At 37.7% G+C, this 72,089-nt stretch overlaps 2 protein-coding genes across 2 annotated transcripts in view; one reads left to right on the top strand and one right to left on the bottom strand.

Moving 5' to 3' along the window:
• The first annotated feature begins 1,449 nt into the window (after positions 1-1,449).
• Positions 1,450-43,568, top strand: LOC306760690 (neprilysin-like). Its single transcript, XM_079246654.1, has 23 exons — positions 1,450-1,768; positions 7,305-7,481; positions 14,000-14,035; positions 16,640-16,801; positions 29,630-29,710; positions 30,039-30,134; positions 30,222-30,340; positions 30,446-30,514; positions 31,113-31,247; positions 32,443-32,544; positions 32,641-32,777; positions 32,865-32,958; positions 35,769-35,897; positions 37,970-38,068; positions 38,150-38,227; positions 38,413-38,516; positions 38,871-38,929; positions 39,017-39,136; positions 39,465-39,598; positions 39,866-39,931; positions 40,525-40,620; positions 41,350-41,426; positions 41,599-43,568. Exons 1-23 carry the CDS (start codon positions 1,726-1,728, stop codon positions 41,696-41,698), a joined length of 2,313 nt encoding a protein of 770 aa, XP_079102780.1. The 5' UTR covers positions 1,450-1,725; the 3' UTR covers positions 41,699-43,568.
• A 26,171-nt stretch (positions 43,569-69,739) lies between these two features.
• The window catches only part of LOC306760893 (extracellular calcium-sensing receptor-like), a gene marked incomplete at its 3' end in the record, with an annotated part of 3,462 nt that continues 1,112 nt past the window's right edge, over positions 69,740-72,089 (bottom strand). The window contains exons 5-10 of the mRNA XM_079246933.1: positions 71,977-72,089; positions 71,381-71,858; positions 71,071-71,301; positions 70,835-70,958; positions 70,263-70,735; positions 69,740-70,177 (exon numbers count right to left, since the gene is read on the bottom strand). The exon at positions 71,977-72,089 is cut by the window's right edge and continues 54 nt beyond it. Of these exons, the coding sequence (XP_079103059.1) occupies positions 69,740-70,177; positions 70,263-70,735; positions 70,835-70,958; positions 71,071-71,301; positions 71,381-71,858; positions 71,977-72,089 (1,857 nt within the window). The remainder of the gene's footprint in view (positions 70,178-70,262; positions 70,736-70,834; positions 70,959-71,070; positions 71,302-71,380; positions 71,859-71,976) is intronic.

Below are 72,089 nucleotides of genomic sequence, written 5' to 3' on the forward strand. Positions count from 1 at the left end.
AACTACGTGATGATTCACACTGGATCAAAGACAGTTTGTAGTGAGCTACAAACAGTACAGGAGTAATTAGAATGTTTCTTTGATAAGACAGCGAGTTTAGCTAATCTCCAGCATGTTTTGCACCTAAATATGACCACAGAACATATTAGAAACCTCAGTTAAAGATGAACACATGACATATTCTCAGTCACTAATAAGCATTCCCATGCAGAAAAGCTCTTTTCCTCATTTCCTTTAGAAATGAGGTCACTTGATCTCGATAGTGATGTACCCTGTTTTCTTCTCACTTAAATGCTGACTTTCACTTTCAGACCAAAACTCCTCACATATTTGCAGAGTTAACTGTTCCTGCAAATGTGACCCAGTAGTGAACTGGGTTGTTCAACAGTAATGACACGGGGAGCAAAAGGTCACGAGTAATCAAACAGGAACAAAATACTGAAAAGTAAAACCAGAAAGAAGATTTTTCATGGGACATTTCACTGTAACTACTTTACAAATGTATGTTTTAAAGTAGAACTAATTGTAAAACATGAGAGAATTGACAAGAACAATTTTTCCAGTAATAAGTTTGGACACAATGTCTCATTAGAATTTAATAGGAAAAGCGTCCAAACCATTAGTGTAAAAATGTTACACATGGTGGGGAAAGTAATAAATAAGCCCTCTAAAAATGAATTGTGCAAATGTAGTTTAACTGCTGCTTTTTTTTTTTTTTTTTTTTGCAAGGATTATCTCAAACATAACTTTTAAAAGACATTTTCCTTCCTAAATTGAACTGCACTTAGAAGTTTTGGAATACAGTGAGCCATCACTTGCTGTATTTATGTGGTTTAAATTTGTCTGTTTTCAGCAATGTGCTTTAGGAGTTGTATAAATGATTGATTTAAAATTAAAACCTTTAGAAATCTACTTAACACACAGTGGTTTAAATGATACCTATATCGACTAAATGGGTGTGCAGTCCCTGCTTTTGATCAGTATGTAAATACACGGATAAATGAGGGGAAAGATTCCATTAAAAAGCTGCTGATCAGTGTATATATATATATATATATATATATATATATATATATATATATATATATATATATATATATATATATATATATAATATATATACATAATGTATCTAAATCCCTGCGACCATACGTTGCAGACTTCTGTTCATCAAGTCCTTCAGCCTAAACTATCCGGAAAGCTGGATGAGAAAGTGCTCCACATTACACCACCATCACTGAACCTGCGCCCCGAGGCTGTTCAGGCGCACCTCGCAGCAAGTGCCGCTTCCAGGCTCACTCTGACGGAGGAGGCAGCGGTTCGGTGGACGGACAACTTCAGCAGGCTACTTCACCGCCTCCTGTGACGGGCTTTATAAATATGGGATCCCCTTCTATGTGTGGCTCACAGACTTAGTTGCTTCGCGCACGCCTCTCGTGGATCATTTGGATTCTGCGTGCCTCTCCGGGTAGATGTGGTACAGTACAGTTGGCAGTTGGTAGTTGTAGATAATGGCTCTGTGCGCGTTTTTTTTTCTTTTTTCTTTGTGAATATGGATTCCTAGAATAGAGAGGCAAAGAACGAAGAGAGGAAAGGCATGCACGGATTGTGCCTTTAACAAAAACAACAACAACTGGGGGTACAGCAAATAGATCATCTGTAGCAGATCAATCAGCATTTGGAGCTCCCGTTGTGGATTTGATGGATGTTTGATCAGTGGATGTGATGCCCATATATATCATCGACCGAAAATTTCCTGACATATCTGGTAAGTCGCTCACGCACAGTGAGCACGGTGCTTACATATGTGCGCGCGTGTGTGTGTGTGTGTTAGAGAGAGAGAGAGAGAGAGAGAGAGAGAGAGAAAGACAGAGTGAGCGCTTTTATTCTTCTGCATGTGCGCGTGAGCATATTGAGTGACACGGGGCAGCGTGCACCAGTTGATCATTCCACCACCCACTCCCCCCCCCCCCTCCCCCGGAGTTCCCAACGTGCAACAGGAGATGAGGAGCTGGCACACACACGGCTGCGAGCCCCCCGTGTGCTGAAGTTGTATATTTTGACAAGAGTTTAATATTTTTTTGGTCAATTTTATTTATTTATTTATTTGTTTTTGGACAACACCGATCAGGCTGGGTATCTTCTCCACTTACTATCTGCTCTTGGTCCACAGCAGCCTATACCTGTGAGGGGAATGATGAAGTTGTGTTTATTTTGTGGTGTAATGTCCCTTTAAAAGTTATTTTTACTTTTGCATTCAGGCTGCCATTACAGAAAAAGCCATTAGGAGAGCAGTTTAAGAAGTGGTCTTAATTTCAGCGAAGTCACATCACCTTTAGGCATGCATACTTCAAACATGATTTTAGTCTTCGGTGTGCAGCTATAAGCAGAGAGAAGGTGTCATTTTGATTTAAAGTAGGCCACATTACTCATTCCAGCTCATTTAGGTGCATTCATGGCTCATGTGGATGAAAGTTGTAAAAAAAAAAAGAAAAAAAAGTGACTTTGTTCAAGTAGTCTCGTGATGACATGTCTTTGTGTGTGTGTGTGTGTGTGTGTGTGTGTGTGTGTGTGTGTGTGTGTGTGTGCGCAGACACAGGGGTTTTCAGGTGTCTCAGTGAATGATGGGTTTAATTTTGAGGAGGTTTGTGAGAACTAGTTATTTATATTTTAGATCTATCATGTTAGCTAGACAGAGTGGAAAGTATTTTTTTTTCTTTCTTAGAAGCACAAATCTTTTAAAGTGCACTCAGAACACTTTAAAAAGTAAAAACGTCAAATGCACTCTACAACCGCAACACTTGATAATCCTTCCTATTCCCAGTGTAAACAACCCTAAAGGCATAATTGTCTTGCACATATATGATACAGAGATCCTTGACCTGAACCTGAAGCAGTGTTGGTGAGTGAAGGAGAATTAGCTGACTTCAAACGGCCACATTTACTGATTCTTAAAAAGAAACACACTTATGTTCGACTGATAACACAGCAGAGCAAAGGAGTCATCTAAACGTGATTAAAGCCTTACTTTCTTACACTTCTTGCTTTTATCTCTTTCCCATTCTTTACACATTGCTTCGCTTTGTGTTTACGTCCTTTTCCCCATTTCTTAATGAATTCTTTCACTTGGTATGCAGAGTGTCAGGCAAGAAGTGAGTGCAGATAATGTAGAGCTTCTCTGGTGCTGACATGCACACATGGTTTTATTAGAGCCATGGGACTGCTGTTGAAGCGATCTGTTTTCTCGCGGGCAAACTTTCTTTCCCCTCCTGCAGAGAGAAGGTGACAGGAAGTTTTGATTAATATATCAACTTGTGCCATCCCACTGTCTCATCACCTCGTTTTATGTCTGCAGTTGCTCATTTTTCAGTTGCCCATCTTCCGATTGTAGAACTGCATCCAGTCGCCCCTCTCCTATATTAAATCTAACGACCCGTGGTGATGTCATGCGTGCTTTAGTGCTGTTGTGGAGCAGAGAAAACAGCCTGGAGGGAGCATTGGTTCGTATGTGCAACATCGTGGTTGGATAATGACCATAATCAGGGAAGTTTACTTTACGTCGGTCTATTGTTTTGTCACGCGCATGAAGGATAGGCAATTTGACATTTAGCAAGAATGTACTTATGTGTGATAAATGTGCATGTGTGTGTGTAGTGATGGTGTGTGTGTGTTCCTTCAAAGCAAGCTAAAAGACTTTGGTCATGCATTGCTCTCCTCTCAGCGTGCTCACAGAAAGACGCACCCATCTGCTCAGACACCTCATGGCACTGCCTTGTAAAAGTGTGTTTGAGAGCATTGCTGTGGATGAGTGTGCGTGCGCATGAGTGTGTGTCTGTGCAGCATTGTTAAAGGATTAAGGATTAATTGCATTCAGACCTTCAGAGATAGACTTAACTGCTTGTTACTTGAACTTTGTAAAGTTCTCTCTTGGCTCCTGAGAGGAAAACAGCACTTTATGGGGTAGAGCAGCAGAAGAAAGGTCCTGGTTGTGTTCTGATCTTCAGAAGTGTGTGTTTCTTGTTTTTTTTGTTTTTTTTTTCACTTCCATCTTTTTTTTTATTTTGGTCTGCAGTATAAAGCCATAAGGGTAAGAACTTCGGTTGTTCTCACCTTTTGCTCCAAGACTGTTATTTTCCTCATTTGTCGTCGTATCCCTGCTACAAGTCTTTCATTTCTCATTCCCACTTTGCTTTCATTTTTCTATCGATGCCAGAAATACTAGAGGGAAGAATGTTTTCTTCAATTACATTAGAATTAATGATATATTTGAAAATCATCACATTTTTGGAGAGTTATCTTTGTTTGATGACTCATAAGAATAATTAACTTTTCAGTTTTGGATATTTAAGTGCTGTTGACATAAGTGCTTGTTTTCAAGAAGAATGACTTATGAAGGGAACTAATTTTTAATGTCATTTTCTATTATTTAATCTCATCTTCAACTAATTTAATACATGTCTTGTTTTATGTGATGTTGCATTTAATTATTTTTATTATCAGCTATTTATGCATTCATTAATGAATGAGTTTATAAGGAAGAAAGATAAAATGTCATAAAATAATAGTAGTAATTTATTTCTTAGAGTCAAGTGACACAGCTTCAGATTCCAAGTTTTGGGTAATTATTAGAGCAAAACCAGTAAAACATTTCCATTCCCACCTCATTCTTTGCTGACACTTGTTCAGCAACCCTTGGGTGAAATAATTTGAAGGTTTTTTTGTAGCCTTGTAAAGTTTAATTTGCTGATGCTGATCTACATCTGGATGTTGTGCGGACATTTAAATGTTCATAAAGCATTGGGGGAGTAGATTGGAATACAATGAAGTGGTTCAAATGGAAAGGTTTCAAAGAAATATTTCAAAACATTGATAAACATACACATTTTGGACATTTTGCCATTGTTTGCACTGAAAACAAATCAGGATCCGATAAGGAATAGAAAGCCTGATCTTTTTATTGCAGCTATTTGGTACAATAAGTAACACCTCAACACCAAGTTGCTGATATGAGCTCATAAAGGCAACATAAAAGGGTTGCTCTATCTTTAAGGGAGGAAGCTAGAAGCACAGTTGTGGAGGTTTATTGTCAGTTGCACACAGCAGATATAGTTACATATTGATATGAACTAAGAGATGGGTTGAAATCTTCACATAAACCATGTTGTCTCTTACAGGTGCAGAAAAACTGGAGAAATAAGTTAATTCTGTAATCTCTAATTTTCAATAGACATTGCAGCAAACCTCCAGTTGCAAGGAAGTTGTAATGTGTAAAACATAAATAAAAATGGAATACAAGGATTTGTAAATCCTTTTTAATCTATCTTCATTTGAATATACTCCAATTATAAAATAATGTTCATACTGCTTTGTTAGTGGTTTTTTTTTTTGTTTCTTTGTTTGTTTGTTTTTTTTTTTTTTTCCTCAAATATACACTCATTTTGAATTTAATACCTGGACACATTTAAATACACAGGAGAAAAAAAAAACTGATTAACGAATGTTAAAAAAAAGAACACTCTTTCCATATGTGAACAGGTTAATAAGTAACAGGTCTGTGCCACAATTGGGTATATAAGGAGCTTCTTTGAAAATCTCAGATGTTTGCAAAGATGGGATGAGGTTCACCTCTTTGTGAACAACTGCATCTACATTGGAAAATGATCTGAACAGTTTAAAAACAACATTTCCCAATGCACAATGGCAAGAAATTAAGAGATTTCATCACGTACAGTCCTTAATATCATCAAAAGATGGAAAAATCTCAGCATGTAAGCAGCAAGGTCAAAAACCAGCATTAAATGCACATGACCTTTAATTTCTCAGGCAGTACTGTATTGAAAATATCATTGTGTAAAGGATATTACCAAGTGGGTATGAACACTTTGGAAAACCATTGACAGTTAGGACATATAATTTCTGCAGTTACAAGTGCAAGTTAAAACTCTACCATGCACAGCCAAAGCGATGTATCAGAAAACACTCAGAAACACTGTTTCTTTGGGCCTGAGCTCGTCTCAGATGGACTGATGCAAAGTGGAAAAGGGAGTAGTGGTCTGATGAGTCCACATTTTAAATGGTCATGGACGTTGTGTCCTCCAGGATAGAGGAAAAGGGCTATCTGGATTGTTATCACCGCAAAGTTCAAAAGCCAGCATCTGTGATGGTATCAGGGTGTGTTAGTGCCCATGGCATGAGTAACTTTCACATCTGTTAAGGTACCATAAATTCTGAAAGGTAAATGCAGGCGCTGCAGACACATTCTGCATCCAAGCAGTGTTATTTTCTGGGATGTCCCTGCTTATTTCAGCAAGACAATATTTAGCCACATTCTGCACAAGTTACAACTGCATGGCTTTGTATTGAAAGACGATGGGTATTAGATTGGCCTGCCTGCAGTCCAGACCTGACTAGCACTGAAAAAATATGTTGCACATTATGAAACTCAAACTATGACAGCTGAGACCCTGGACTAATGAGCAACCGAAGTTATAGATCAAGCAAGAATAGGAAGAATTCCACCTACAAACAAGGCTTAAACAATTAGTGCCCTTACTTCCCAAACACTGACTGAGTGTTGTTAAAATGAAGGTGATGAAACACTGTGGTGACAGGCATCAAATTAAAAATGAGTGAACATTTACAAAATAACAATAAAGTTTATCAGCTTGAACATTAGATATCTTGTCTTTTTGCTTATTCAATTGAGAGTAGATTAAAGAGGATTTGCAAATCATTGTATTCCAATTTTATTTGTTTTACACAGTGTCAGTTCATTAGAAGTGAGGTTGTAAATTATCAGAATAATTTAGTCTTTTGTTGCACTGTTGATGTTGCAAGTGCATGGCGACAAAATAGACACAGGTCACAGACGGTCAGACTGCACATCACCCAGTTTTCAACTAGAAATCAAGTTTTACATTCCAGTAAGTGCTCACTTGGTTACCAAAAATTGTTAGATTTCTTTGTTCTGTGTCCATTTTCTCATCCATTTTTTGGGTAACCACAGTGATGGTGACATTTTCATTTAGTTACGGTCTCATGGTATCTATTTCAGCCTTTGATGGGTTGCTGTTGAGGTTTATAGGCTACCTTTTAAGATTAAAAAAAAACCCAAAAAGCAGTTTGGAATTTGATTTAATTTAGCCATTATTGAAATAAACCAGAAGAAACAGACTATATAATCAAATGAAATAAGTTGTAAAAAGGTTAAGTGACCTTGTTTGCTTGTAAATTAAAATAAACTGATTATGAGAATTGATTGTGGATACATTTGCTCCCAGTTTAATTGTTCCGTCTCTTCTTAGGTGAGTTGATACAGCCGGTTGCTGAAGGAAGAGACCTAAGAATGACAGAGACAAACACTCCCAAATCGGCTAAGAAGCCCCGCTGGACCTCCCTGGAGATCGGCCTGATTACTATTGTCTCCTTGCTCTTTATTGTCATTATTGCCCTCATCATCCTCTTTGCCACCCAGAAGAACGGTGAGTGCTGTCAAGATTATTAATGTGTGCTGATAATAAAAAGCAAAGATTATTTGCAATCTTGAGTGGTTTTTGAATTATTGATAATGTGGGGAAACTGCACAGAAACGAATGTTCAACCAAATAAAGTAAATCCCAGAAGAAGGAAAAGACCATGTTAATATGTTTTCATTTCACCAATATATTTGCTAACTCTGCATGTGCAGTGACCAATAACTGCAGCGGAGTTGATGGTTAATAGAAAGCACATGAGAAGATGATGAAAAGCTGCACTTTGCTCAGGTGATACCAGAAACTTAAACTATGTATTTAAAACACTGTTCTGAAGCACAACAACTAGGCTAGAACCACCCAAAGACTAATGTGTACAAATGTTTTGTAAGGTTTGTATGTCTCAAAAAGAGTTATCTCAAGTTATTTCAGACTTTTAAACTGTAAAGAACCATGGAAGGCCTATTCTGCAGGAAATGTCATCCATTTAGCATTAAGATAGATGGATCATGTAGAACTGAAAGCAACAATCCTCTTTCCTTGCTGCAGGAAACTTATTATACCCGCTTAAGATTAATGTCATGGTTCTTTGGTAAGAGAATGTAAAAGTTTTCAGACTGGTTCTCACATGACTCAGGTTACATAATATGATGAAGCGTTTCATTTAGCCTCTCTACATGAAAAACAACTTGCAGTAGTTTAAAGTATGGCATCTTTAGTGTTGGAGTATTGATGACAACATGCGGCTGATCTAAATGTGCTTTCTGTACCACAAACATTTACTGGTTTATTGCTGAGTAACATGAGTAAAGGAATCGATGAGTGTGAAGGTTTGCTGATGATTTACCAGGATGTGTTGGTATCAGTGTGTGTGTAGAAGAAGACTTACGGTGAAGATTTCAACTCGGAAGGTGAGTATCCCAGACGACATAAGACCCCAAAACATGAAGGATTGAATAGAGCCAAATGGACCATGAGCTTGATGCTGCAGAGATCATTACAGATGTAAGAGAAGTATGCCTGCTCGGGCATGCCAAGCCTAGAAACCGACTCAAACAAAGAAGGAAAAGTCCTCGACAAATGTGTCAGACATTTGAAGAGTTTTTCGAAAATATGCGCTGAGCCACAATTTCATAACCATTTTCTCTGTTTCTGTAATGAAGGCTGAGATGGGATGTCTGCTGCTAAGCTGGGTTGGACATTTTCAACTAGCAACTCATAAAGGATACATAAGATGTAGACAGGAAATGAGATTTTGTGCTGATCCGATTTACTTCTTTGACTATGAGAGGCCCAGGTATGAATAGTAATGTCTGAAACAGTGGAGTGGAGGGAATTTAAAGAGAAAGTTGATACCTGACAGGTACAGCTGGATAGTCGAGGAGCACGTTTTAAAATGAAATAAGCACGACTGATATTGCAGCCAGAAATGATGGTGGAAGAGGCAGTTGGTGTGGTTGTTATAATATGCCTTGAAAGAGTTTGAGCAAATCAGTTAGGTTGAACGCATGTGTGGGGCAAGGCTGTTAGGGATGGCTTTTCTGTCAAGTGTTGGATGGGCGAGATAGCTGTTGAGCTAGTTGAAAATGGCTGAAAATGCCGGAACTGGAGCAGGACAGATGCTTAGTTCTGGTGAGAAGAATGTGAACTTTTAGTGGAAGAGGTATGACAGCGAATCAGTGATGGAGTTGTGATGCGATGCAATCAAATAGCCTGATAAATTGTGTGTCTGATCTCATTGCTGTCGATATATAGAATTTCAAATGTCAGGCCTACCCTCAGTTAAGCGTTGACACATCACATCTGCATAAATTCTGCCTCGGTGGTTTCTCTAGAGGGAAGTGGCTGACAAAGAGTGCAAATGGAGCCAGCTTTTACATTTCATAGGGACACTTGTGGATTCTGAATCTGCGCGATGAAGCAGAGATGTTGGAATGTGGAAGCCTTTGAAACCGAGAAACATGAACTGCGGAGCGCAGTCGACTGTTGGCTTTGCTACATACGAACACAGATGCAAACACCTGAACTGAAGTTCCATAAAATGTGTTGAGTAGATCCCCAAAATCTAGGCTTGTATCACTCTCCCATAAATCACATGACTGATAACAAAAGTCAGTACAGTCATTTGGTCAGCTCAATATCTGATTTGCAAACACCACAGCTATGTCATGTTTTCATAGCTTAACTAAAACAGGTGCAAATAAAATGTGAAAAGAGACACTCGTGGGAAAAAAAAAGGTCAGAAATGGGTTGCATCTGGTCAAGTTTATTTCATGTCAGTCCAGAATCCCAAGTAAACAAAGATGCAACCTTGTGGGTTGTTCCAGGTGGTATTGGCTTCGAATGGTCGGTTTGACCAAGCAAGATAAATTCTTGCGCAGCAATAGTTAACAAGACTGCAAGAGAGAATGTTTATTCTATATTTTATTTAAGTTGTTGACGTGGGATGTGAGAAAAATGCTAATACAGATGAAGGGTCTAGAATATTGGAATATTATAGAAGAATAAAAAATTAAATTCAATCTAAATTAAGCTTTTAAAAGGTAGTTTTGTAAATATGAACAGGTATTTCGTCAGTCTGATAAAAAAAAACCCAAACAATTATTTAAACATGAGCGTTACCATGAAGACTAAATATAAAGATCAAATAAGTTGTTTGTTTACATGCTATTAATGTTTACTCTGAAAAGAAAAGCATCCTGTGGAAGATTTAACAAAAAGAGAATGTTCTTTCCCAACTTTATTCTTAGTCAAATAAAGCTTATGTATATTTCTGCCTTTAACTTTTTGACTTAAATAGTTTCCAGACGTAATTTTATTTTTAAAACTCCACAATGACAGTCTTACTGAATATTTAATGACACACAGCCTCTGCAAACATCCTTGCCAACTAAATCTAGGTCTGTTGTATTGATGTGAGCTGATCTCAGCGACACATATCACTCCAAGCTGAACTCATACAGCTATTTATAGCAGTGTTTACTTATTTTATAACCATATTTTATATCGTATATAACAAACCAGTATGCTCCTGTCTAAAGAATGAGGGTCTGTTTGAACATTAGCATTAAAAGCTAAATCTAGCAGACAGATAAAAATCACTTTCCCAAATATCAGCATCAGTGCTGCACAGCTCCACATTTCTCTTGCTGTACCTGCATCGTGGTTAGAATTGCCTACCTGTTTGTACCTGTCTGCATGCATCAAATTACTCAGTGTTGTTGGTCTCACTAAGCAGGACCTGTCCCTCTTCTCCTCTTCACTGTCATGATTTAATTAGATTTTTCATAATGTAAGAATTTGATCTCAGATGTGTTTAGAAGTTTTGTAGTGTTGCTACAATACCCCCGTGTCTTCCCCACACCCATCATACAGCTTGTTGTAAAGCCCCACAGCCAGGCAATACGGAGTCAGTGAGTGATGCTGTTGCGCTGCTCATTTATTATGATTATGGCAGGTGGAAGAAAAAGTCATTCCTACCAATTTGGTATTATTAGAAGAAATCCTGCTTTTATAATTAGCTTGCTTTCCATTCTCCTCCAGTTTGTGATGACCTTCGTGTTTAGCCGAAATTACTAAAATATCAATATCTTGTCAAGAAAAATAATTTTAAACATAAAAAGATGACATTGAAGGTATTGATCAGTAACACTATAGCCTGGCTCAAATAGCTAAATTGTCAATTTGTCAACATTTTCTTATCATGGCTTTTCAGTCTGTAAGTTACATGCATGCCGTCTTGTATGTGTTTAAATAAAATCAAATGATTGGTTTTAGAAGTATTTTTAATAAGTATTTACAGATCAGCTAAGCCCAATAGTGTAGTGGCCTCCTCAGTATACTCTCAGTTGTTCACGCTTGTTTTAAAAACATAAGAAAAGTAGCCCAGAAAAACATAAGAAAAGTAGCCCAGAAAAACAATGTTTCAGAAAAAAATGACATGTAAGAATACCCTATTTATTTCACCCAAGTCAGCCAGCTGAGCTGCGTATTTCTTTTTTGATTAGGTGATCTGAACATGGTACATTTTGCTGAACAAAAACACAATTTTATTTACAAATGATATTGCTAATTTCGCCTAGTTTACATGCAACATGATAATAGATAGAACAGGTAGATATTGACAGAAATCATTCTCATTTGTTTTAGACTGAGGGTTAACTGAATGTTATAAAACTTAAAATATAGTTTTATCCCCACCAAACAAACATGGAGCCAAAAGTTTCCTCAATATGTTTAAACTACTAAACCGGACAGACTCATCTGCGGCGCTTTAATCTACATGGGGTTTTATTTGTTTTAATGAATGAAGGCGGCAGAAAACTCGTGTCAGTAGATGAAATAAAGTTACACGCGAGAAACGGATACCAGAAGCCTCGACGCCTCTTTAGAGGCGTGGAAGAGACGCAGTCCTGATCCTGATTATAAACGTGGATGTCGTCAATTAGCTGATGAAGCTAGGAGTGCAGGCACGCGCTGCAGCACGGGCAGGTGTAGCAGCGTCACCTCACCTGTTTGTGTGTTTGAGCTAGAAATGTGGTTTTTGTGAGTTCTACCACAGCGCCTTTTAATGCAAGCCTGCTGTGGTGTTATTTCACAATAACTTTGTGTTAATATTGCCGATAACTTCCGGGAATAATCATGGGGAAATTGACCCTCCTGTTACTGATGAACTGGGCTGCTGAGCTGCTGCTGCTGCTGCCAGTGATAACCAGAGGTGGAATTCCGCTACGGAAACGGGACAGCTGTGGTGAGATGATTAAAGCAACGTGTTAATGGGCGAATAAAGCGCTTGTAGGAAAGCAGAGGAAGAGGACGAGTTGGGCATAATAGCGCCAGTGTGTCACACATCATAATGATCATGATAAATTTCCTTACCCTGTCCATCCGTTAGTCGCGACACATTTTCCCAAATGGAGACTAAATAATAAACGCAGTGACGGATTGTCTTTAGTGTTTTTACTAGAAGGGATGATCATTGTGCAGGCCAAAATGCAGTCTACTAGAATTGTTATCCTATTATCTGGTAAAGGGGTAACTTCTTAGTCATTTATCTTGATGTATGTACATGAAAAATTATACGTTAATCCAGGTCCAACAATAAGTTATTTACACTCTGCTGATGTTTAAATGAATCATATGACTCACTGAATAAGTGAGTTGAGATTTCTAACAAAACTTTGAGCAACTTCAAAATTCATAAGTCATTTGGGTGGAAGTAGAGTGATTGAGCAGCACCTGCAGAAAAATGGGCAGCTGAGGAAGGTGCCTCTCAGCTGAAAGAAAATCAGCTGTCAAAGAACAAAAAGCACCAGAGCTCACTTTTTTTTATTTTTATTTTTTTTATGATTTTTTGTCGCGTAAACTCCCAAAGAATTCAAGCCTACTGTGTCTTCAAATGAAGTGTGTTGCACATTAACTGTTTAATGTACAAATGGTTTCTTTTTACGCTGCTATGTTTTTATCAAACTTGACGCTATAATTCAGGGGTGGCCAGCTCTGGTTCTTGAGCCGCAGTCCTGCAAATGTTTGGAGTTTCGCTGCTGCAACACACCTGATGCATATCAGACTTAATTAGCTTCTGCACAGCTTGACATCAAACTCTGCACAAGTCTACTGTATACCCATTGATTTGAGTTGAATGTGTTGCAGCAGGGAAACTCCCAACGGCTCGTGAAGACACTCCTGCCTAACTTTGGTCCTCGAGAGCTACTATCCTGCAACTTTTAGACTCCTCTCCTCGACATGCTTGAATCAAATGGCTGAATTCCTTCATCTGCATGTCGTTCAGCTCTGCTGAGGCCTGGTGACGAGCCATTCATTTGATTCAGGTGTGAGAAGGAACGTGTCTAATAGTAGATCTCAAGGACTGGACTTGGGCCCTAGTTGGACTATGACCTGATTTCACTAATCCCTCATTGTGACACACGGCACATCTGAAGAATGTGAAGTAAAATGATTTATTTCACTCTGCAAATGTTTCCTTTATGCTACTGTAAGCTATACGGATGCTCGTGCTTTGTCTGTTAGATTGTGTGGGTTACCAGCACTTCTAGCCCAAATGAAGCTCCTTGTGGGTAAAGAGTATAAAAACTTGACAGGAAATGACATCCAATTAAGTGTGATGGAGTTGGGTTGACTTATGTGTTGAACTTGTTTGTTTTGTTCTGCATTCTTGTAATTTATAAATGCGTAAGAAGCCTTGTCAGGAAAATGAGCTCAGTAACTTGCCTTTGTTTGTAACAATGTGTGCACTCGACCATGATCACATTGTGTGCGTTCGCACATACCCATGAAGAAGTATATTAAAGGTTATATATAGCAGTTTTGCTGCTGTGTTGCTGTATCTCAGATTCTTGTTGATTAACACCTTTCTGACATTGTGGAAAAACTGCACGAGTAGTTTGAAGTTTATATGCAACAAAGACGATGATGGAATGAAAAATAAAGTCAGGGAATGAGTTTGATTTAATGACTGACGACTGCAAAAGTCCCACTGAATGATTTTGTTTTATGCTCTCTTGCAGATGAAATCTGTACCACAGCTGACTGCACGCAGTCAGGTAAGCAATGTGTGTGCTGTTATTTCTCTTTATTGTGGCAGTCCAAAGGCTTCGGGATTTTCTTTTCTCCAAGGAGGACACAATGGGGAAAGATGATACTGCAGCAGAAGACGGGGGGGGGGGGGGGGGGGTTTAGGCACAGAGCCTCTTCAGATGGGAATATTTCCTCAGTCAAAAGTGACCAAACAAACAGTCCTGACTGCCAAATGTGTGTCACTGCAAAAAGGGTTATTCTTGAATAATCAATGAAAAAGTATACACAAACTGACAGTGGATATGTATGCATACATGGATATGCATTTCGACATATTGGCATACTTAAAAGATGAATTATGTATTTTTAATCTACTTTCCTGCCAGCAGACATGAAATAGATACACAAGCCCAGCATTTTCTAACCCTCGCCTATCCCTCCAACTGTTTCAGTATAACATCACATTATTTTATTTATCTCTGAAAAACTGTTTATTTGTGGAGGGGAAAACAATCCTTCATTGGTAAGTAAATGAAATCCAACTCTGTGGCAGTTAACAGCAGATGCAAAATCATTTGATGCATTTTGGTGAGCCAGTGTCCTAATTCAGTCAGTTTTGATGGACAGCCCTGTCTCAGGGGATCTCTGAGATGCCTCCTGTAACTTAATTGCAGCTAAAAAAAAAAAAAGTGAAAAAAGTAACACATTTCAACTACTGGTGCTGAACTGAAACCAAGTACGGCATTTACAGTATTTAATCTCTGTGAATTCAAGGCAAGTTTTATTTGTAAAACACATTTTGTGTACAGGACAATTCAAATGGCTTAACATAAAACATTTAAAAGCATTACAACTGTCTCAAAGAAAACATTTAAAAGTAGTAAAAGGCAGCAACAAATGGCTAAAATCATCACAAAATGAACTAAAACTATTAAAAGCAAAATAAAATGTTACTAAACAGATTTTATGCATAGGTGCATGAGCAAAGAAATGGCTTTAACATGGAGTTTTTCTACATTTGGAGAAAGTTTAACCTTGACTGGCAGTTTGTTCCACTTGTTTGCAGCCTAACAGCTAAATGCTGCTTCTCAATGTTTAGTCTGGACTCTGGTCTGGACTTGTTGACCTGAGTCTTTGGATCTAAGAGCTCTGCTGGGTTTATATTGTCTGAACATCAGATTTATTCTTGACCTAAACTGTTTTGGGATTTGTGAACTATCTGTTGGGTTATCAAGTCTATCCTGTGACTGACTGGAAGATAGTTAAAGAAGTTAAAACCTGTGATGTGTTCACATTTTAGTTGTAAAGCTCCAGCAGCAGGATGAGCTGCACATGTTTAAAGCTCTTTTAGATGGTACTGTTAAAAGACCATTACAGGAATCCAGCCTACTGGAGATGAATGCATGAGTTTCTCCTGGTCTTTCTGGAAGACAATGTACACTTTTTTTTTTTTCTTGCAATGAAAAAAGCGTGGTGTCTCTGGTGTGCATTCAAAACTTTCCAGCTGGTGGTTTGTCATCTCAAATCCTTTTTTTGTTGGACCTAGATGGCAAAACAGGTTCATATATGTAAGAAAAATTTTATATAAATTTATACATATCAAAGCCCATTGTGGATAGAAAAGAAACACACAGAAAATTCCACATACAAAGTTTTTTAGTGTGCCATGCAAAAATCCATTAAAGGAGTTTTTTTTTTTTCCTTTTTTAAGAAGGAATTGAACCTGGGCCAATGGTATGTTGAAGCTTATTTTATGCATATTGCATGGCATTCATATAAGAAAGAAGCTTGTCCACTCTGAGCACACTTGAATGTTTGTTCTCACTTATTGAACAAGAGCAGTTCCATGCCGGCATCTTTGTTCATTGAAAGGAATCAGCCAGCAAAAATATAATTCAGGCTGTCATGGACTGGAAATGGGTAGTCTGAGTGTAAGGACTTATTTTTTTCAAAAACCTCCATACAGAATTAGATGTCAAACTGTTTTTTTTACTTAGTGTCACTAAAATGTGGCACCTTTTTGGCCAGGTGGCAGTTTTGCATACAGTTTCCCATCATATTGTGTTAGCCTAAATTAAATGAACTTCACTTAATAAAGAGACAGATAGAGCAAGCTTTGTGACATTGACATGTGTAGGAGTATTTCAGTCCCCCTCAGGGTATGTGAGCTGTTTCCAGTATTTAAGCTAATCAGCTGCTGGCTGCATCTCTACACACACACACACACACACACACACACACACACACACACACACACACACACACACACACACACACACACACACACCCCAGTGGTATTGTACTTCTCTAATGCTTTGTAGTAAATGTGCTGAACGATGGATATGTAAATAAGCTTTGTCTGCCCGAGTGGTGATAGAATGTTTTTTTTACTTTTACATGGTAACATGAAAGGCATCACTTACCTCCAGGCTCTGAGTGTCAAAATATGTTTTCAGACCCAAGCTAGAAGTGAAACACAACTGGCATTTTGAATGTCCCACGTTCATGGTGCTTTTTAGCCAATAATTGGTGTATTTTAGATTTCACATCATCTTGGATAACTTTTTTTTCTTTTTTTCTAAGTTCAGCGGGTATTTCTACCAGTTATTGTTTTTCCTTTCCCTCTGCAGCATCTCGACTCATTGAGAACATGGATGCTACTGTGGACCCCTGCGACAACTTCTACCAGTACGCTTGTGGAGGATGGCTGAAAAAGAACATAATCCCAGAGACCAGCTCGAGATACAGCACTTTTGACATCTTGAGAGATGAACTTGAGGTCGTCCTCAAAGGTCCAACACCTACACACTTTCCCCAATATCACAAATATCTACATGCAAAGATCTTAAAGATTTTTCTTTTTTTTTTTTTTTTTTTTTAAGTTTGCCATCACAAAATTTAATTTGGTCAGAGTTGTACAGCACTCTGCAGAAGTAAGCCTTTTTCTTTTAGTCCACTTCCTTTGAAAAAAGGGATCGATTTGAGTTGCTGAAGAGTTCGATCTAAAGACGGCTGTCCTTCAGTGGCGGCAGCTCGACAGATTTCGCAGATGCCGCAGGAGTTTGGCTTCACTTCTGCCATGTGAGCTGGGACTTGGTCAGCAGAGTTGGCATTATCTGAATGTGTGTCGACATGTGGTTCAGGTTCAACTTTGCTAAAGATGTTGACACATAGCGGTTAGCAGTTGCATGTGTGTCTCATGTGTTTTGTCTGCTTAGCAGGCATTAGAGACTTGTTAGAGTCCTCGTGTTTCAGTTGCTAGTCACCTTACACTGTGTGTGTGTGTGTGTGTGTGTGTGTGTGTGTGTGTGTGTGTGTGTGTGGTTTTATGTTTGTATGCATTTGTGTGAGGGGCCATACTGCACCTCAAGTTATCTGTTAAAAGGCCAGTCATGTTCTCAGCTGGGAACACACACTTTATGGAGGACAAACTTTCTTTGAACAACTGAACCTCTTCAGCTACCATAAACAATTTATATGCCAGACACTTTCACTTAAAGAAGGTGGAGAGGTGTTTTTCAAAAGCATTGATTTGGAAAGCTTGGAACTGAGTTATTTCTCCAATCCTGATGAGTCTAATATCAAGAATATTTACCCATTTAGGATTTTAGCAAATAAATTCTTCTTAGCAGGGATCTTCACTATCCTCTCCCTTCTTTTACTTGTTGCTAAACTTGTTAAACGCTCCTTTTCAATCATTGTGACACTCATTAAAGTTTAGAAAGGGTTGTAACTCAGTCGGCATTTGCCATTTCTTTCTGATGCTGCATAAAGTTGTGAAACTGAATCATAAATTCATTGGTGTAAAAAGTCTGACTGAATTTCCACCTCTTGGGGCTTGACAGGGATTTTATCGAACAGAAGACTCAAGTGTTGCCTACATTTCAGACAGTTCAGGGATTTTTTGCAAAATGATGCATCTGAACTTGTTTAAATTTTTTTTTATTGCACATTGCTTTGGGACAGCGCTAAACTGTTTCTCCCCTGTGCCAATACCAATGTTACATGCCTTTTAGTTCATTGCAGACCTCCATCAGTGTGGCATCATTTTCCTTTTTCCCTTTTTTTGGCAATTGAGTTGGATTATCAGGTTCATACAGTTTGATATCTGCTGTTATGAAAGGGGGGAGGACAAGCGATGACAATCAACAACTTAAATGGAAACGCTGGGCAGAGTGCAAAGGTTGCTGCTTTCTGATCAGACTTAATTGCTCAGAATTTGGTGTTTACCTCCAGAAAGGAATGGAACTCCAGAGGACTGCTCCTAATCATTCAGCAACTTGAATCTGCACCAGCCGGCAGCGTTGTGCTCATTCCTTCAGGCTGTCTCGCTTACCAGCAGAGCTGGAATGTCTCAGACTGTACAGCACACACACATGTTCAGGTTTTACTCTGCCTGAAAGGGACGTGTGGATAGGATGATCTTGAACCAGCACATGCAAGACAAGCTGTCTGCTCTCCTGTCTTGTAGCTGCTGACACACTTTGTAACAAGAAAACCTCATCAGAGCCACGAGCTCGACTCGTTAAGTAACATGAAAAATGCAACCCGTGCTCCCAGGGTTTGCTGCTGCCACCTGCACGGATATCTCCGCCCACTGCTAGACAAATCCTCTTCCTGTCAACAGCTGCAAGAGTCTGGAAACACCTGGACACTGCAGCGCTCTAGGCTGCATGACTGCAATTTAAAAAGTAATGGGGTGGGTGCTAAATGCATAGGTACATGTGTGAATGACTTGGGCATTTGCGGTTGCTTGTAAATACCTTGGATTGTTCTCTCCTGCCATGAAAGGCCATAAAGGATGCATAATGAGGATGTTTGCCCTTATTGTGACCATACCAGCTTGTGTGAGATTTATTTTTCCACCCCCCCACCCGAGGTGTGGCATACTGTGCAATAATTTGGCCAATTGACCATGAGCATTTTAATTACTAATTAGATTCAGGAAGAGGAAGGAAGCACAACAGGCAGAAAGGGCTAAAAGATTTTTTTTTTAATACAAAAATAAAAAAAGGGCTGATTTGAGAAGACTTAGAAATAATGGTTGTTGAGACACAGACCAAGAAAGAGGACTGTGAAGGGGGGGGTGGTCGCTTCAAGGATAGGTCAGACTGTGAAACGGCATGCGGTAGTCACCTCCATACTAAGCTATGAGCGCTTTTCTGTTTTTTCATGACTATTAGCTCTAAATCTCCCTGTGCTGAGGAGTTTAGCTCAGCTCAGGGTGTGCCGCATGGATCATGTTTCATGTAGTATTTGGCAAAAACCAGAGGCGTTAATAATCTGCCAAGGTAGCTGTGACACCAGCTTTAGAAGTGATGCACTTGTTCTAAAAGTCAATATCCATAAGTTAATGACTATTACTAAACCAGTCCATTTCAATGAGCTGTCACATAAAAATTCCACTCCAACCATTGCGTGGTATCACAAACACTAGTGAGCCAATTAAAATAATAAAACTGAACAAAACCACAAAGATTGAACAGAAATGGTGAATTCAACATGTTTTTGTGAGCTATAAATACCTTCATGATGGAAGCGAAAGGGGACCTCCTCTAAAGTAATCATTCCCCCCCTGGTTTGCTGTTCTACATCCAACACTTAACTGAGTACAAGACGGCTGTGTTAGATGACATCTTTCTCCACAAAGATTTGACATCTGCTATTCTGTGAACGTATTTTGTGGTCACGTCATGTTTTTCAGTATTTTAGCTTCAGTCTGTAAGATTTGGCTCGCATTAGAACAAATGTCCACTTAGAGGCAAGTTGGCACATCTATATGATGAAGGATTTTGAAGGTGAAAGAAATGAAAGTTAAAACTTATGAAGTTAACGTTTAAAAAAAAAAAAAAAAAAAAAAAAAAAATCTGAAACTGTCACCAGAGTAAGGTTTGGACTTCTCTGTAAAGGCTCTTTTTAGAAAGATGTGCTTTAATAAAAACTCAGTTTGGCTTGAAGCTGATTCTGGATAAAGTCAGCTCACTAAAATATCACTAGCAGCTTTTTAATTGTCGGTCTTGTTGCATTGTTTACACGATACAACAGATCACTTGGATAATCTGACTCTCGCAGATTATCCAAGCAATCTTCAGTGTAGTTCCACCAGTCATGTGGACACGTTTTTCATTCCCATTGCAATGTGAGAAAAGTAGCTGCTGGTGATTCTGAAACTGTTTTGCAAACCTAGTTGTAGAACAGAGTTGGCCTTTTCTCTCCTTGGTTCTTCTCTCATGTCTGTCTGCATTCTGAGAACGCCAGACAGGCGGTCATGCCACCTTTTAACCAAACTCTTGTTTGGCTGTTATTGCATCACGCTCTGTCATGTTTTTAATGTTTATTTTCCTCGTCCAGATATTGTATTTTATTTTGCCCTGTTTTATTGGCTGTGACTCATTGCTGGCAGTTCACTCAATACACTTCTCCCTCGAACTCCTTGAAAATTTTAAGCACTAAATGTTCAATTGGAGGCTGGAACATTGCAGTGAGTTGCTCAAATAATGTCCTTGGTGTGATTGGTGGCTGTAGTGCGTGCGTGCGTGCGTGCGTGCGTGCGCGCGTGCGCGTGTGCGCGCGTGTGTGCGCGTGTGTGCGCGTGTGTGCGCGTGTGTGCGTGTGTGTGCGTGTGTGTGTGTGTGTGTGTGTGTGTGCGCGTGTGTGTGTGTGTGTTCCCTTCTGCTTTACCTCAGGTCTGGGCCATCTTTTTATTTATTTTTAGTGATTTGAAGGTTGGTTTTAAATTTCAGTGTGAACTAGGTTTAAAGGACACTGCTGAGCTGGATGTGTTTTTCTGAATGCTTTATGGCCATTATTTTGCTCAGCTTGTAAGAGGGCTGAATCAAAGGGACAAATGAGATCTGTTTACACACCATAAGGGTCTTTCTGGTTCACAGAAGACTCTGCTACTGAACTAGCTGAGCAGTCTTGTTCATAAGCCAGGCTTAGGGTTAACCATAACCTCAACCTTAGACCGGAACAAAAACAAGTGCTTCAGACAGAAGGTGGTGCAGCGATGTACAGTGGAGAGGGGGCACCAAAGATTTATAACCTTTTCTTGTAGACTAGTGACCCATGGTGTACACTCTTAGCATCTTTTGCTGTATGATGCACAAAGGAGGCTCACATGGATGTAATTTGATGACTAATCTAAATAACTCCTAATTTCATACTTCTCAGAGGAAGTGATTTTAATAGGGAAACAGCTTACAAAAGCCAAGTAAATTGCTGGTGTTTGCCATGCAGAATGAAACAGAAGTACTGTTTGTACTGCAGTGCAGCATAGTGGTGTGATGTTAGCACTATGCAGCAATAAGGTTGCTGGTTCATTCCCCGGCTGTGGCGGAGGTTTGAACAGTGGCCTTTGTGTGGAGTTTGCATGTTCTCCCTTTGTATGCGTGGCTTCTCGGGCTTCCTCCTACCCACAAAACATGCAAGTTGGGTTATTTACTATGGTTAATGATCACTTATCACATGCAAGTTTGGATAAAAGCGTCTGCCAAATGACTGTAGAATTGGGTTTTAGACAAGTTGAATTTTCTCCAAGATGGTGCTCATTCCTCCAAGAAGGCCTCTCTGCTGATACAGTAGCTTTCACAGCTTACTCAAACAGGCTTGTAGGGGCATTTCCACCAGCAACAAGATGAACGGAGCTGTTGGGTTTTGTACATCAGTCTTGCAGCTTGTCTAGTAAGGACGACATTTTCCTGATTTTGCAGCCTTTTCAGAGCACAGTTAGACAGAACGATAAGAAAGGGTCACAATTTTTATTTATGAAGTTGCACCCTTGGAGAAAGTCACCTTGGTCATTTTTGGATGATTGAATCCTCCTATAATCAATTTAGAGGGTTTTTGTTTCATCAATTCTGTCACAGAAAAGCTTATTATGTGGCTTTATTTTGTTTTTCTTGCATAGACTAGGGATCAATGAACCTGAAAGTTCCACTCAAAGTGCTTCTCTTCAGACCCTTTGAAAATTACAAACTGGACCAGAAAATGTCTTGTATAACCAACTAGAAAACAAATCCACAATGCTTATCTCATACAAAGCCAGTTTCATATGATAAATCTAAGAGAAAATTAAGCTTTAACATGGTAATTCAGGGAGGTTTTTAATGGAGATGTTCTCCTTTACTGGATATTTCATAAGCAGTCTTTACTCATCCATACATTGGTTCCTCACAGTTGATTAAGCAGTTCACTCCTTCCAAACATTCAACTGCTTTTAGTTTTGGCTGCTTCTTGTAATAAATGGTATTTTCTTCATCGCACAACTGAGTCAAACCTAGTAACACTAAAAACATGCGGCAAATGGTCTGCAGAATGAGAAGCAATCAACGTTAGACTGGGAATGCACAGGGATGCTTTAAAATTTGAATTCTGGATCATGCTGGTCAAATGCATGTGGTATCTGTGCCAGTTGATGTTGGAGAATCCATTCACAAATGGCTTCGAACATGCACACACATCGGATGAGCTACCACTCTGCATGTGGTTGTGTGAAAGAGAGTTAAAATGTGAAACCTTTGCTGTGGTTAAACATTAGCACCAGGCAGTCAGTAATCCAATCTCGCACACATGATCTGTGCCCTTTTGCAGGAAGCGCCCTGTGAAGGGTCTCTATCTCAGGACTTCATTACAATTAAATGAGCACATAAATAGTGCTTACATGGTAATGAGAAAATGGGAGGATTAGAGAAATGAAAGGGCAGAGAGGCTGAAGTGAGGTGCATTCATGCAGGATGTGAAGCCAGTGATTTTTGGGAAGGATTTCTTTGAAGTATAAAGAAAATAAGAGGGTTCATTTTGAAAGTGAGTTATAAAGACTAGTGTATCTGGAAAAGACTTTGTTCAAGCTCTGTGCTTCAGCATATTCAGTTTAATGTACAGAACACTACTCTGTGCTTCCAAATGTCAGCTTCAACTTGTTGAAGCTGACAATTATGGCTATGTCAATACTGAAAGCTTTCTTGAGGCTTTTCACACATAAAACTGCAAGGCTGGAAGTAACTGAACACTCGGCTACAAAATGTCTCTTGGGCAAATGCGTGTTTTGGCACCGGTTTATCAAAAAAAAAAAAAAAAGCCTGCATGGATCAGAAAAGATTGCATGTGGAACAATGCAAGTTGTCTGTCCAAATGAGTAAAAAGCTGCAAGGGACAATGTGGCCTCATTAAAACACGAATAAACCATCAAGAATATATCTGCATTCATTTTAGGCTACCAGACCTGTAAGATAAGTGCAAAAGTGTGTGTTGCTCAGAATAACCTCAGAAATTAAGACGACTCATAAGTGCATCTTAATCTAGGATCTACATTTAAAGGTACAGAAACAATTGGCAAGTAAATGTGTCCAGAAGAATTTTTTTTTTTTTTTTTTCCCCCCTGATCTGAGCTTTGGTTTTTACCTCTAAGGTCTTGTATTCAGCAGGAGTTGGGGATTTATTATTGCTTCTTTTTTTCCCCATTGAGTTTTTTTGTTTCTTCCTTACGTGACTGGTTGATACTTAAGTCTATTCTGTAGATTCAGCACACATCTAACATATTTTATATGATCTACAGGAAAGATGGGAGCGCAATAGTCGGGAGCAAATCATTCTGTACAGTTTGTATTATGTAATTCATGTTGTTTGCCTCACATGCCTTCCCTTTGCCTTGGATATTCATCTTCCATATTTAAAAAAAAAAAAAATGTATTTCATCATTTATATTGTTGACCAGCTCAGAAATCAAGTTAAAGGTGGTAGGAGAAAGTATTAGTGGTAGTTTTTGGGGAAAAACAGAACACACACTGCTTGATTCTGAGGGATCACCATACTTTGAATCGCAGTTGAGCTTGATAGACATAAAACCAATCATTTTAGAAAAGTCTAAAATGTTGTTTTTCAGTCCCGTTTATTCCACAGGTGACTAAATTTATCTTTTATCACATTTAATTGCAATCAAGATGTGAAGCAATATAATAAATAAATGCTCCTAGAACACATCTCCTACCTCATGTAGGTCATAGCACAGTAAAAATGTTTAGATGATTGCTTTTACCACAGCTCTCTGGATCATGTCATAATGTTGTAAATCTTTAGGTAAAAGTTGGGCAATAGATGCTGTCATAGCTAATAATTATGCAAAGTTGTGGTTATAGAGCAGCAGTCTTAGCTATGGTCTGTTCCGTCTATGTAAATTGGCACTATACAATTAGTTATCTAAAGGCACTTTACTGGCAAAATCAGTTCAATGCAGTTAGTTGTGATCTCATGTAAAGCATATCCATACTGGTCCAGTTTATAATAACTGTGTTCATACATGCAAATTCATTAAAAAGATCCTAGCAAAGGAAAACCAATGGATTATATAAAATCTAGTCCTTGACTGAATTGTCCGTCCTGAGTATGCATGCACTAGGTGGTGGCCATGGCAGGAAAGGGGGAACCGGCCCCACCAAAAAAGAACGAGGAGGGAAAAAAAAAAAAAAAACTGTGGCAGGACCCAGCTCATGGAGCGCAGCGATCTGCTGTGACTGGTGTGGGTGCAGAGGATTGCACAGAGGGATCAACAGACACCAACTCTTAGCAAGGTAGACCTGCTGGGAGATGAGAAGAAAAAGGAAAGTTCATGCCAATATTGTCACACTTGGAAAATGTAGAGCAGTGCGGCAAAGAGAAGATGTATATGGGATGTACCTGAGAGGTTCAAACCAATTGTAGCATAACTAATGGATTGCTAAACTACCTCAAACTATGAGATTATCTAAAAGATTTTAAACTTGGTCCCAGAGAAAGAGCGGGTGTGTTCCCATCAAACCCAGTCTTGTTTCCTTGTGAGAAATGCATTTTTATATCCTCCCATTCTACTTTTACAAACTCTGGGGTACCGCAAGTCACTCATAAGCTCTGTTGTGCTACTGCTTTGCTACAGATATTTGTCCAAAGTACAATTTTTTTTTCTATACATAAAATCTAAATATCAGGAGTTCCTTAACCCATTTTAATTGCATTTTTACCATTTTTATCTCAACACTATTTTTCCCGTTTTCAAAATTATCAACAAGTGAGGAAAAAAATGTCTCCCTTTTACCTTTTTTTTTTTTTTTTTTTTTTTTTTTTAAATCTCAACTTGGTGACAAGAGTGATGTCTTGTGCACTCAGGGGAAAGTTTCTTGTCAGCTTTCTGTGTAATTTAAGATCCATCCTCTTCCTGTATTGATCCTGGTGCTGCTTTGAGATGAGGAGCGTGATGGTGTGTATCTGTTGATGCAACATTTGAGATAACACTGACTGACAGGCAGTGCCAAAGTCATGTTTAGATCTGTGAAGCCTTGTCAAAGTCAAAGGGTTGCTCTACTTGCATGATAATCCTCTCTGATAAGTATTTTCAAAGTTTGTGTTTTGAGAGGTTTTTTTTTTTTTTTCTTGCCAAGAGACAAATGCAAGGCGCAGTGGAAAAAAATCACCATGTCTGAGTCTGAAGCACTTTAACAACTTTTGAAAGATTTATTAAAAGCAATTGGTTAAAAAAAGCCAAACAGTTGTATTTGTCTGCAAATATTTGCTTATAAAAACCAAATGCTTGCATCTAACAGAAAAGGAGAAAATCCTCTTTGCATAGAAGCGTCTTTAGTCTGCTAAAATGAAGTCTGTGTAGCATGAGGCGGTGAAAATGGCGTGCTTAACCCTCCTTACAACAGCTCATTACTTGCTCGCTCATCAAGTTTACTTTGGAGACTATGTAGGAGAGGAGAGTGGGTGAAGTCTACCCTTTTAATCGGCCATCAGCTAAACACACTTAAGATTCATGAAAGCTACCTATATGAAATTTTACACAGATCAACTTTTAATGAGCCTTAATCCAGGATCAATATTTAATTGCTTCCATGTTGGGTCAGGTCCTGCCTGCACTAATCCTGCTGGCAGTCCTGTTTTAGTGCTATCACCATTACTTATGCTGCTCTGTTGCAACCAGTTGGCCTTGATGCTTTGGGAATGGTCAGGCCATCACTGTCTGACTTCTTCTTCTCTCAGAATTAAACATGAGTGACTGCAAGTGAACAGTTGTGAACTTTAAGGAGCACCTTGCCCTCGTCCGTGTTGAGGCATCAAATGAGCCCCACAAAGCTGCTTTTTATATTTTTGGATATTGTTGGCTTGGATCAATGTATGAAATGTAAGCGTAAAAACTGGGAAGAAAAAAAAAATTCTTTTTGGAGCCCTTCAAAGTTTTAATGTTTTCAGTTATGCAAAGCATATTTAAATGGAGCACATGCTCATTTACCATCAAATTAATGAACGCTGTGGTGTAATGTAGGCTTTATATAATTACATGCCATTTCTTTGCTTGAAAAGCATGGTTGGTTTCAGAGGTGTTGGCTGGTTAATGCTGTTTTCTATCCCATATGTTGTCTATTGAACAAAAGTGACAAGCAAACGTGCTTTAATCGAAAACCCTAGTTTTTGCATTCAGAAGACAGAAGGGAGGGTGAGAAACTGGTACATGCATTGTTCTGAAGCACGTAATGCAGCTCAACGTGGCTGGCAAACCTGATTGTGTCTGCACTCTATGAATGCAGGGGACATGCACCGTCTGAGATGTTAAACCAGTTGACACCAGTGTAATCATGGAATCTTAATTCTTGACGAGGCCCCCCACCCCTAGGAAATACTAAAACCAGGCTAAAGCCAAACAGTGATGTTAGAAACCTAATGAGTTTCCTCCAAGACTGTTCACAATGCATACATGTATGACTATTTACATATACATCTAGGGAATAGGTTTGTGATATAAATGTCCAATGACATTGGGTTTTAAAGTATAAACTGCACAATGGTGGTTATTTTCTTCCAAGCTATCATAAACAATAGAAACAGCAATCATGAGTTCAGCCATTTACACACATTTTGCATGTACTGGCAGTTTATTACAAGGCAGTTGGACTTAATAGAGGTTTACATCATGTAGTATTCATTTCACAATGTCTTTAAAGCATTCAGTTACTGATTAAAACAAAACCAAGTCTCCAGGCTGTTGTAAACAGAAAAGACTGAACACAAAACTGGCAAAAGAACATTTATCTCTGTTCAGAGGTTAAGAATGAACTGTCAGGCTCAAATAAATGATCTGTCTTGTCAATTATGACCTATTTGTTGTAGAAATTATATATTTTCTCTATTAACCTTCAGAATAACTAAGTAGAGCCGTGTCCTCGACAAGTGCCAGGTTTTACATCAAAGCAATTGGACAAAAAAAAAACATATGCTGTCAATCATAACTAGTAACAAGTTGCTGGTGTGACAAAACAAGCTGTTTTCTCTTTTTTTTTTTTTTTCTTCCCTTCAAAGACCTGTTACCTACCCCCACCCGCTCTTGCTTTCATGACAAGCTTATTCAATATTTGTGGTTACTTGTTAAAGTATGCAGGATTATTTATTTTTTTGTCACTAAAGCACAAACAGAAGCTGAACCCAAGCTGTTATGAACGCACAAACAGTCTACCTGAATTACAGTCATAATTGTCTTTCACTGCAGTGGTTTTCAGCAAACTCTAAAACTGGAGATGTTGGCGTGGGTGGATGTTAGACTGAGGCTTGATGATGTGAAGATTTATCTCATTTTTATGTGTTAAGTGACAGCATCTCCTGAGGGAAATGTTACTCCATTGCTCTACAATATACAAGTGAGTACCTTGGGGCAACACAGGAAGAGTGTACTGGTTCCATTGTCCTTCCTCTCTGCTGAACAGGTTTACAAACCCAACACTTATCACTCATTTTGATTAGCTGTCTTCCTAGAAACACTATTCAGCCTGAAGCTGAGCTAACTGGCGTCTATATGACCACAACAGGTGTTGAAGAGGCAATGAATATGGGCAATAAAAACAAGCAGTGGTGTTCACTCTTGTTTTCAAATGGCCCTTATACTATGTCCCCTTCAGATTTGTGGCTCTTAGGAGAGGAAGTGCCTTTTACTTAAGTAAATATTTTAACACCACTTTGTAAAATTAACCTGAAGGAAGCAAATGTCTTGTATTTAAAATGTTAAAGTATTAGAAAAAAAACAAACAAAAAAACGTATGGAAATGAAATTATTCATTATAGAAAACAAAGCTTTTAATTTCATTTATTTTACAAAATTCTCCCAAAATGCAGCATCAATGTTTGTTGGAGAAAAGTATAGTATTCACTTCAAAAGCTTTTAGCTGCACATGGCATTATCTGCATGAAATTGTTTACTGACGTTATTCTGTCTCTAAAATTGTTCAAGAAATCTGACCAACTCCTTTCCGTAGAGCTTAATTTCAAGTAAGTTGAAGAGTTTGGGCTATCTCCACAGCATTATAATAAGGGTTAAGGTCTGGGCTTCTTCACTGGGTCATCTCAACACTTGGATATTTAATTTCAAGTAAGTTGAAGAGTTTGGGCTATCTCCACAGCATTATAATAAGGGTTAAGGTCTGGGCTTCTTCACTGGGTCATCTCAACACTTGGATATTTTTCTCTTTCAGCCATTCTGTTGTAAATTTGCTGATGTACTCGCTTAGTTGTCAGTCAGTCTCCCATTTGACTGAGGGATCATGGCTGACTTAATAGCTGCAATATGTCTGGGTCCTGGTACAGCAGGTAAGACCAGGTCGTCACTGTGCTTCCCCGCTGGTATGAGGTGTTTTTGTGCTGAGAATTTTATCTCCAAATATCTCTGCTGTGGATTTTGTCTGTCTAAAGGACATTAGTGCAGGAGTCTTGTGGTTTGTTGATGCAAAGGTAATTTAAGCTGTGCTATAGTCCTAACACTTTCAAAAGAGCTATACGTGTTTGGTCAATTTGCTAATTGCGCAGTTATGAACCTAAGCATGTAACATGCCAACTAAGGGCTGCAGGGTCTGAGTTACAGCTCTTGGAGGTTTTTTTTTTTTTTTTTAAACAGTTGTCCAGTTTTTTGTAGTCTGAATGTTTCCATAATTTCTCACCTAAAAAGTGGAGGGTACAAAGCTGCTTAATGATTATGAAAACATTTACTTTTTTTTTTCAGTTTCATAGTTTCAACTATATTTGTACAAACTGTTTGGAAGTTGATAACTTAAACTTATGATTTGCATTTAAACAAAACAGTTAAATTGTCTAAAATGTAATTAATGGAATAGAGCAAAAATTGCATAATAAGACTTAAGTTCTTTAAATCTCTAAGTAGTGTAGCACCTCCTTTACTATGACTCCAATATTTGGAGCTTATAATTTGCATAACAGCTGCTGTGCTTGTCCAGTATAGATCTTTAGACATAATATTCAGACTTTGTAAGAACTGCCACATGCAAAATATCTGTTGCTTTCAGGAGGCTACAATATGTTTATGAAAATAGAATGCTTTACTCTTTCCATTTTAAAACATGCCTGTTTTTGTTCTTGAATGCGCTCTGTTGGGAGGCTTCTGAAAATCTCCTCTGATTGTACTTTCTGACAAAGTCCCTAGTTTAGAATAATTAAATGCCTTAAAGCAACAGTCTCTTTTGAACTAAGATGAAAACAACTTCACATCCTACTCGCAGTCCCCCAGTTCACATTACCTCAAGTACACTCATTGCACTCTTTTCTATTTGTTTCCCTTCTTCATACTTGCTCTGTTTATGCTCTGTTTGCAGGTGTCCTTGAAAAAAAAGTGGAGGGGGAAGCTGATGCACTCACCAAGGCTAAGACCCTTTATAAGTCCTGTACCAATGAGAGTGAGTCAGCAGGCACACGATGTTAAGATCTTTTTTTTTTAAATTTTTTTTTTTAACATTGAAGGTTATCTGCATTCAGCTTTTATTGCCAAACTATCATTAAAACTCATTAGTTTTCATTATGAGAATTGCAGTCTGGCAGCTTTACAACATTGTGCGGCAGACTTAAAGTATCTGGGCTTAGAAGTAGTAAAATCAAATGAGTCTGAAATCTCACCAAAATTGGAATGAATTATGCTTGGATAAACTAAATAAATGCAGGAGGAGCTTCCACAAATATTTGAATTGTATCCCCCCAGAAGTAACTTTTTCTTTTTTTACTTTTAAGGTTTAATTGAGCTCAGAGGAGGAGCCCCTTTACTTGACATGCTGCATGACATATTTGAGTGGCCCATAGCTGTGGACAACTGGGAGACTACCTTTGGTACAGAAGACATTTTCAGTGATATCACAGCATGATGACATTTGTGGGCCTTTTTTCTAAACTTCTCCCTCCATCTTATTTCTTCAGGGAGAACCTGGAGATTGGAGGATGTCATTGCCAGGTTAAACGAGAGATATGGGACTCAACTCTTGGTTAACTTCTTTGTCGGCACAGACGACAGAGATTCCAAGTCACACATCATACATGTATATGGACTTCTGTAGCTGAGAAGCTCATGTCTCTTTATTCATTTTCATATAGTTACTTTAACATCACTCATTCAACCTTTCTTGCTGAATATTTTTTGCCAGTTTGACCAGCAGACAAGCCTTGGCCTTTTGTCCAGAGATTACTACGCTTGCATTGGGCCCTATGCAGAGGTGCACATTAAATTCCACATTCACACACACATGCACTTGTAGCATAATTAATACACTATGAAACCAACTCCAGGCATTCATTTGGTTCAGTGCCATGGAGTCTGGTTCCAAATCCCCTGGAGCTTGTTCTGGAAAACCCAACGGATGAGGGCATCTACTATATCATCATGAAAATGATTTTAACCTTTGCTTATGTGCACACTTTGTGCAGTCAGTCAAGTTTATTTATATAGGACATTTAAAGCAGCCGCTGCTGACCAAAGTGCTTCACAAAACAGAGAATACAGATGAAATTGTTACAAGTATGACAAGTTAACATATTATAAGCAGTTGTGAATGTAATGAACTAAAAAAGAAGCAGAAAGTAGTGATTAAAATTTTAGAGGAAAAAACCCAAAAATTGGTTCTGTCTAAATCCAGACCAGATGTGCTGCGATTGAAGCAGACATCCTCTGCTCTGGTTTTTACAGTTCATAACTGACTGTTGATTGGTATGTAGAAAGCAGTGCTTACAGTAACTAAACTAGTCTGAGTGTATATGTGAATATGTATCACTTCATTTTGTTGAAAGACACATTACCAAGTTTGTGTTTCACAGGCATGTCGGGCCTACGAGCAGTTTATGATTGACCTGACCAAACTGATCCGCTCTGACAGAGCACTGAAGATAAATGAAACCAGTATTCGAGAGGAAGTAACACGAGTTATGGACTTGGAGAGGGACATTGCCAATGTAAGCATGCATACTGACAGAGAAAAATGAATATTAAATATACATTTTTGCTTTTTGTAGGAAGACGATCTAACTGCAGCTATGCCTCGATTCCATATGGCAAATCTGCAAAGCACCTCTGGAACTGTACAAGTGACCAACAACATGTAACATAACTGATTCTAAACATTTCTCACGTACTCTGCTTATATTTCCATGAGAAACGGCACACTGAGTAATTGCGTATCAGCCAGCATATTTGCTGGAGGCTTCTCTGACCTCCCAGTGGCACACATGTCAATCATCTGATTGACACAAACACAACAGTGTTGTTTGGATGGCCAGCAAAATACTAGTATTAAATAATGACTGAAGTCATGGAGTCTGTTGAATAATTTTACTTCTGGGCTGTACATTAACCAGAAAATGTTTCATTGCCTCTGTGGCATGTTTATTTAGTCAGTGATTTATGATGCCATTAACCTTTTGATGGCTCCGATAGATCATGGTTGTTTAGAATCGCAACATTAAATGTATTATCCTCCTCTTTAGAGACAAGCGACTCACGCACCCCTTGTCATCACTTCGAGCCAGCTTGTACGCTCATGCTCTGACAAAGATCGGATCGAGTCATCCTCTATTTAGGCTCACCCATTGAGCCCCTTGTACATTAACTTCCAGAAAATGCGTTGGCGGCAGCTCTGTTAAACTGACTGCTTAATATTTTCACTTTTCTAATGCCATAAAACATGTTATGAAATATCTGTCCTGCAAACAATGATACTCCATTGTCCAAAGGAAAAGACAATATTCTTGAATTATCTGCTCAGCTCCACACGTCTTTTTATAAGCCGTATGACCTTTGTCACCCCCTTGTAGTCCAAACTTCAGCGAACGTGTCAGACGAGCTGTGAGCCAGTCTGATCCCAGCATGACTTTCCTCAGACATCAACAGGTTTCTGCTCTTCAGTTTTGTCATTGGGCCTCTGGCTTGGTCTCTGTTTGGCACTACACAGATACGCTTCACTTCCCCTCCAACCGCTTCTCATTTTTATAAGGCAGTCTAACCGTTCACACTGTGACATTTACAGACTTGAGGCCTTTTGGGAGGCTAAATATGTTTGATGCTTCTTGAGCTGCACTGAAAGCGGACATGTTAGAAAGTAACACAGCTGCAATGGCCTTCTTGATTTTAGTCTGTCTTGCTCTTTTTGAGGCCACTGATACTCCAGAGGATCGGAACAATCCAGTGTTGCTTTATAACAAGATGGAATTGGGAGACCTAAACGCCAACTTCACTCTTGAGGTTGAATCACAGGTAGAAATAAACTCTTTGCCTATCAGATTCTGTTTGCATTATACCTTTCTCATCCATGTTTTTTTCTTCTCTCTTTGTGTTTTACTCATCCTGAAGGTGTTTGACTGGAGTTACTTCACAGCTAAGATAATGGATACCGTCAACATCAGTATTCCTGACACAGAGAAAATCATAAACTACTCCCCCAACTATTACAGAAGGCTCAATCTCGTCTTGGCTAAATACACAAAGAGGTGTGTATGTTCATGAGTATGTAGGTGTGGTTGTGTGTAGCTTTGTGTGAGTAGGAAAACTTTTGTGACTCTGCTTTGTTTCCTTAGGGATCTGCAGAACTACATGGTGTGGCGTTTTGTCATGAACATGGTGGTGGGCCTGAGCAAAGCTTACAGAGGCACAAGGAAGCCTTTCCGCAAGGTACAGCAATTACACTGGTTTTGACGAAGATGCTTTTTAGGTGCACTGTCTGAAACATATTGTTAGGCTGTTTTTGTTTTCTTCCCCCAAAGCAATAGTTGAGCAGATTTTAATTAAACATCCATTTTTTTTAACAAGCCCACCCTTCCCAAATGTGAGCTGTGCAGTTTTAGCTGCTTCATGATGGATCTTGAATTACTCAAATTGGCTTCCAATCCTCTTAAAAATGAATAACAAAATGTAAAGCTTCTTGGTACAGAGGAAATGATTAAGTTCCCATAGGTCTGTCACATAAGCATGTGTGGACGGCGTCGTCTGTCCGTCTGTCTTTGATTATAAATGTTGACTCGTTTGGTATTTTCTCTGCGACGGTGTTCAGCTGTTAGACATGACACTGAAGTGTGATGTAAAACAAACTCTGGAAATCTCTCTGCTGAATCTATAGCAGGCATCTGCAGTGAAACTACACCCAACATTACATACATGTGAATCTTCTGCTGCTTTATTTGAGTGACAAGCTTAGAAATATTTGCTTTGTGCAAAGTTGACGAGTTATTTTTTTTTTTCCCCAAGAAATATGATTTTAAGTTTTCTTAATCGGGTTTTCATGGAATTCAGATAAACCACGGATCAGAAATTGACCAGCTGACTAAGCAAAGTACTCGCAACTAATCGCAGCAGGTGGTTTTCATGCAGACTTTTAGTTCAATATGCAGTCATTGACAAAGTCGAGGCTTGATACACATAAATACAACCCCAGCTATTCATTATTAGATCATTTAACAGGTTTTTGTAGCTGTGCCAACCATCACTGTTTGGTGTACTGCTTATGTCAGAAGTGCAGGTGCAGCTGATTATAGTCCTACAAAAACAGTTTTGAAGTTATTAATGCTCAATTCAGGTTAAGATTCAGAGACGCAGAGCCTGTGGATGCCAACCCCAATGCCGTCAGTGGTGACTGTCATTGTCAGTATAGTTGTTTAGAACCTCCTGAGTAGCCATGTTACACTTGGAAGAGTCATTTGATTCAGTCGCTTTGCCAGCATCTCATCTTCCCAGTTAAGGTATCTAACCCAGCTTGCAACCAGTTAGATGGATGAGCTGACAAAGTTTGTTCACAATAACAAGTTGATTTGATTTTCAGCAATTTCAAGCCAGTTTAAAGTTTAGAGTTAAACAGTTCATTGAACATGTGGCTCATTTTTCCATGGTGTATTTTCAGTCAGTTAGGCTGAATGGCAGGCTTATCAACTTGTTTCAGAGCCCATTTTAGGAGTGACAGGATTGACTGATCAGCCAAAGCCATTGTGCAGGTTAGACTTGATCAACTTGGTGTGTAGAATTATTTTACATGTTTTATTGTCAGTTGCTAATGATGGATACTGTTCAAATACATTGACATGATTGTAGGAACAGCTTGAATTAGTTATTTGCTCCAATGATCAGGGGCCCTCATCTGTTAACCTTTCATCAAGCTGCTTTTTCTGTTTTGCATTAACTATTTTTCAACAAAGTTGCTGATCTAGTATTTGCTACATTTAGTTAAGCACAACAATGACTAACTAGACTTAAATGCTTACATCAGTATGCTATCATCTATTTTTTTTTTTTTTTTTTTTTAAATTGGCAAAGGATCAAATGAGTAAGATGCTGAGTACTGAGTAACATACTGAAACCATCCTGAATCAGTCAGGCTCTAATAAACCAATTCTGTGTTGCTTCCAACTTGATGAGGAACTTACTCCATTAGTATTATGTGCAGGGTATCCTCAATGGGTTAGTTGTTTATAAATGTCTAAATGATCTCTGGTATCTTTAGTTATTTAACCGCTTCTTAAAATATGAGTCCTCATGGACCCTGAGGTCCTCTGATTGCTGTTCTTAAAATCAGGGCTAAATCAACGGCAAGGCTTAACCTCCACTACCCTCCTCAGAACAGCCTGCATGAGAGCCTCAGAGCTGCAGAGACTGTTTTTCAAAAGACTCAAGATGTACCTTTTCTAGCCTGCTTTTATTTGTCTTTTTTTTTTTTTAATTTTTTTTTCTTTGAGTGTTTGAGTTTTTGTTTTTTAATTGTTCTTTTCAATTTGCAAACATTTTAACAAGTAAAGCACAATGTACAGTGAAGTAATAAAGTAATAGCTCCAAAGTAAAAATGATTACCAGATGACAAAATGAAAGAAGTGAAATGATAGTTCAAGGTTGCTCTTCAAGAAGGGCTCTATTATTGTTTGTGGCTGTTTTTTTTTTTTTTTTTTTTTCTTTTTTTTTTTTTTTAATACAATAATTCAGCTAAAGAAATCTAATACATCTGTAATGTCTAGATTTGATCATAGCTGATTTTGTTTATGGTAATTATGGTAAAATAGTATATTTTATCAGTCAAACTTGGATGACATTCTTCCATCTTTCCTCCATTCCTTCAGTTTATGAATGAGCTTTATAGATATGACCTATTTACTGTTGACAACAACTGTCAATATGCAGCTCGAGCAATTTGCATTAAAGTGGTGAAGGGTGCCTATTGCACTGAAAAAACATGCTTTCTGACTAGTTTGTCTTGTGACAAATTGTAAAAGATAATATTTTGAAGTATATTTTTCACTTGGATTATTCACCTGCATTTTTTTTTATAGCTCTTCCCTAATCTTCCCAATTATTTCACTACTGCTCTACTTCTCACAAAGTCCAAAGTATAATTGAAAAGTATTTCAGGCATGCAAGTAAAGAATTGCCATGGGCCTCTTTAACCAATATGCTGATTAATCTTTTATCTCTAATTGATTTGTGTGTTGTTGCTTTCCCTGCAGGCTCTGTCAGGCACAACTTCAGAGACAGCTGTGTGGCGGCAGTGTGCACTTTATGTTAATAACAACATGGATAATGCTGTCGGACGGTTGTATGTGCAGGAAGCCTTCTCTGAAAAGAGCAAAGAACTGGTCAGTAGAGAATGAAATGGGCTTTGAATATATAGATCTATGTAGATTGAAGGATAAAAAGCTGTACCCAACAGCTTTCCTAGCACTGTGTGTTCTTCATCAAATGCTGTGATCTCTCCATTATTGACGTTTTGAACTGATACCATTGACATGCATCTGCAGGGAAACCCAAAAGATGTGTGGGTGTTTTATGTATTCAGTCATTTATGCATACTGGGTAAAAACATGTGTTTTGGGCTCAGCTGACTAAGTGTGTTTTGTCACCTCCATATTTTGTTTCAACTCTATTCCAATATATTTATGCTTGCATCTACCAAAAGCAGCTGAACAAGGTGTCCTTGTTATCATGCTCACACCACCCACACTGTAAATCTCAACTTTGTGTGTGTGTACAAGCTTTGGCACGTGACTGTTTGTGTGTGCGCGCATCAGCTTGTATGTGTGAGAACCTATCTGTCTTAATTCTAAGTGTCTCGGATACCATAAATTTCTGTCACCCTCACGGTGTTTGCCTACTCTGGCATTTAGAGCTCACATCCAACTCGTGTGTACGTGTGTGTACGTGTGTGTACGTGTGTGTACGTGTGTGTACGTGTGTACGTGTGTGTATGTGTGTGTGTGTGTGTGTGTGTGTGTGTGTGTGTGTGTGTGTGTGGTTAGTGACAATTGACACGCAGCTGTTTTGAGCATGCAAGTACAAATCATCGCCTATGTCCTCCATTGCATGGCCATGCAGTAAATGCATGTGAGTGAGTTGTCCTGCAGCTTTTGCTCATGCTTTACTCCACATAAACCTCTGTAAGCCATGCAGCAGAACTTGTGTGAGATGTGCTCAGTGTTAACTAGTTCTAATGCAACAATGGGAGTTGTAGTTTTTCCAGTTCTTTTGCTTCTTTCTTGTACCCCAGTTTACTGTATTCAAATATTTGGGTAAATATCAAGTTATATAACAATGTAGCATTGCCAGGATAACTCTTTATATTTATACAGTAAACAATCTTATTTATGTGTGGAAATTGGGTAACCAAAGAAGAAATTCAGTTTCCACAGAAAGACTTGCCATTTAACTTCTGACAATCCTGCCCATTTTGCTGCTGGACATTGTGGTTGCTTATGCAATCTGTTCAGTGTCCAACAATCAGCCGTCCAGTGTGATACATTCATTAATAAGAATTTGAGTGTGATTCTTTTGTTTATTTCTAAACTGCAGCTTTAAAGTGAAAACAGAAAATTTTAAGTGGATTATGGTTTTTGTGATTAAACAGCATTTCATCCACATGACTCTGTATTAAAAAGGAATTTTAGAAGAACCTTAGTGTGGTTGCTGCCAGGTTGTGGTAAAGAACAGCTTGTTCAAGTGGTGAGTCGTGTTACTGAGGCTTCTGCTCATCAGCAATGCCTCTTGTTGTAATCTGAGGAGAATAGATGTTTTTCCTATTTTTTTTTTTTTTATTATATGCTGCTGTCATTCTGTTGGCTTGTGTACTTTCAAGGAATCATTCCATGTTTTGGTTTGTTTGTGGACAAAATGTTTGACCAGCCTCATGAGATGCACAGCATCATCCCACCATGGCAGCCTCAGTTTGTATCTCTGCATGTTGTAACATTTTTTTTACAGGCTGTAACACCAGAGGAATACTTCATAGAAACTTTGAACTGGCACTACTGCTTCCCCCAAATGGGAAAACTGGGCTTTTGATGACCATATGCTATGGGAATTAACAAAATTTAAGATCTCATTATCTTTAAGCTGCCAGTATTCATTGTTATGCAAAGATATGACTGTTACTGTCAGCATAAAAATATTTGTTCATTTGCTCTTTTTTTGTGTGGCTTAAAAAGAAATGGACAAACTTGTTTGCGTTCTATTATTTTATATATATATATTTCTCTCATCGATGATTTTATGATTTATGATTTTTTTTTTTTTTTTTTTTTTTTTTAAAAACCCATTGTGAATAAACTACATTTTCTTAGGTAGTGGAGATTTATTTTTCATACTGTCATCTTTTTGTTGTTGGTTATTAGTGACACATCTATACTTTCTGTTTGTATGCATGTGTGGAGATTAGATGGAGGATATGATAAAAGAAATTCGAGAGGTGTTTATTAGTAACCTGGATGACCTAACCTGGATGGATGCAGAGACCAAGAAAGCAGCCGAGGAGAAGGTAAGATTAGATTTATAAAAATGTATTACTCTTCAGGATATTAGATTTTAAGATGTCAAATTTGTTCTCGTTTTTCTGCAGGCTCGAGCTATCCGCGAACGGATCGGCTATTCAAAGACCATTACTGATGACAAATTCCTTAACAATGAATATAAAGATGTGAGTGTTTTTGGCAAGGGATGCAGTTATGGATGTTTCATCGTTCACTAAATTAATGTAACATAATACAGAGTAGCCTGACTGAAGCCTTGTTTTACTTGGGGGGGTATATAACCAAGTGTTGAATAGCGTTCATCATGGTAATCCTTCTGGGTTTTTTTTTTCTGTCTCCATGTTGTTGTTAGCTGAACTACAGTGCAGAGGAGTACTTTGAAAACATCCTACAGAATCTGGAGTATGTGCAGAAGAAACGCCTGCGGAAACTCCGACTCAAAGTCAACAAAGAAGAGTAAGATTTCCTGGGGTTAGAAATAACAAGCTTGTTCTAGATGTGCTGTAATTTAAAGCTGCAGTTTTGAATATTTAAATCGCATGTTTTTAGGACTTCAGCTATGATGCTTACGGTGTGACCCACTAGAAGTATCTACCTCACTTTAAGCACAGTGCTTTCACTTTCTCCCACACAAACTCCTACTCACATGTAGAGTTCAGCTTTGCACAGCAGGGTAGCCAACATTAGCCTGGCTATTAATAACTGCTAGTTAATTTGAATGTTTTCAATCAAATATAATTTTTATTTTTTATTTTTGGTGTGCTCTACTTGAATTACTGCAGTTTTTTTTCCATCCGCATGTTTCTCCAGGTGGGTAACTGGAGCTGCTGTTGTCAATGCCTTCTACTCATCCAGCAAAAACCAAATAGGTATTTCACATGTTGAGCAATAAAGGAAAAATAAAAACACACCATCCAGTTTTTTTTTTTTCTTTACATTTTTTTGTTCCTACTCAGTGTTCCCTGCAGGTATCCTTCAGCCCCCATTCTTCAGCAAAGGCCAGGCTAAATCTCTCAACTACGGTGGCATTGGCATGGTAATCGGTCACGAGATCACACATGGGTTTGATGACAATGGTATGATTTTCCACTCCCTTTCCCCCCGTTTTGGCAGATTCCATTAGTCTTAGGATAGAAATATTCCCCTTGTAACTGGTACCGCTTCTGAAAAGAAAAGTGTTTTGTTATTCCAATTGTGCCACCTCAGGACATCTTTACACACACTTGTTTTTAATGGGTCATTTGAAGCTATTTTTCATTTCAAAGATGTTTGAAACACAAATAAAAAATGCATTAGGAGCATTTTAGTACTGTTCACAATGAGTTTTTAGGTAGATGGCAAATTCAGAGTGTTTACTGTTCATCAAACTCAAGCGGTCCTCTACAATCTGTTCTGTTTTTCCAGGTCGTAACTATGATAAGGATGGCGACCTTAAAGACTGGTGGACACCAGAGTCCACTCACAGATTCCTGGAGCTGTCAAAGTGTATTGTTGATCAGTACGGCAACTTCTCTTGGGACCTCGCCAATGGACTACATGTACGTTCCTGCTGACAGTCCCTCATTTCCTCTCCTCAGTTTTATTATGTTTCAGCAGTATTTAATCTTTCCTCTTGTCTTCCTCTCTGTTTTAGGTATTTTTTTAAAAATATTTTCTGTTGACAAACAAGTGCCTTTTGTTACTGTTTTGTCCTCTGACTTGTTTTTTTTTATTTTTTTTTTATCACTAATATCACAAAAAGTGATACCCGTGATTTGCTGAAATAGAGGAAAAATGACTGAATATCCTTATTTTCCCCCTTCTAGTTAAATGGTAATAACACCCTTGGGGAAAATATTGCTGATAATGGTGGCATACGACAGGCGTACCAGGTAAGGTTCAAAAACACAAGTTAGTTTCTGGCTAACTCTGATAAAGGACTTTTTACCTTCAGTGACCAAATGACCATTTTGTGCAGTTAGTACAATAAAAATGACATGAAGGCATGTCTGCAGTAAACATGGACAATTTGCAAGTAGCAACAATATTTATGGAACTAGTAGGGTGTGGTTGCAAAGCAGATGACATTGTGTAATGCTCAAAAGTCTGAGTGGTCTTTTGTTTGTCACAATTTTCAAATTTATTTGCATTTATGCAGTAACCAGTGTACATAATGAGGATATTTGCCAGAATTTCTTTTATTATATATTAGTTTTATTTATATAAATATTGGCTATTTGCCGTAGATATGACCAGATAATTCCCCTAAATATTGCACATTATGCTTTAACTGATGACTTCCCAGACAGTTGAATGCCTAACATGCTTTTTTTCATATTGGCATGAATGGGATCGATTGGGTGGGAAAACAAAATCATTAACTAATTATCTCCATTTTACACATATTGGGCAACAGTGAAATCTTGACATCTATTTTTCCCCTGTAAAGTCATAGTTGCCTTATGGGTTATGTCATTTATCGTAGGCCTACAAGAATTATGTGAAGGAGCATGGAGAGGAACCACCATTGCCCGGCATCGATCTGTCCCACGATCAACTCTTCTTCTTAAATTTTGCTCAGGTAACTGACTGATTACAGTAGGGAAGAACACGGTGAGCAGCTCCCTGTATCAGTTTTCGACCATGAACTAAAGTAATCATCAGCGTGCAGTTCATGAAATTATCACTGACATGAAACAAGGATTTTTCCCTCTATTTGTGGTGAAAGAACATGGAATGGCTGAAGAGGCATATAAAGTGTATTACATGAGAATACATGACTGCGTCGTGCATTAAAACTGTGTAATGCACTGCTCCTTATACATATATAATATGCACATACATTTATATTTACATTTTCATCAGCTGTACAACTTGTTTTATATTTACAAAAAAACAGTAACATGTGGTTGCTCAGATTTTTACAGACTTAAAAAAAAAAGAAGTGTTTTTTAGATGGGGCAAAGTGAGCAGATATCACATCTATTCAAGAGGATGTTTTTCGTTTTTGCTAGTATTTTATTAATCATAAAAGTTAATTTAAACTCTTTGTAGAGAACAACCATGTATGTGTAAACCAAGTGATTTATCCAAACAAAAACTGCTTCACCCAGTTATTTCATAACTAAATAATGAAAGGATGAATTGATGAGTGGTTTTATATACTGATTCCTGTATAAATTGGAGGGAAAAGAGAGCAACACGGCTGGATTGTTAAACTAATGATCTATTTAATATTAGCCATATTTCTACATGGTAAGTTGTATTAAACCAGTGTTGAGCTAATACAAGTACGTTTGTCTTCTTTCAGGTGTGGTGTGGGACGCATAGACCAGAACAAGCTGTCAATTCCATTAAAGTAGATGTGCACAGTCCAGGGAAATTCAGGTAAAGTCAAACAAACTACATCGGTCAACTGTGTGCTTCCTGCTCTTTGCAGGCAAATTACAGTGGTAGCTAAAGTTTTAAATCTTTGATTAAAAAATTACATCATGCAAACTTCATTTTCAACTTCATCGAACTTGACCTCAATCATCAGTCTCCTCTGCATCTTTCACAGGGTTCTGGGGTCCCTGCAAAATTTCCCAGAATTTGCCAAAGCATTCAACTGTAACAAAAGCAGCTACATGGTCCCTGACAATGTGTGCCGTGTATGGTGATCTGAAGACCTCTGGGATGGGTCATCCCTGTCCCCATACTGTACCTCTTCTCCCCCTAACTGTTGGAGCACTCAGAGGGCTACAAAGGTGGAAGCTTCCCTTGTATCTATTTGATGGACCGTGGCTTTTGGACTGGCACTGCAGTATGCACTTCATCTATGGAGAGCAGCAGGCTGCACGAACGAAGAACCGTCTCTCCAACTCTGATACTGTAGTTCATTCAGTCTGCCTGATTACTCTCCTACTCACTGAATACAATCATTTTTCTTTTTTTGCTTGTATGTTTTTCTTATGTTTTTCTTTTCGTCTTACATATCAGTTATAGGTCTGTCGATCTGCATTTGCAAGTGTGTATGTGAGTGTTTCAGTCAAAATGCTGTATAAGTAGTTTGCAGTAGAGTGCCAGACAGAAAAATGTGCTCAAACCACTTGCATATGAATACACCACACACCCACTCACACATGCATGCAACGGAGCTGAACCGCTGTATTGTATGTGGGACTGAGCTGTTCAACTTGTAAAACCTCAGCTGCTTTCAGGCTTCATCTACAAGCATTTACATTTTAAAATGTACTCTGTGTACTCTTGTTTCTACATAACGCTAGATTAGATAAATTATTAAAGAAAATCAGAATTTATTTTGTTTAATAGACCATATATATATAAAAAATAGCTGTTGACAGGGGTGTTGCTGTTTAGTAGCACGAAGATAATTACATAAAATGAAGCCTTTAAGATGACAGCTGGTAATGAATCATTGAGATGACAATCTACAGATCACAAGATCCTTTTCATATGTCAGACTTCTGTGTGTTTGTGTGGATGTCCTCCTGTGTTTCAGTCTGAGTCATTATCACATCCTGCTGTTGGTCAAGCTAATTTGTATGCCTTACAGTTGTACTACAGTGTGTGTGATGTGTGCATTTGTAGGAGATCAAAGAATCAAAATTATTTTTAAAGAAGTAAATTAACTCTCTTCCTATGCTTATTTACGTGAGTAATTACATGAAAAAATGTTCACCTTTTAAATCGGCGTAACTAACTTCACATTAGGTTTGCTAAATGTATGCACTGGGAAAAGACCACCCTTGATCTCATTGAGACTCTAATTATCCCACATCATAGATGTTTATTTGGCACCAAGTAAAACGGCAATTCCAAAAGTGTGTACCTTGGCATAGCTGAAAGTAACATAACGTCACATTGAATCAAAAACTTAGAGCAATGACTTCATGCAGTATCTCCCAGTTGCCTAGCAACCAATTATGAGATGGTACTTGCAGGACTTCCAAATGGATTAACAAAATCTTATGAAATATTTATTGGTGAACTTGAATTGATATAAACTAACAGTTATCTTGGATGTAGCTATTTGATATTAAAGTGGCATAAGTCGCCAGTGTTTGGCAGGAGCTAATGAAGACTGATTTGCAAAAGTCCCCCTTTTGAAAACTCATGTTCATGATTTGATTTTTTTTTTCTTTTCTTTTTTTTTCCTCCAAGTGATATTTTAAAGAAATAAACAAATAGATGGTGAAGGTCTTAATGGAATGTTCATAATGTCAAATTCAACACATTCTCCAAATGAAGATTGTATCAAGTTGATGTATTTCAGTTCACCAGCTTTTCACTTTTTGATACTAGGTTAATTGTGGAAAATTTGACACGTGCGTGCATATATATATATATATATATATATATATATATATATATATATACCACGATTACCTAGCGTTACTCTGTATATGACACCCTTGATGTCCAGTCTTTTATATGTTGGTTCTTCTTGCTTTGTGCGGGCTTTTCTTTGTCACTGGTGACCATCTCTTCTGAATTTCTCTTTCACTCATAGACGGATATACCTCAGTTGCCTGTATTTAGATATTTTATAATGATTAATACTCATCTTGAGCATTTCTTTTTCTTGCTAAATAAATCTTTAAATAACATGTCGGGTCTCTAGAGCACTTGCCTGTCAGGGTGTGTGTGTGTGTGTGTGTGTGTGTGTGTGTGTGTGTGTGTGTGTGTGTGTGTGTGTGTGTGTGTGTGTGTGTGTGTGTGTGTGTGTGTGTGTGTGTGTGTGTTTGTTTTCTCTCCAAAACGGGTTTTCTTAGAATAGCTCTGAGACTTTGCCACGGCATTATATAAATGCAAATAACTAAAAGCAAAAAGAAAATAATCCTGATGTCGGGACTGCATGAAGTTTGTTTTGCTTAATGTCACACACAGAAATCTTGAAACAATCTGCAGTGTATGCATCACTGGTTCTTGAGAGTTGGGACAAAATGTTTTGTAACTTAACAGTACACTATATTAAAAAATATATTTTTATAGAAAGTTACAATCTAAACAAATGGGGTCCAAATGAAAGCTTTTTGGGAAAAAAAATGGTTTTTAATCCTCTGCATCCAACAACAAGCTTCTGATGTATGTTGAAGTAGTTTAGTTACTGATATGCAATCAATCCAAGATCTTAACTTAGGCTGTGATTTCACACTCCTGAAAAGTCCTATTCCTAAGTATCTATTCAGTTTTTTTCTTTGGTTCAAAACCAATACTAAAATAATTAAGACATTAAGCTGTAAAACAGATGGTCTTCATTTATACCTGAGGAAAAAAATTGACATTTTCTTTTGGGGAACAAAACACCTAACCATGTTGACAAATGTGTCTGTTACTGTTTAATCAACAAATCTAGTTTTAACCAGATGAGAGTGAAAACGAATGACAAATCAAAATTTTATAAGCCGTATATTAAAAACTGCACAAAATGCTTTACACATTTAAAAACACCCACACCCCTTCTCCACCACCACACACATACATACACTTATACACACATACAGGTACATGTACACATCCATACCTTTTGTGTACACAGCCTTTAAAAATATAGAGTAATCTGTATGGTGACTGGCAAGTACAAAACAAAATAAATTTTAAAAAAAATTAAACAATTACATTTTGAAAACCAATTCACAGTATGGAGAAAAAAATTTTTAAATTTTAAATAAAACAAATTCCTTTTTAGGAAACAAATATACATTTTTATAAATAAATTTATATTTCAAGAAACATTACATTTTTAGAAAACTAAAATATACATTTTAGAGAAAAAAAAAATTCAAATGAATTCCTATTTGAAGAAACAAATTTATATTTCAGGAAACTTTTTAAAAAAGAGCCGAGACATTCTACAATTGGCAGAACACTTTTATATATCCCGAAACAAATTAACAAAAGGCAGCTTTACACAGAAAGAGAGGGACTTAAACACCGGTAGGTATGACAGTAAGAAGAAGCATATCTGACATGATTTGTCAAAATAGAAAAGAAGGAAATGAACCCACAAACAGCTACACTAGAGTCCTGTGCTTAAACCACTACTGACACCACTCTCATAAGCACACAACAAAATCTTGGTCTTTACTATAAAATGTCACCATTGTGCCACTTCCGGTGTTTAAGTCCCTCTCTTTACATGTAAAGCTGCTTTTTGTTAATTTGTTTCGGGATATGTAAAGGTGTTTTGCCAATTGTAGAATGTCTCAGCTCTTTTTTTTTTTTTAAAAAAAAGTGTTTCCTAAAATATAAATTTGTTTAATCTAATAGGAATTTGCTTTAAGTTCATTTGTTTTTAAAAATGTATATTTGTTTCCTAAAAAGAGAATTTTTTTTTTGTACAATTTATTTAAAATTTAAACTCGGTTTTTGAAATTTGTTTTTTAAATTGTAAATTGGTTTTCAAAATGTAATTTTGTTTTTGAATTTTGAAATGTATTTTGAAATTTTTAATTTTTTTCCCACTTCCCAGCCACTGTAGTCCTGCTCTTTAAAACATAAATTAAATGATAAAAACAGACTGAAAGTGTGTGAAATAATGTAGACAATAAGACCTTATCCTCCTCTTGCCTTCTTGAGAATCTGTGAAAATGTAGTAGAATAAAACAAATCAGATTTCTATTCAGTTAAATTTTTCTAGGTGCAACCTGTAATTTTTGGTTAAATCCAACTGTGAAGGTTAATGTAAGCTGGATCATTTCTATGGAATTTGGATGTTCTACTTGTGAATGCATCCCGTCAGAGTACCCCGGCTTCCTCCCTGAGTCCAGAAATGTGGAAGTTTTGTATCAGAGTGGCTGTTTTTCTGTGTTAAGGCACTATGAGGGACTGTTGATCTGTCTAGGTGTGCCCTGCCTCTTCACTAGTAACATCTGGTACAGGTTTCAGACCTCCTGCAGCCCTGAATCGTACTAAACAGGTATTGAAAATGGATGTATATATAAATGTTCCAGTAAAATTACATAAAATTCAGAAATGTTGCTTTATATGGATACTTTAATTTAAGGAGGTGAAGCTAAGAGGGGGCTGTGAGTGTTGTTGACACCTATCAAACTCTAAGCTGCCAGTAGCTAAAAGCTAATCAAGCTAACCCGGAGCTAAGAGTAGCTAACCAGCTAACAAAAGTAGGCTGGCTCAAGTTAAGGGGCGCTTTTAGCCGGCTAAAATTCCAGTTTTGCTACACTCTGCCTTCTTGCCACTGAGTTTTGAATACTTTTCAAACTAATTATACAGAATGTGAATGTTAAGTAACATCTAAATGTATGAACGATAAACACCTTCCTTAACTTGACCTGTTAAACTTAAAATGGCTTTCTAAACCAGGCTGTAAACATTTTTATTTTTGCTGTCTATTTGGCCTTTTTATCATGGGATTGACTCCCTTTTGTAGCCAACCCCAAGTCTATGAGGGGTGAACTGCAATTTTTGTTACTTCCATATGGGTTCGGTGGCACTTTTTACCACTGGAGGTTGCCAATTGTTTATTTCACATACTTTATATGTACATATGCCCATCCTTAAATTAACCTCCATATTTAACTAAGGAAAGTCGTAGCATCTTCTCACTGGAAAATTAGTCTATGGTCATTATCTTTCAGCTATAAGTTATTTAGTCCCAATTGATTCACTGAGCAGCTTCTCATTCTAAAAATGCGTGGGATTGGGCAAATGTAAAGGATGAGCTCATGTTAGGGCAACTTGTGCTCTTTTTAAAACATTTTTTTCTGTACTCCAGACCTATTGGTTGCAGTGATGCACCAATTGTTTTTTGCCAACCATGAAAACTACAAACTGCAAACCACTCTTCTTCAAGGTGATGAGACACCAGGAGAGAAGACTAAAAGAGGGAGAGACATGGGGAAACGGGTAACTGAGATGAAAAAAGGCTATCTTGTTTTTGGTTTTACAGTAAAAGTTATTACATCCCCAAGTCAGTAACACACTCCTGTTTGTTCAAGATGAAACTTGTAAGAATAAAGGTGAAATCGTGCTCAGTTACAACCAGGAGAATATACAGCTAACATAAAAATGAATTAACTTGAATTAGAAGACATAATGAATTATGTTAAATTGGTCAATCTCATCCACATAGTTGAAAAGCTAATTAAATCAAGTCTCCAGATTTGAGCAAAGTCCTGCACAAGGTCCAATATGTTCAACCAAAAATCAAAAAAATTTGATTACTCAGGGTTTCCTCCGAACCAAATCTGGACCCAGCCTGCTGATATACAACTCAAGAACTCGGACATGCACAATATAGAGATTTTTATGATCTGTATGTATACAACAATTTTTAACAAAACTTTTTTTTCTTAAACTGAACAGCAGAGCTGAAATTTAAGTTTAATCTTTTTTTTATTTGTAAACTTTATAAAATAGTATCAACAATTTAACAAAATAATATAAATCTGTTATTCCCTGTTGTCGCACCCTGTTATTTGGGAAGAACAACTTTTACTGATGGAAATTAACTTAAAAAAAAAATTAACTAAATTAACTGAACTAAACAAAAGCTAAATCTACCACTGGTTGCCTTTCATTAAAATTCTTAAGCATTTTGTCCCCAAATCCTTCTGTAAGAAAAATATTGATCTGGTCATGCTTATGGTGAACGATGCTGATCATAATCTTGGTATCAGTACTGTCAATATTTGACTCAATCCATCCATCCCTTGTCCAAACTCCTCCTCCTGCCCACAAGCATAGGGGAACTGAAAATTAATTGCAAGCTAAAAGGGTTGTTGACAATGCAAAGAAACAAGTGTGCTGCATAGAGAGGGTCTATTGGTAAGCATCTCCCAAAGAACGATGCGGCAAGTGTGTTTTCTGGTAGGAGAAAGGCATGTGTCCTGACTAAATTAGATGTTATATGAGACAGGGTGGGATGCCAACTAAGAAAATGAGAAAAACTACCAAAATATTGAAGCCAAATGTAAACAAATATTGTGTGGATTGTGGGTTTATAGCAGGAGTAGAAGAGCCAACACATAATAGTGTACACAAATAAAGCTAAGAATTGTTTTTTACTTGATTTCTTTTCAGCCACAAAGTATACATTTCAAACAATTAGTAGTTCATTGCACATTGTTGGAACTAAACAACACTAATGTGCACACATACCTCTCATTCATGGGGAAAGCTATAATGGCAGTTTGGGGTATATGTTGCATCAGTGTGGAGAAATCAAATTGGTTGACTTTAAAAACCAACAGCAGACCACTTTTCTTGCTGATATTCATAATGTTTGTTTACTCTTTACACTTTAGTTCATGTATTGCAACAGCTGAAATGAACTGTGATCTTGTGCGAACACATTTCCACATCTCTGGGACTCATTCAAGTATTGTTTTCAGCTCGGTATCAGTTACCACTGCTTATCGTCAAGCTTTCCTTTTTGTTCCCACTGGCTGATGACACTTTGGCAGATAACTGAAAGTTCACACCACCCACTTTCCTCGTGCTCTCACCCTCCATGTCATTAGCAGCTATGCTAGTTGCTGTCATAGCTAACATTACAACACCTCAGCATGTTCCTGGGAGGCTCAACAGAGCGTTTTGCACTTTGAACGTTATGAACTGCTGAGTTTTCATCTTAGTGATAAGCCAAGGAGGCTGATTTTAAACTCAAAAATGATAAGAAAAATGACTACTGACTGTCAGAGAAAAAACACAATGGGCCATTCTGCACATTAAACCTTAAAGCATGACATTTCTTGGAAAGTCACCCATGCCAGACCACCTCTTGTTTTTCCTCGCAGTAGTCTTGCTCTCTTACATTGCCCTCCTGTCATAAAACAACTCCGTTTTCCTTCATGTGCCCCTTGAGTGACCCTAACAGTGGGTCCAGTGGTATGTGTGTGTTTTTGTGCGTGTGAGAATGGTGGTTGTACAGGGAGAGGGGGGGGGGGGGGGGGCTGTGAAGACTGACTAACAGCCACTGGAATGCCTGAGTGTGTGGCAGTACTCAGAGTTGTGTGTGTGTGTGTGTGTGTGTGTGGGCTCTGAAGCATGTGTAAAAGGAGCATAAAATATACGTGTGCAGACATTCCAGACACACACTTAAAATAACACATGTCCAATCCCACATGTGCAAACATACAATGACACGTGCAAATTATGTGTTAGAATAATAAGTGAAAGTGATTCAGGTAGTCATTTTGATTTCAAAGGGGCACTTATTCTAAATTGGACTCTCGCTGTGCTCTCGCCGAAAAATTACCTATTTTGATTTTAAAAAGGCTTTTAAAGTATTTTCAATAAGAAAGTTTTAATTGAGGTCCAGTACCAATTCCAATACTTTTTGGGTGTCAAAGACTTTTCTGACGTGCATATTTTAATAATATTGCTCAAATTCAACAATAAGCAGTCAAATGGAAAAAAAAAAATCAAAGTAAAAGTAATGAACATTTTAATAATGACTAACAATAAACATTGTCAACATATGGCCTAACATATCTGTAAAACTATAGCGACATTTTACATGAACTATTGGCTTTGTCTGTTGCTAATGTAAAACAGTGCCCCCCTGTGGTTGTTCAATGAACTTTCTTCCTTTGCTGTATGTTATGGATAATGTGTTTTGATTTATGTAGATCAATGTTTGTTTCTATTATGATGTAAGATATTAATTTTTGAGTGTTGGATCCACACTGAGTTTGTTCGCTGCATCTAATGATAAAACATACTGATACTGACACCTGATTGTACACCCTACAGTAGAAATCTAACATTTCTGGCTACTTATTTCTGCATGAATTATCGCTTGGTAATTTTCTTTTATCCTCAAACAACAAAAAGAAAATAATTTTGTTTTAGGTTTTGGGGCATATATACACTTTAAACGGGTCAATATTATAGATACTTGACAATTTAGATTCCCTTCAGACGAAGCAGTTAGCTGTTTCAAGTATTATACTGGCTTCAAGGTGACAGTAACTGTAACATAAGAGGCTGTAACTGGGTCAGCTAATATCACTACGTTTTGTCTCATTCATAAAGGCCTCTCCTTCCTTTCAAGGTTGTAGGCTATGTTCTGCTTCCCATTTGAATAGTTAATTCAAATAATTCATAAGCACAGTAGAGAAGTAGGTTGCACTGTCACACACTGCTGATAGACAGCTCAGTTAAATTGGGAGACTCCTCACAGAAAATATGTTTGCGCATCAAGTGCCAATGTTTGGAAGAATTTAAAGAAGTAAAAGGCACAGTGTATATGTAGTTTTTTCATATACCTGTGAAAAAGTCACTTTTCCCTTAATCTCTTGAGGTGTCTGTGTCTGCACCGTTCAAAATGTAGCAGATCCAAAACAAGGATTTATTTTAAGGCTTTATTGATTTACCGAGAAACACTGCTGTATCTGGCCCACAGCTACTGTTATGACAAATGTGAATTCCCCCCCGAGTCAGTCAAGAGCATCAGATACACATGCAGGTCCCTTATTTCCACCTCAAAAACAAGTGTCAGACAGAAGGCGTCTGTTTTTGCTCCAAACTCCCCAGTGTTAAAAAAGAAAAATGATTACATGTTCCTGTGCTTTACATACTTGAGTAGCCTTGTAGGGGGATTGATACTCATATGATAAGCTGTATTAAGACTGATACACAAGCACCCAAAAAAGTTGACTTTAGGCAAGGCAAGTTTATCTGTATAACACATTTTGTGTTTGGACTTCAGAATGAAATAAAAAACCTCAGTGTAAATATGCTCATCAAAATAACATAAATATTTTGTGATGCCTTTCATGGAAGTAAGCATGAACACTATAATTGACATAGAGTTAATATAGAATGAATAGGCTTCTGCACTTGGAAGAATTATTATCCACCAGGTAGTAAAACTGATTAAACTTAGAGTGCAGATATGCAGACCGGAGGTTGAGGGATGCACACCTGAATGCATGACAGTGTTATCTGGTAATGTGTTAAATGCACACGTGGATGACACGATAACAACATACATTTTTGTCTGCACAATGATGTGTGTGCAAACAGATGCTGATTTACATGTGTTTTCTTCAATCTTGTGGTGCAGAAAGTTTCCATTTAACCTTATTAGCCAATAGGACTGACGTTTGCATCTGGCGCACACGTTGAGTGTAACACCAAATGTGCAGGCTCGTTTGGTCAGGACAGGATTATATTGCTTACGCCATTTGCTTACTGGAAGTAGATGTGGCACAACCTGCAGTAACAACTAGGCTATCTAATTCCCTGTTATTAAACGCAGACTTCAAAATACCCTTCGAAGCTGACAGCATATCTATTACAGGATTTGAGACTCAGCCATAATGTCAGCTTATGACCAGATATACCTGATATAATTCCACCTTACTGAATTTTACACACAGACAGATTTAAAATCAAACTTAACTTAGCTTTAATATTGCACTCAGTACTGTGTGAAAGTAAAGAGGTCCATAAAGTGATTACCTTTGATAGAAAAAATTATGATGAAACTCTCCCGAGGCTGTCAACATGTGGCAATTAAAGGTGTTTAAACAAGTGCGGATCCCCACACAAATTTTTTTTTTTTGTTTTTTTCCTCTTCACATCCTTTGAGAGTGCAGATTGGGAAAAAAAAAGAACAAAGATGGAATAGTGGTTGCCATGGCAACGCTGCGCTGGTTCTGACACACAATACTTTTGGTACCCAGCCGCTGACATGAATAAACAAAGAGCACACACACACACACACACACACACACACACACACACACACGTGTTTCCATCACTCCAGTAAACATGACACCATCTTTGACAGAGACCTAACATTAACTTTCACCTGTGTCTTCTATGTAAAATTTTAAAGAAGTTTTGATTTGAAAATCAATTTGAATATTCATGTTTCCTCATTGTTTTACTTTTTTTTAATTTATTTATTTATTTTTTTACCTTCTCTCATAGTTTAGGGAACCCTAAAAAACATGTTCAAGAGCATGCACCTATTTGGCTTTCTAGCCATGAGGTAGATTTTCAATCTCTATCCCTTAACCTGAATTTAAACACCTGGCACTTTCATCTTAGCTCTTACCTTGCTTTGTCTTCATATCATGAAAATATAAGGATTTCCTTTACTGTGATTTCATTTTGTATCCTCTAAGAAGACAGGTCCACATATGACTGAGGAAAGAGATTTGTGTCCCCATAACATATCGTAAATAATTCATGGTCACATTCTTAACCGTGTATCTAGATATCTCATTTTTCTGTCCCTCAGTCATGAAATGTTATTTTTCTGTCTCAGCTCTAAAGAGTGGTGCAAAGTGAAGAACAGAACCGTAATGATGGAAACGTTGAAATATCTGACTCTGTTAATAGAGACAGCTGTGTGTTCTCAGTGGAATATCGCTTTAATGTTTGAGTTGATGGATTTCAGTCTGCAGTCCCGAAAGTATTATAATTCAGTGTACAGAAGGCTGCAGTGTATCCAGCCAAATGAGGGAAAATTGCAGACACATTTATTTGCTAAATTTACAACACAAAAGACAATTATTCAAATTGAACTTTCCTCAGAGCTAAATATGATCACTACAGGACACTGGCAGGGATTTGTTATTCATGGCTCAGTTTTATATCAGCAAAAATCCTTGACTTTTGCTTCCTAATATGAAACGGATATAAAAAAAAAAGATTGGTGATGTTTTCTGTATCTTATGAGGAAAACCATTTCTGCAATGCTTTCAATTTTATTCCTCAAATTCCTCCCTGGCAGAGAAAGAAAATCAAAACCCATTAGTGGACAAACGGCACACAAAGGCTGAATATGCTGTCTGGTTGCACTGTGTCATTTTGACCTGATGACGAAGCTGTAGCTGAACAGTTTAGTGATTCACAGGGGAAGATAAAGGTGTTATTTCACACAACTCTTTCCAGCTGTTTTATTCAAAGCTGCAAGATATTAAGGGGAAATGTATAGTCAGAATAAGTCATAGTCTGATGGACATTTACAAATTTCAGTGGTAATCTACACATCAACAATGTATTAGCACATCTCAGGTTGGGTCAGAGTGATGGGCTAGTTGTATAAACTACCATGCTCTACCAATGGCAAGGTCAAAAACATATATAAAAAAACATTTTATATCATAGCTTCACCAGTAAATAAATATAGACATGTCATTGTTTATTTTGCATTTCATTTTATTTATGTTGCAGTATATCCTACAGTTTAGAGAACTTAAACCCAAGCAAATATGAAGACAAAGTAGACAACTGCAATGCAGCCAGCAATCCATCCTACAATCAGCAGAACAGGGAATAGACTGGAGGATGAAGCTGTTGCTCCTGCGATGGGAAAGATAAATATAGAAACAACAGTGTGTTGGTATTGTATACTAGGTGACTGTTAATTTCAATCCTGCAAGATTTATGTCTGTGCTCTGGATGAAATGTTGGCTCTTACCTCTTCTGTACATGTCCCTTCTCCCTGGTCTAATCTTTTTGCTGTGATTAGCGCACTGCCAGACTCCATGCTGTGAGGTGTTGATGTTGGCATCTGCTGGGGCGGGATGGAATAAATCGGGTGGACTTGGAATTAAATCCATCCTTAGACTTTAAGTCTCATCTAGTTGTACCTTTTTTTTTCACCCTTTGAAACGTTATCCGGTTCTTCCCTCTTCAAAATGTGTATTATTGTTTTCTGACAAATGTTTGTCTTCCCCATCATATATATGGGAGGAGAGTCTGCTCTTGTCACATGCCTTTCTCTGTGGACAAAGTCCCAGCTGTGCTGCACCCTAAGCTTCTCTTTAAGTAACTCCCAAGAGTAACAAATACAGCTGAGACTGAAAATCCCGGTCTCCAGAGGATATTATGGGTCTTTTGCCCCACACTGTGCCATTATATAACTACAATTTTTACACATTTGGGCCCCAATTTAGGCTTTTTGCCCTTTTCCATATAGTGTATAATGTCCATTGCAGACAGTCTGACTGCAAAAATTAAAATGATCAATAAATTTAATCTATTAATCTCTGTCTAACAATCTTTAGAGTTTATGTTACTGAGCATGAAAATAACAGTATGGGTAACACAATGTTGAGGCAACTATTTAGAAGTACTGTTGCTGCCGCAGTATGTTCTGGCTGTAGTCACAGCCTACACATCTCATGCCATTTTAGAATTATCCTGTCCCAGTCAGTGTTGATTTGAAGACGCATCACAAACTGTTATCGTCCTGAGTCTGCTGGTCTGCAGGGCTGCATGCAAATGGAGAGACTCAAGAGCCCACAGACGATGGGCTACCATCCCTCGGCTCAACCCCTACCACCTTGGCTTGGGATTGGTGGACATCACTGCAGGCTCCTTCCGAATTGGCCACACTTGATGACACCTGCATATTCAAGGACAATCAGCACCATCATTAGGGCAGCTGTGTCTGATGGTGACACAGGTTGCCACCTCCTGCTTGGTGTCGAAAGCCATAGAGTTGCAGATTTGCAGAGATTGGTTTTGGCTTTTCTTTTTGGTTTGCTGTCTTTGCCTGGGTTTTGTTTTGGTCTGGTATGACAGAACTTCTGTTGGCTTTGGAGCTTATTTTGTTATATAATGGGTTTTGCTTCTGTCATGGGATGTTTTAAGTTGTCCCTTATTGTTTCTTTGGTTTGATTCTCTTTGTAAATAAAATCACAACTTTTTTTATTTTTTTATTGGAACTTTTGCCATTTTTTTTCTCCACTATGTTACGACCCCCTTTTTACCCTAGACACCACGAAGGTCGTAACATAGTGGGGGCTTGTCCGGGGTCTCTTAATTTTCTCAGTGATGTTATAATTTGGTTTATTTTTTCACCAACTGTGTGTGTGTGTGTGTACTTGCATTGTATGAGAAGGCAAGGCATGGTTCAGTTTGATTTGGAGCATTTCCTTCAGTATCCCTGCCTGGATCAGCTGGACCTATGTCACGAGGATGATTTGTTCCTTATAGCGACTCACTTTGATATCGTTTTTTTTTTTTTCTTTTTTTCTTGTGTTGCAACCCCCTTTTCCCCCTAAACATCACAGGGGTCATAACACAAACTATGCCAGTCACAAAATATGCCAGTGGCTTATTATCTTGCTGGATAATAAGCCACACATAACGTTAGCCTCATCATCAAGACTTAGTTACTACCCACATGACTGCTCTTAAAGTCACAGTACGCAATGCCACAGTAAATTAAATAGCTCCTCCTTCAACTTACATATTTAGCTAACTTAAACTTAAACATCCAGTGTAAATACCGTTAATATACTGTTTAACAGAACGATTAAAATTCAGACAGGAACCTCATATTGCAAGTCTGAACTTGGAGATGGGGTTAAAGTGGAACTATTATGTGCATTTCAGGCTAATGTATTTTTATTTCTGAGACCAGAAGGGCTGGGATTGATCGAGTTATCGTCACAAATCATTTTATTTACTTCAGACCAACCCTCCCTGTAGGCTGTCAGATCAGCCTGTGGGCAAAACGAGTGGATTGAGACTCTTCCACATTAAGCCCCGCCTCCCACCACTGCACTACATTGGGAGCGCGCACCGCACCTGCTTTCGCCGTCATTGTAACATTTCATAAACAGAAGGATTAGGCTAATATGAACTCAATAAAAAAACAAAATACAATGTCAACACATAGCATACAGCCCTACATGTTGGAACCTGAATCAGACCCTGAAAACGAAGTGGAAAACAGCAACGAATGCAGCAGGATGTCTCTCCTTGGTAAACTAACCCGCCATCATTGGAAATAACTTTATCCGACGTTTTCCACCCGCCTCATGTATTTTTACATACCCTTGTTAACCAGTAGAAGGTAACCAATCACCGAACCTTATCCCCTGGGACGTCACAAGGATTTCGAAGTAGAAGAAACTCTCTAAAACTGCACGTTTTTTGTCACCATGGAAACTGAATGGAGAGAGTGCTGGAACTCAAACTCAAACTCAAACATGCGTTTAGGTGATAAAAAAAAAAACAGTGGCGTTCACATTTCTGATGAGGATTCAACACTGTAACACTGTAGAAAGCTCAGAAAACTCAAAATACCATAATAGCGCCCCTTTAAGATGATACTTCAAAAAGCACCTTTTCTCCATGTGTACAGGATGAACACACTGAGGCAGAAGTGCAAGTCCATTGTAAAATTTATCAATATTGCTATGAATTTTTTAAGTTTTGGGATGCTTAGGTGATTTTAGATAGAAAGGAAAAAAGAGTTGTACTTGTGATCCCAAAATGTGCTTTCAACTTGGCTCAGGAATAGTGTTCATTCTCTAACTGAGAGCACTCTGACTGCTTTTTACAGCAGGTAAGATACTCTTATCACAACAGTCACTTAGATACTTTGAGTTATGTCACCAAGGTAGGAACCCCTTAAAAAAAAAAAAAAAGCCAACTACTTGACCAGGCTGTTGTCAGTGGCCCACCTCTCATTAAAAAAAAAAAAAAAAAGATGAAGCATCAGGCTTAGAATTAGGACTGCCCAAATGGGTTAAACTTCAATTTGGTGCATGTAAATAAAAACTTGTAAAACCTTGCAACTTAGGTGGCTGATGAATTGTTAATGCTTTTCTGTAGCCAATAGCAGGGGGAGGGGTTTGACTTTAGTTCAATGGAGTTTATCACATACAAGGAATAATGGATCCAGGGTCCGACTGGTACACAAAGTCAGGCCGGGAGTCATGCACTCACTCTATTTCCTGCTTATACAAGTGCACCCCAATTCATGGTATGCATATGCTCAGAGATGTGAAGTATATATGCGCCCACATATGAATTAAGTATCACCAAAGCTCCTTATAATAGACCAACATTCACACAAAACTATAAACCCCTAGTCAAGTGTTTTTCTTTTCTGTCAACAGTCAAAACAGGACTCATGTATTATTGATGGTATTAACAACATTTTTATATGTTTGGTCCAGCAAATGTAAGGATGAGGCTAATTCTTCTATTTTCCATGAACATTATTCCAGGACTTGTTGTTTGAGCACACACATGAGCTGTAGCCTGAGCAAAGTGCAGCTGAATGAGTAAAACAATTTAAAGTTAAAGAAAATCTGTAGAAGGAGAAACAGAAATCTGGCAAATTAGGTAAACAACTTGGCTGTTTTTAACTGGTTGTTGCTTTGTTTCTTGCTTGGAAAAGCGTATGTTGAGAGAATAGTATTGTTCAGAATTTTTATGGGGTAAAAAAAAGTATTTTTAGAAATATGTATAGTTAATCCATTCAGTTTCACTTAAAATTTAATGTGCAGATCTGAATCTACAAGCCACACTAAGAACTGGTTAGGATGGTGTAAATCCTTGTGGGAATACACCAGTGGCACACTGTAGTCTACAGAAAATTCTTACTGGCTTTTTTTTTAGATGGTAGGCAGATCAGTTACAATAAGACAAGAAGCAGTTAGTATCTTCATCTTATTCTTCATTACAGCTGAGTACATGACTGAAAAAAAAACCAACCAAAAAAAAAAAATCAAAGAAGTAATATCAAATGTTTAAGACTTAATTTATAGACAGGAGCATTGCCAGGTGTAGTGGTAACGTAACTTAAACATAATAGAACCTGTTCTGGCCACTCTTGCAGGAAGTGAGTTTTCTGACTCGTGGCAAAAACGAAGCAAACGGAAACAGAAATTATCTCTGTTTATTAAACAAACAATAAAAAAGAAAAACTTACATGTTGCGTCCACAAAACTACTGCAACTACTTTAACAAACAAAAATATAAAAATTGTTTTCTTCTATGCGGTCAGAAAAACTGTAGCTCCTCGCCCTGCTCCATTTACAAAAAACACAGAACATGCGCACTCCGCAGCGCACTCTCTCTTCATGGTCCTAATGCAGGACGTTAAAAGGAGCCTAAAATTGTCAATTTAACTATAACATATAAAGACAAAAATATTATTAAAACTATACAATACCTAGCTAAATTTTCCACAGCAGGATAAATACTACATTACTTATTTACAAAATATTGTTCCATTATAATGTTATGTACAAAAACATACAAAATAAGCATAACTTTTACATGGCTCTAACACCAGGTAATCAGCAATTAAACTTCATATCGTTGTGGATACTCCAGGTTTTCTGCACATTAAACACATAATAAAGAAAAAAAAAGACAGCAACTATGGGAGACCTCCTTAAGAACCTACAAAGGAAGAAGAACAGAGGAAAGAGATCAGGTGGTCTCTAAAGTGAAGAGCACATGAAAAATGAGAGGACAGGAAGAGAGGACACTTGTGGTGTAATTGGATGAGCACTTGCAGCTGACAGGGTCTGCTTCTGAAGATGACAGCTCTCTTTTCCCTCTTCTAACCCTTTCATTGTTAATATGCCTCTTTAATCTACCCCAGCTTTCACTGTACATCTACAGAGGCACTTTTACATGCTGACTTACACCCCAGCATGTCTTTAAATGCTGATGTATGAGGTTAAACTGGCAGCTTTAAAACATACAATTAATTCATGGTATGCAGTCACAAACGTGTGTGTAGTTGTATACAATCTGACATGATTGGATGTGTCTGCACCTAATTTTGGAGTTGGAAATTTCATTGACATTTTATGGCTTTTGAATGTGTATCTCTGTTAATCTGAATGAACACATTGGTGTTACTGTGTTAACGGCGTAATACTGTATCCTTTATCCTTTCTCTTCAATAACAATTCTCTCCTGATAAGCAATTGCACTTTCCTCCCTTGTGGTAGTGATTACTGAGGATCAGATGTGTTGTCTTCCTCTCTCTTTGTTTGATTTAGCAAGAAATAACCTGCGACCGCCCAAAAGGCATGTTACTGAGGGTAACAAGGTGTGAGATGAAAGCACAAGAGAGCACATCAGATGCATTTGGCTAATCTCCTGTTAGAGTCATTACTTTTATCTGGCTGTCATGGTCACTACTCATGAAACCAATTTTTCTTCATACTTTGTTCATCATTAGGCTTTCTCCAATAGGTGCAGTCTCTTCAATATGATGCATATATGAAAGATGGGATGGACGGGAGCTCTACCCAGCTGATGGTAAATCAAATCCAGGAACTGTTTATCAGGCAGGGCATGTTGTAATTGGTGGCCTCCACCTATTTCCTGCTTATACAAGTGCACTGGCAGCTAGGTTGAAGTTTAAAATTGAGAAGATTTAAACCTACAGTGAAATGTACGATTGAGTATTATGGCCACAATGGGAAAAAATATATGTCAGATGATTTTTTCCCCCTCTGCTTTACTAGAAAATAATGTGGAAATGATGTGATTAAAGTCGAAATGACAAGAATAAAGTCGAAATACAATTTTAAGATTAAAGTCAAAATGTTGAGAATAACGTCGAAATGAGAATAAAGTAAAAAAAAAAAAAAAAAAAAAAAAATGACAGGGCGACTGTATTCCAGGTACGAGCGTACCTTCTGTGAAAGCAGGAATCCACGTCTTCAAAGTCGGTGTCGCTTTTCCTCCTGAAAAGTTGCAGTTTCTGACACAGTCTCTTCAAAGTACAAATACTTATTAAAATGCTGTGTTTGTGTGCTAAAAGGGAAAGAATCTCCTTGTTGCTAAAAACCTGCTCTGAAGTACAAGGTCATTAGCTCACTGACGCAAAGCATTGTGTTTTATTGAGTAAAGCTGTTCAAATTCATATTGAAGACTCAACTTTAATGTCAGTATTTTGACTTTATTCTTGAAACTGTATCTGAACTTTATTCTCATCATTACAGTTTTATTCTTGAAATTGTATTTTGACTTTAAGGCCCAACACCGGTGCCTCAGCTGACCTGCTGCTCCTGGACATACCGAGGTCCAAACTGAAGCTCAGGGGGGACAGAGCTTTTTCTGTTTCTGGTCCAAAATTGTGGAATGAGCTTCCCCTCCACATTAGACAAGCCTCCTCCCTGTCCATTTTTAAAACTCATCTTAAAACCCATTTTTATTCGTTGGCTTTTAACCCAACGTAAGACAGTTTCCGGTCTGTGTGCCTTGTTTTTATTGTTGGTTTTTACTTACTATTTATTTAGTTTGTTTTATTGTTTTAATTCCGTATTCCTTGTATGACCTCTTGTTTTTTTTTGTTATTTATTTGCATTTGTACTGTTTTGTTCTGTTTTTATTTTTGCTGATTGTGTACAGCACTTTGTTTCAACTCTGGTTGTTTTAAAGGGCTTTATAAATAAAGTTGAGTTTATTCTATTCTTGTCATTTTGACCTTAATCTCATCATTTTGACTTTATTCTCTAGTGAAGCAGGTGATAAATAATAATCCAACACTACTTTTTTTTCTCATTATGGCCCTAATACTTCGTTGTAAAAATGTAAGATGCTAAAGAAAAAAAAAAAAAATCTAAAAATGAGTCATGCATGAACTTCTGTCATTGTGTGTTCTTTCCTGGTGTCATGTTCAATGTCCATGTTTTTTTTTTTTGTTTTTTTTTTTAAATCATTTTCATGTGTTGATATTCTGTTTTTAAAAACCACCTAGTGTACTTTTGGCTTATGGTAATGATGTATGCAGTGGAGGAAATGAAGTATAATTGAGTCATCCGTCTAATATCACACAGTTACTCTTGTTACCGGCCAGGACTGCATAACTGGACAAAGAATTCATTTGACAAACTTATATTGTTAAACCACAATGTCGTTTATTGTTGTTGATGCTCCTCAGTTTTCATTTTTGTGGCAGCAACTCTGGGGTCTGGTGAGAATAACTTAATAACCGGCAAACATAAAATCTAATATGCTTGTTACTTTTGGTGTAAAGACACTGTGTTTTTCAGTCATACTGTCACACATATTACAGCACAGTGTTACACTGCTTCCACACAGGAAGACACCTCCTGACTTGTGTATCTTAAGTTTTTAAGTAATCCCAGGCTTCACATGAGCTCCCTCGGGCTGCTCAGATTTCTTTTAAATCTAATAATTTGATAAAATTCTTCTTCATGCTTGGAAACTACTTGTGGAACAGCTTCAAGTCCAAAATTGTTTACATAAATGACTTTTGTAACATATAGTCTGAAATAATATTGTTTGCAGATGATAAATATACTTTTTGCTTTGGCGAAAATTGAAAGAATTATTAAATGTAATCTTTTCTGGAATGATAAAAAATACAAATTTTGTTTGATCAGAATACACTATTCTTAAATTGAAAAAAACAAAAACAAAACAAAACTATATTCATGTTATTTGGACATTGTAAAAACATACAAGTGTACAGCTGCATATGATGGCATAGATGGAAGTAGTGGAATTGATTGGGTGATGAAATAATGACAAATAATTGTACAAGAAGTCAATTTTAAATAAAAGAACACAGAAGGAAATAAAATCCTTTGAATGGACAATAACACTAAATTAGCTTCTTTTTCTTTTTCTTTTAATTTTCCCTAGTTTGTTTCTGTTTGACAGAGAGATTTTTGTATATCTTTACATTTGTAAATATGAACATAAGTAAGTAGTGTGATTGTAAAAAGCACTGGATGCCGTTAGGGTCTGGCTGACTGGTTGACAGCCTGCGGAGAAGGAGTGGGGTGAAATAAGCTTGAGCTGCTGCCTACTTTGTTGAGCATAATGACTATAATGTAGTTTAACTAGCTTTATTCAACATGCTAAAATAAATGTGAAAAAAAAATAAATTAAAAAAAAAATATATTTTTTGGTTGTGATTTTTTATTTAGTAGCTACAACTGGCATCATAACTAGTCAATTTTGTTAATTGTCAATGTCTTTTTAATTTAATCTTCTCTATTGCACAGGTGCGCTATTTATCCTCTGTTTCAGCTATAAGCTTCCTGCTGCTCTTCCACACAATGCCCGGCGATGCTGCAGATATGGGTGGCAGCTGAGCTGTTGTGACAGATGAAATGTCTGAAGCTTATGATTTTGGTAGATTTGGGATTCCAGGGTAAATTGAATCATTCAGGGGAACTCAGGTGTATGTTCTGTATAATACCAAGCATGCTGTGATGTCTGATCGTAAAAGTGTTGATACTATTTTGTCTTTTTGTGTCCTGCACGTGTGTGTGTGTGTGTGTATATATATATATATATATATATATATATATATATATATATATATATATATATATATATATATATATATATATATATCGTTTTGTAACACCCAATATGCCACAATAGTAAATGATGCCAAGAGAAATCCAACGTTATTTTGTTGGGTAGTTGCACTCTAACGATAATCACTATACTCAGGCGATAATCTTACCCCATAGATCATTATGAGTAAATTTAAACAGTTTTTCATTTGAAACCAAATATTATAATATAAAACATGTATATGGCCAAAGAACTAAATAAAGCAAAAAACAAACAAACAAATGTCTAAAAAAAATTTAGATGGGTATGAATACATACTAATTGAGCTATGAAATTCTTGAGTAATACAGGTGAATTTAAAATACGGATCAAATTTAACCTTCCAAGAATTAATACTTGCATAGTTTTTGAAAACAATAAAACTGATAAATATAGATGCAATATGAATGTTTGATGTCTTCTTTGTTATGTTTGATTATCTGGATTTTGTGACAAGTATATCTGGTACACATACAGAATATCTTCTCATTTCTTTTTCAGGCTTTGTTACAGGAAGAATGTGAATGTGGACTGGCAACAAGTTTGATTACAGCTCATCATAACATCTCTTATCAGCTGAGATGATATTACTCTGAAAAAGAGTGATAAAGACCAATATTCCCTGGACTGGGAACCTTTCTGGCTCATATTAATCTAAGTCTGAGCTCATAAGAAACTGACTTCTCATGAAGGAATTCTGGACAACTTAATCAGGCCCACAGGAGCAGATGATCTTTCATCCAAATGAAAATGAAGATCAGTTTAATGAGCAATATCTTTGTATTTCAAATGAAAATGTATTTGCTTATGTGTTATCCATGATGAGCCATTTCAAATCTATGGAGCAAAAGTTTCACAGATGTGATTGTTTGCGGCTGCACGGTGGGACAGTGGTTAGCACTGTGGCCTCACAGCAAGAAGGTCGCTAGTTCGATCCTTGGCTGGTTTGGTCAGTGGCCTTTCTGTGTGGAGTTTGCATGTTCTCCCGTGTATGTGTGGGTTCTCTCCGGGTACTCCAGCTTCCTCCCACCATCCAAACACATGCATGATAAGGTTAATTGGTTACTCTAAATTGCCTCTAGGAGTGAGTGTGAGCGTGAGTGGTTGTTCGTCTCTCTGTGTGGCCCTGCGATGGACTGGCAAGCTGGCAAGCTGTCCAGGGTGTACCCTGCCTGTCGCCCAAAGCCAGCTGGGATAGGCTCCAGCTTCCCCGTGACCCTGAATTGGAATAAGCGGTTCAGAAATGAAATGTGATTGTTTGCAGATGAGTTCTGATATTATACCAGGTCATGATATTATACCACTCGTCATATGCAAAACTGCATCCCCTTTGAACCTAAAATGTCCCCACAATATAGAGTATTCAGGTCCAGAGATTGCAAAAACTCCTTGAACAGCTACAGATGTTATCATTTTCAGAGGTGATAAAAGTGAAGAGAAAAAAGAATCCTCTCCCATACAGCCTGTTACCAGCAAGAAGTGAACTTTACATGTGTGAATGAACAGGTCACCTTTGGCACAAAGGAGACCCACTTCCTCACATGATATCATCATCTGACATTTCACAACTAACAGAGAAATAGTTTGTCTTTGTTGGCCATTCTTAGTCTTCCAAAGGATACTTTTCTTTTTCAAAAAGTACGTCAACTTTCCCTTGTAAGGCTTAACATGGAAACTCTAAGAGCTCTCCTGCAAGCCTTTTTGAACATGTTATACTGGTTCATTCTTTTAGAATTGCACTAATTCAAATTTTTTCATTAACTTTAATATTTAGCATGCAGAGGTTGGTGGACTCTGTCATGTCGCCTTTGTTTTTTTTTTTTTGGGGTGGGGGTGTCTGATTTACTGTAGGATTACAGTGTGATTGACAGTTTGGCTCTTGTAAACCATCCAGGATGAGCAGCGTTTGCAGCGTTTGCTTCGCTAAGGTTATTGATGTCTTTCCTCCTTGGTATTCACACACAAGCTCCCAAAAAGCAAACTTCACAGAAATGATTGGGCAGTGAAGTACAGTTGATCCACTGGCTGCTACTTACCCTCTTTTTTTTTTTTTTTTACTGTAGAAGCTGTAAGGATACATTAAGTTTTCACTTAATGATTTGGCATTTTGGCTTAGTTTTTGTAAAATAGAAAAATGAAGGTTGAAAAGTCATGTATTCATCCAAGAGTATATTTGCATTATGTAAACCCTGATATGGCATTTAAAAAAAAAAAAAAAAAACATCTTAAAAAACAAAATTTGAAAAAAAGTAAAGCAAATTGACTCTGAACTGTAGATGAATCATTTTAAATATGCAGTTTAAACACATAGTACACTATATGAGACAATACAAACAAAGAGTTCTGATGTGGTGCAACAAAGCCAGTGTACTTTCAGAGGTTTCATTAACTCTTTGTCGTCCCAGTGGACGGCAGGTGTAGTGCTTTGGGTGTTCCTCCAAGCTTGCAGGAATGCCAGGAAATAAATGGAATTATGATCTTAATGATAAAAACCACATTCTAGTGATTGGAGAGTCGCTCTTACACCTAATGACATTCATATGTAGGTCTACTATATGTCTAACTTATGCTGCAGCATTAGTTATCTTTTTTAATTCTTTGACAATTAAAGTATGATTTTTTTTTATCATTTTAAATTATAATACCATTACATTTATGTGAAATGCCCATGATTCTTCTTTTTTTTTTTATGAAGGAAAAAGGCCAGACTAAATGACATTGCTTTATAATGAGTCTAGTGTAAATATGTTTGTTCCCTGTGTTGCGTCCCATACTTGCTTTTGTGTTTTCATAGAAACACAAGAAAGCGTTGTTTGTCCGAGTGATTCTGGTCCAAATACGACCACACTGGCTGATTCCCCTGCAGGTGGGTTTCCTTTCTTCTGCAATATGCAAAACGGATATACTGGCCACAGCTCCGTGCCACAACTGCAAACCTTTGGGAAAGTGTAGCACCATACTAAATCATTTTGGAAAGAATTCCAATGGAGTTTTATTCTGCTTTTTCTTTTGCAGGCGACCTTCTTTTGTGAAACCATTTCTTTGGTCCCGTGTTCTGAGGTAAACATTGCTTGGAATCAGCTTTGTGTCGTATCTTCTGCCAGCAGACACACAGTGGTCAGGGTAGCTTTTCATTCTACATCAGGTGAGAAGCTGGTTTGTTATGTTTGTCCCACAGCTGAATTCCAGTACAGGTTGTTCTTCTGACAAAATAGCCTTTTTAATCTTCACTATAAGACACTGAAACCCCTGGTGTAAGATATTAACTTTTTTATCTCTGTATGATGACTGGATAAACAAATAGCCATATTTAAAACTTTATAATTTATGTTTCCTTAAATCATGTCTACTTCAGTGATTTCAACCCTAATTCCTTAGGTGCTGATCTAGTCTCTGTGTTTAATTCTATCTTTTTTCATCATTGTCAACTTGAGATCATTATGTGCAACAATGTCTATGATTGGTTCATATAGTTTTTTTTTTTTGTTTTGTTTTTTTTTACTATTACTACTTCTTTGGTTCCTTTTGGCCGTCATGGGAGGGAAACATCCTAATGACTTCAATCAAGCCAAACTAATCTCAACCTGATCATGTGTACTGCTTGGGTGGTCTTTATGCAATTATCCATTAGTCCATTGCAAGAGTCACATTTGCAGTGGAGTTTGTTTTTGGCTTTAAGTCAAAGCTTTCTGTTCTATCATCAGACTTAAAGTTCTTTTGAACCTAGAAAGCAATTAAAATTCCTAAAAACTGGACAGTGAGAACATTCAGTCATAAAAAAGTGCATACAATACTTTAATAAACAAACTATGTGCATACTTGCATTAATTGCATTTGACACTTTTATGACAAACAACTGCCTTGTTTTATTTATATGTAAGTTATTAATACTGTCTGTGTGTATTTTGTAAAAATTAATATGTATAGAATGAAGGCTAGTTTCATTAGGTGGTGAGGCCAACACTGATAACAACCCATGTGTGTGTTGCACAGAATGAGAAATATTTGCCCTTTGCACATTTTATTCAGTACTGGAAACTTTATTTCTGTCATCACATTTCTTATCCGCCCACCCATTTACAATACCATGATGAATTTTGCACCTAATCCGATCAACATGCTGATTTATATGACAAACAAAACAAAACAAAACAAAACAAAACAAAAAAAATCAAGGGGATTTTTTTTTTAAACCTTCTAATTATTTTCTGATCTATATAAGGAAGGCGACCACATGTTCTCTGGTGAATGGTATTATTATGATAGAGTCATTAGTTCCTGCAGCGGTTTCTATGGCGCCCATCTCCTTTCCAGCTCCCATTCTTTTAACATAATAGCTGAAAGAAGAAGCAACGTGAAAAGGTCTGGCCTTAAGAGGGAGCCAGGATTAGGGTTAAACAAAACATCATCATGAATAGAGAATTTTGAACTAATATCATTCACTTTACTTCATCATATTATTTTTTTTCCCCCAATCTGTATTCATCCATGTCAGCCATGACAGAGGTGCATTTACAATGCTGGAGAAGAAAAATGAAGTTATGATGAAAATCTGCACCTGCTGCTACACACTTTTCAGTCACACCGGTTTAACCAACTGATGCAACAGGATATATTATATTTCTAGGAAACTGTCTGTAAAGACAAAACGCTTCCACAAGTACAAGAAGTGGATAACAGTTTGATTGTTATACCTTATGAATTTGTTCCAATCAATAAAATGTAACCATGTATAAATAACTATAAACCTAAATTTGAAATAAATAAGTTGGGAAAAAAGGTGATGGGGGCAGAAGTATGGAGTGCACAGGGGACATCGGGGATTCATTTCCTTTTTGCAGTACCACACAATAAATTTTGCTTGACTTTGTTGTAAGGCATCTTCTAACATATTACATTCTGCCACAGCCTGTTAAAGCTGTTTGCTCAGTTTCTTTAGATGTTTCTGGTCTGCATCTCTCCCTCTCTCAAGTCAACATAACACACAAATACACCTGACATTATATCCACCTTAACAGAAGAAGTATGTTGTAGTGCTTTAACAGATCAATTGCAAGTGCTGACAAGTACGTCAGCATGTTACAATTATTGTACTATAAAGTTACTCTAATGCCATTACGTTTGCCATAGTAACTAATACAGTAACTAATACAGCACTGCATTATTATGCTGCATTATACATGTTAGATTTGTTATTTGTAGAGTCGCTTGTAATGTCAGTTTTAATTTAGCTGCTTACTTGGTAAAAAGATAGAAAGACTCTCCATGTGACATTTTTGAGTAACTGGTATATTACCTTTCATTTTTATTCATTTATTTGAATTATTTGCTGGCCTGACTTAATAAAATTAGTGCTTAAATATGACTTTATGTTTATTATTATTATTATTTTTTAATTTTTTTTAATTTTTTGCACAACGTGTAGTTCATGCTCCTTATGTACATGTACATAAGGATGTACATGCTCCTTATAGCACTGGTCAAAAAGAACAATAACATTAGTTACCATAACTATGCAGACAACTTGCAGATTTATGTTACAATGCCATCAGGCCTTGTACCAGTCCTTGGCAAATGCATCAAAGAGATTAATGACTGAATGTGCCGAAACTTTTTTAGTTAAACAAAAACAAAACAAATTGATCAAAACTCACCACAAAGCTTCATTCTGTCTGAACCATTAACCAGGCCAGAAATCTGGGTGTAGTAATGGATTTAGACCTAAATTTTCAAAGACATATTAGGGTATCACAAGTTCAGCCCGCTATATTGGGGGTGAAAGTTCCGATGTCATAGCAGGACCTGAAAAAAAAAAAAATAGTCCATGCTCTCATCTTTAGTCAGCTTGATTATTTTTAATCAAGCTGTCTTTACAGGTCTACCAAGAAAACCACTTAGACATATGCAGCTCATTCAGAACCAAGAAATGTCGCTTGAGTCCTCACCAAGACCAAGAAAATTGACCTAATCAGTCCAGCTCTGTGGTCTTCAAACTTTCTGCCTGTCTGCCAGGAGATAGACTTTAAAATTCTGTTGCTGGTCTAAAAACTCTGAGTGGTTTGAGACCAAAATACATCAGAGGCCTCTTGACCCACTATGAACCTACCAGACCCCCCAGGTCATCTGGATCCAGTCTTTTATCAGTTACTGAAGTCAGAAGAAGACATGGATAATCTTCATTCAGCTTCTATGCTCCACATGTCTCAAACAAACACCCAGAAAGCCTCAGATCTGCTGAAAACACTGGTGAAAGACCCTGCTGTTCTCAGCTGCATTGCATTTAGTAGTTACTATTCAAAATTCTAAATCTGCTTTTTCTTTTAGGTTAAATGTTTTAAAAATTTGATCCTGTTTTTAATAGCTTTTATGTAATCTTGTTTTTCTTTCTTTTCTTTTTTTAAATTTTATATTATGCATCTTATTTTCTAATGTTTTAATGTGGCTGTAAAGCACTTTGAATCACTCCAAACAAACTTGACTTACCTAGTAAACATCTGGACTCTAAAATGAAGATAGACTACATAAGACGAAGCACTGCTTTTGTTTGCGTTTTTTAAAATTTAATTTTCTCTGCAGACACTCAGCCAAATATTTGGTTTTCACATGACGCATTTCCTTTTAAGTCTGTCTGTTATTTCATGGTCTATTTATGTCACTGAAGAAATGTCACACAGTTTTTATCATTCAAACCCTATTAATTATTTAACCATAAAATGGAGATTATCCATTCTAGTTTCCTTGATTAAATCAAGCAAATATAGCCATGTGATGAAATAATCAGAAAGGCATTGCACAAAGAGGAATCAATTTGCTGCCTTATGTTAGTGGTAATTTGTAAAGGACGAAGAGGCATCAAATGCACAGTATGCATAGAGTCCACACTGGAAATTAAAGTAAATTATAGTCAGACTGATAATCAGTAAAACACTTTAGTCCATTTGAAACACTTTCCACCGGTCTGTCTCTTTTGGACGTCAGAGACCTATAGTCTCTTCATTTTCCAGTGTGTTCATTTGCCCAGGGAGGAAAAGCAGATCAATCAGTGCTGGGTAATATATTTTATCCAAAGAGCAGCTGAGAGAGTCAGGAAAATGTCCGACATTTTAGTTTGTTATTGTATGGAACAGGCAGGCGTGATGTTTATGTATAAAGGCCTCTGGTGTATGAGGATTCAATTAACCAATGACGGCTAGGATGTCTACACGGCATACCTCAGAGGCTCTGGGTCTCATCACTCTGTCTTAAGTCAAATAAGCATGGACACTGCTGCTGAATCCCAGTCAGACATGAGTCTGAGATTTCATTCAAATTTACACTGAGGATGTAGACCAATTGTCATGAACGTACATGGAAGTTTTCTGTATATCTCTGACTGTATGATTGACTTGTAGTGGTGCATGTGTGTTTATGAAATACACAAGGAAACGTCCTGGTAAGGATTTTGGTGTGAGACATCATTATTGTGTGTTTCTTTACTTATAGTTATATATTCAAAGATGATATGCATAGAACATTACTGCTATCTGCTGGTAAAACTGTAGTACCACCACTAGTTTGACACAAACATCCACACTTTGATATAAAGTAAAAGTATGTTAATAAAATGTGCAAGCAAGAAATGTAATGTTCTAAAATTTCCCAGAAGGTTTGGACATCAGGTGTTTTCTTGTGTTCTTTTCTGGCTTGACTAGGATTATGTAACACTTTGGGGCAAAGATGCAGCCCAGAAGTCCATAGCTGGAGGCCAGCATAGCAAACACTTCTGTGACTGTTGCATATTTTCCTGGAGAGCTAATGTATGCAGGAATAAATGCTACCCATACAGCACAGAAAATTACCATGCTAAAAGTGATGAGTCTAGCTTCATTGAAGTTGTCCGGAAGTTTCCTCCCCAGGAACGCCAAAATGAGACAGAGGCATGCCAGAAAGCCAATGTAGCCCAGGACCAAAGCAAAAGCCATTTTTGAACCTTCATCACACAACAAAATGATAATAGCACTTTCACGTGGCATCAGCTGCTGTGGAGTTGGGGGTGCAACAACCAGCCAGACTGTGCAGATGATTACCTGCATATAAAGAAACATGTCTTACTCAAATATATCAATAAAACCATTAGTTATTTAATGCTCACAAAACACAAGAAGTTTTTACCTGTGCCAGAGTACAAAAAGCTATGATTTTTCTTTGTTGTGCAGGTTCAGACCACTTTGTAATTTTATTGCCTGGAAGTGTAGCCTTGAAGGCTATTAGAACAACCATTGTTTTTCCCAAGATACAAGAGATAGAGAGGACGGAACTGATTCCAAATGCTGTGTGACGCAGCATGCAGGACCACTTGGAAGGCTGGCCAATAAAGGTCAATGAACACAAGAAGCACAATGTCAAAGAGAAGAGCAACAGGAAGCTAAGCTCAGAGTTGTTTGCTTTGACAATGGGAGTGTTTCTGTGACAGAAGAATACAAAGACCACAAAAAATGTGCTGAGAGAGCCAATGATAGAAATAGCCATTAGAGCAATGCCCATTGCGTCACTAAAAGAGAGGAACTCTATCTGTTTGGGGATACAGGTAATCCTCTCAGCATTGGACCAATATTCTGGTAGACACTGCACACATTCTATGGCATCTAAAAAAAAGGAAGAAGAAAAAGGTTTAGCTGTACTCACTGTACTTTCAGACAGCAGATTGGTTTTAAACATAATGTGGCCAAATGGCCTTTTCTCACCAGTCTGATTGCTAATCTCCCCAGCTGTACAAGCCACACAATCATGGCAGCATATAGGGAAGTTCGGTCTGATTGCCTTGCGGGTGCCTGGGGGACAAATGGTGCTGCATACTGACAAGGGAACCTTAGCAAAAGAGCAAACCCCAACTAAACTGGTCGTGTTATGTGATACTATTATCAGTCAATCAAGATATACTGAGAACCACAAAATATTGTTTAAGTGTTAAAGTCTTTACTTTGGTTTGGTTTCCATTCCACAGAATCTTCTGTTCCTGGATCTGAAGGTTTTGATTTACAGTTGTGGCTGTCTCATCAAATTTGCCAATAGTGACAAATTCTATTTCTCCACTTGGTGTCATCTGCCAGTTAACCAAGTCATATATGGCTGCAGGGTCACCATTCTCATCAAACTTGGTTTCATCAGCAGATAAGGTTAAGTATTGCACTTGTTTTATGTAGTGAAGTAGCTAAAAGGCAGAATACTTGTGATCAAGTCATGGTAAAGTAAGTCATGATTATAAATAAAGTAAACAGATAAAATGGTACCTGCCATGGTTGAATATTGCCTGCATCTGGACAGGTATGCCGAGGAAATGGTCCTTCGCCTTTTGCACAGCTCCTCATGGCTTTCAGTGCATGAGCAACAGCATACACAGCTTTATAGACATTGTAGGAAATCCTTAGCTGTGACACATCTGAATATATATTTGTAATGTTTCGGAGTTCTTCTGTTCCAGAGCAAAAAGGTCTGCCCTTAGTTTCATGTTGATGACCATTAGCCTGCACATGCAGACTGCACTGAAACACTTCCTCCCAAAATGGTACCAGGAAGGGGTTTTCATGGGCATCTGGGCTTCTGGGGTTCAAACGAAGTAGAAAATCTCGCAGTCCAGGGATCTGTGCTCGCTGAATGGCAAATCCCATCGTACCTTGAAGGATGTGGTGGTACTTTCTGGGGGTGGAGAGGACAGCAGCTGTGCTCCAAGCTTCACTAGCCAACCACTGTATCCCAGAGAGTCCACCTCTAAATTTAAGAAATGTATTTACAGATGACATCATTTTCTATTGAAAAACACAAGAGGCACCTAAACTTAAAAAACAAAATCCCATCCAAATCCATTATCCAAAAGAAGGTATCATACCTAAGTGCTTCATCAAACAACGCTGCTGCATCTTGTTCCACAGCAAACACTAAAATCACCTTAGCCCCAGATGACTGGATGTTGGAAATGATAGCTGAAATCCCAGCCTGGGC

This window comes from Telmatherina bonti (genome assembly GCF_933228915.1).
Source record: "Telmatherina bonti genome assembly, chromosome: 9".
NCBI classification, from domain to species: Eukaryota; Metazoa; Chordata; class Actinopteri; order Atheriniformes; family Telmatherinidae; genus Telmatherina; species Telmatherina bonti.

Excerpts from the sequence above, each read along its gene's own strand:
- LOC306760690 (XM_079246654.1), top strand. The coding sequence starts at position 1,726 with ATGCCCATATATATCATCGACCGAAAATTTCCTGACATATCTG. Across the intron at positions 16,802-29,629 it reads ACTTGAGGTCGTCCTCAAAG|GTGTCCTTGAAAAAAAAGTG; the intron begins GTCCAACACCTA and ends CTCTGTTTGCAG. Across the intron at positions 30,135-30,221 it reads CAACTGGGAGACTACCTTTG|GGAGAACCTGGAGATTGGAG; the intron begins GTACAGAAGACA and ends TTATTTCTTCAG.